The sequence below is a fragment of the Dryobates pubescens genome, chromosome 20, assembly GCF_014839835.1.
Source record: "Dryobates pubescens isolate bDryPub1 chromosome 20, bDryPub1.pri, whole genome shotgun sequence".
In the NCBI taxonomy this organism is placed as follows: Eukaryota; Metazoa; Chordata; class Aves; order Piciformes; family Picidae; genus Dryobates; species Dryobates pubescens.
The window spans coordinates 21536922-21600503 of NC_071631.1; the positions used below are offsets into that span (position 1 = coordinate 21536922).

The 63582-nt window shown below is 53.2% G+C and overlaps 1 protein-coding gene across 1 annotated transcript; it reads right to left on the minus strand.

Moving 5' to 3' along the window:
• Nucleotides 1–17184: 17184 nt before the first annotated feature.
• On the minus strand, nt 17185–59519 carry LOC104301217 (myosin-3-like). Its single transcript, XM_054170563.1, has 39 exons — nt 59316–59519; nt 55312–55455; nt 55072–55228; nt 53219–53246; nt 53029–53137; nt 52092–52184; nt 51423–51486; nt 51241–51339; nt 49020–49123; nt 48801–48939; nt 48161–48279; nt 47832–47981; nt 46635–46805; nt 45614–45927; nt 45369–45435; nt 36854–36941; nt 35861–35978; nt 33202–33325; nt 32971–33107; nt 32638–32893; nt 31045–31287; nt 30508–30684; nt 30285–30430; nt 30107–30197; nt 28434–28823; nt 28203–28329; nt 27904–28022; nt 27111–27307; nt 26048–26231; nt 25439–25604; nt 24250–24374; nt 23746–24051; nt 23457–23660; nt 23057–23182; nt 20752–20922; nt 20555–20659; nt 20384–20479; nt 20127–20264; nt 17185–17205 (listed from the first exon to the last, which is right to left on the minus strand). The coding sequence occupies exons 1-39, from the start codon at nt 59517–59519 to the stop codon at nt 17185–17187; spliced, it is 5817 nt and encodes a 1938-aa protein (XP_054026538.1).
• Nucleotides 59520–63582: the final 4063 nt, after the last annotated feature.

The window sequence follows — 63582 nt, forward strand, 5'->3', positions numbered from 1 at the left end:
AAGCAAGAGATGCTCCCTTCTTTTGCTGGTGTTGCAGTTTGAGCTGGGTGCCCCCCTGGTGTGTTCACTTCCTGTGTCCAGAAGTCCAGCCCAGAGGGATGGACACAGGAAATCGTGTGTATTTCCCACCATAATTCTTTGCACTTGAGCATCACCCCTATGAAGAGAGACTGAGAGCCCTGGGACTGCTTAGTCTGGAGAAGAGAAGGCTGAGACAAGATCTGATCAATGTCTATCAATATCTGAGGGGTGGGGGTCAAGGGGAGGGGGCCTCAGTGGTGCACAGCAATAAACCAAGGAGCAATGGATACAAACTTGAACAGAGAAGGCTTCACTTCAACATGAGGAGAAACTTCTTTCCAGTGAGGGTGGCAGAGCCCTGGAGCAGGCTGCCCAGAGAGTCTTCTCTGGAGACTTTCCAACCCCACCTGGATGCATTCCTGTGCAGACTGCCCTGGGTGATGCTGCTCTGGCAGGGGGGTTGGACTGGATGAGCTCTGGAGCTCCCTTCCAAGCTCTAGTGTTCCATGATTCAGCACACAGTCCACATGCACTGCACCCAATGCATCCTCAGTCCAGCACTTCCATCACAAATATCTTGCACACAGACCCACTGACATGGTTTCAAGATGCCCAGAGACATCACTGGGGGGGCAGGTATCCCGCTACAATGCTGATGGAGATGAAATTCCCAATTTACAGGGTTCAGACAGAGAGAATACATGAGCTGCTCCAAATCCTGTCAGAGTTAAACACATTCTTCCTCTTCTCATAGGCATTTTGGTTGTTAAGAGCTCAGTGGGTAATGTGTGGGTGGATGGTTCATAGATTTAATGCCAATAGCCACCATTAGGCAATGTCCTGGGCTTGTAAAGCCCATTCCAAGCAGGGCTGAAACATAGCAGCACCCACTTTGTTGGAGCCCAAACCCAGAGCTCACTGCTGGTCTCCTTGCACAGGGCATGGGGAGGCTGCTGGAAACACCTGAACCCTGCCCAGGAGAAGCCCAGAGCCAGCCAGTGGGAAATGGTGTCTGTAGAGGCACACTTGAAGTCCTTACCCTCTGGGGAGAGGACACCAAGGCAGGGTCCCTCCAGTGAGACCCAGAGCACAACTGTGTTTCCCAGCACAGGGACCAGAACACATTGCTTGGGGGGGCTCTAGCAGCTCAGTCCCCAGGGTGCCTTGTGGTGTCCAGCAGCTCAGTGGCTGTCAGTCCAGGCTGAAGAAGGGACAGAAAGGTCTTGGAAGCTGAGAGCCTAGGGTCTAGAAGACTGCAGGAAGAACAAGGGATGAGTGAGGTCTCTCCCAGGACATAAGAGCTGGGAGTTTTCTCCCCTGAGGTTTGGAACTGAAACCTCTTTGACTTGCCAGTGGTCAAAGACAAAATCATCCTTCTCAGCAGAGCTCTTCTGGGCTTTTCTGTTGTGCAGGATGTGGACCCAGGAGCAAGGCATGTGGCCAGGCAGCTCTGGGTGTGCAGTCAGCCAAAGGAAGGTCTAGTTTGAAAGGGAGGTGGTCAGTAAGTTGAGGTGTCTCCAGGTGTGAACAGGCACTCAGTAGTGCATCAGCAGATCCCCATAAGCCAGCACCAGAAACCTCAAGTCTGTTTTTGAGTGTGGTCTGAACCTCAGACAAGGGTTGTGAAGCACTTCACAGCAGTAAAGGAGGGGCTTGGGGGGTGGGGGGGGGTCAGTTTCTCCAAGGGGGAGACTTCACAACAGCTCCAGGAAATGTGCCAGTGCTTGGTTACCCTCACAGTGAAAAAGTCTGCTGATTTTCAGAGGGAGGCTCCTGTGTATCAGTTTGTCTCTTGTGCTGTCCCTGGGCAGCACTGAAAGGAGCCTGGCTGCATCCTGCCTCAGGTCTTTACACACCTTGAGGAAGTGTTTATAAACAACAGGGCACTGTGCAACTCAGGTCCCAGGCCACAGCCATTTAAAGCTATTTCCATTACCATTTCCACATCCAGGGATGTGGTGGAGGTTCCATCCCTGGAGACATTCAAGGTCAAACTTGATGGGGCCCTGAGCAACCTGATCCAGTTAAAGCTGTCACTGGAGGGGGCTTGAACATGATGACTTTCGAGGGTCCCTTTCAACCTGATGCCTTCTGTAATTCAATGAATCTCCACCCTGGATTCCTTTGGACCACACCATCTGGTTTGACATTGCAATGAGCTCCTCCCCAGGCTGCTGCTCAGCCTGGACTTACCCACAGACTGCAGGCCCTCAGGCATGTACCTGCTCCAAATGGAGCCTTAAAGGAGGCTGTGGAGAGGCTGCTGATGGTCTCTTCTCACAAGTAATTAGTGACAGAACAAGAGGAAATGGCCTCAAGCTGTCAAGGACAGGTTTATGCTGGACAGTAGAAAACATTTTTCACTACAGGAGTGGTCAGGGATTGGAATGTGCTGCCCAGGGAGGTGGTGGAGTCCCCAAGCCTGGAGGTGTTTCAGGGTGGTTTGAATGTGGTGCTCTGGTTTAGAGGTGACCCTTGCAGAGTAGGGTTCTGGGTTGGACCTGGTGATCCTGAGGGGCTTTGCCAACCTGAATGTTTCTGTGATTCTTATCCACAAGCCACAGTCTCTCCAGGGGTGTCCCTGCTGTAGCCTTACTCACAGCCACAGGCACTTTCAGGTGCACCTGTTCCAGTGTGGCCTTATCCATGGACCACAGAGATCCACCTGCTTGAACGTGGCCACAGCCACAGACCCTTCAGAAGGAAACCTGCTACAACATGGCCTGCAGTCCCTTCAGGGGCATGCCTGCTCTGTCCTGGGCTTTTGGTGCTTTGAGGTGCTCCAGCATAACCTCATGCACAGCCACTCACCCTTTGAGGTGCTCCAGCATAACCTCATGCACAGCCACTCACCCTTTGAGGTGCTCCAGCATAACCTCATGCACAGCCACTGATGCTTTGAGGTGTACCTGCTGCAGAATGGACAAATCCACAGCCACTGGTGCTTTGAGCTGTACCTTCTCCAGTGTGGGTTTATCCTTGGGTCCCTTCAGAGGTGCACCTGCTGCAGCACAGCCATCACCATGGTCAGAGACACTTCAGCCTCATGTTTAACTTGGTGTCTACCAGGGCCCCCAGGACTGTTTTTGGAAAAGGACTTTCCATCCAGTTAGCACCCAGCACATAGTGGTGCAGGGACTGCTCCTGCCCAGGTACAGGGCCCTGCACTTCCTGTGCACCAGCCACTCCCGTAGTGAATGAGGGAAGGGCTGGGGAGTGTTTGTTACCTGGACTTCAGAAAGCCTCATAGCACCCTCCTGGAGAAACTGGCTGCTCATGGCTCAGATGGGTGGACACTTGGCTGGGTGAAAAACTGGCTCATGGCCAGGCCCAAAGAGTGGTGGGGATGGAGTGAAATCCAGCTGGCAGCTGGTCAGCAGTGGTGTTCCCCAGGGCTCAGCACTGGGCCCAGTTCTGTTTCATATCTTTACCACTGATCTGGACAGGGAGATCAAAGCACCCTCAGGAAGTTTGCAGATAACACTAAATTGAGTGACAGAGTTGATCTGCTGCAGGGCAGGAAGGCTCTGCAGAAGGATCTGGCCAGGCTGGAGCCATGGCTGAGGTCAGTAGGATGAGGTTTAACAAAGCCAAGGGCTGGGTCCTGCCCTTGGGGCACAGCAGCCCCATGGATGCTCCAGGCTTGGGGCAGAGGGGCTGGAAAGTTCCTGGTGGAAAAGGACCTTGTGGTGATGGTTAACAGCAGCTGGAGAGGAGCCAGCAGTGCCCAGGTGGGCAAGAAGGGCAGCAGCAGCCTGGCCTGGAGCAGCAATGCTGTGGGCAGCAGGAGCAGGGCAGGGATGGTGCCCCTGGCTCTGGTGAGGCCAGAGCTTGAGTGCTGGGTTCAGTTTTGGGCCTCTCACTCCGAGAAGGACATTGAGGAGCTGGAGCAGGTCCAGAGAAAGGCAACAAAGCTGGGGAGGGGTCTGGAGAACAGGGCTGGGGAGGAGCAGCTGAGGGAGCTGGGGGTGTTCGGTGTGGAGAAGAGGAGGCTGAGGGAGACCTCATTGCTCTCTGCAGCTCCTGAGAGGAGGCTGAAGCCAGGTGGGTTTGGTCTCTTCTCCCTAGACTCAGGTAATAGAAGGAAAGGAAATGGCCTGAAATTGTGCCAGGGTGTGGAGGGCTGCAGGACCTGCATCAAGTGCTGGGGGAGGTCCCACTTTGGCTGAAGGGTTCTGTGGGCTTATCCCACTGCAGTGTGAATGTACAGGCTGGCTTGAGTCCAGAGAAGAAGCTGCTCTCTCTGTGCAGCCCTAATGTGAATGTCTGTATCCAGTACTGACCTCTGGCTACATGAGCAGTTCTGTATTAGCACCTCAGGACCTCTGTAAACCCCATAATGGGGCTCTGGGTTTGTGGGATTTGCCTGGTATCTTGGAGTGGAATCCCTGGAAGATGCTTGCCATCAACCATTCAGGACCCAGAGGATTACTGAAATCTAGCAAAATGCTCCAGAATATTGCCTGTGGAGATGTGGTCCTCACACCAAGAACAATCTACACACTGAGCTCAGCTAAAACTGCTGCACTTCACATTAACTGACAGTGCCCCCAGCATGGAGCAGCGTGTGGAGAAGACACAGCTGCCTGCTCTCTCTTCTGTCTGCTGCACTCTAATACAAAAATAATCCTGGTGGCTCAGAACAGCCTGACCAAATGCAGCATGAAACAGCCCAGGGCCATGCAAACTGAGCCAAGGCTAGCCACTCCTCTGGAGGAACCAGCAGCAGGAGAAGCCTATCACAGAGCATCAGAGGTTGGAAGGGACCTCCAGAGCTCATCCCATCCAACCCCCTGCCAGAGCAGCATCACCCAGGGCAGTCTGCACAGGAATGCATCCAGGGGGGGTTGGAAAGGCTCACTAAAAAGAGCTTGGACCCTCCCCTTGACACCCACCCCTCAGATATTGATAGACATTGATCAGATCCCTCTCAGTCTTTCAGACCATCAGAAAAGATAGTGTTAAAGCACTGACTGCTTTCTCCTGAAAGCCCTGGATCCAGATCCATTTCCTTTTGCATGAGCTAATTAAAACATGAGGACCAAGACCTTCTCACTCAGTGTCTTCAGGAGATGTTTTTAGAATACCTTTTGGAGGCAGTGAGGAGCTCAAGCACTGGCAGCTGTGTGGTGAGCACAGGTGGTGCCCAGTGAATGTCTGTGGGGTGACACCTGGCAACTGGACTGAGGCAGTGGAGGCTGGAAGAGGAGGCAGGAGAAATGCAAAACAGGTTGAGGGAATAACCCAGAGCACACTGAGTTAGTGTAAGACATAAAGCTCATGACAGGAAAACTGAAGTGTTTGGTCAGCTGGCCTAAGCATTGCTGAAAGGGGCTCTAAGGCACTGGGCTTCTGCTTTGGGTTTGTTCTGGTTTCCAGAGCTCCTGGGTCAGCCCTGGTATCCACCACTGCCATGGCACTGGCACAGTGGCTTCCCACAAAACTTCTTTAATCTGAAGCTTCACTGCAGTTTGCCTGTGCAGAGCCCAGTAAATCACACCAGGGCAGGCTGTGCCCTGTTTGCTGTGCCCAGGCACAGCCCAGAAGAAAGCTGTCCAGGAAGGGACCTGTTGGAAGTGCAAACGGCACAAAGCAGAAAGAGCAATCGGACATTCCCTGCCAGCTGGTAATTTTCTGTCAACCCTGTTTCCATCTCTACAGGGCTGGACTCCACTGGGACCAGAAGCAGTCCACAGCAGAATTAAGAAGAGGACTGAAAGCCATCTCTGGATGTGGCCTGCTCTGCACAGCACTGCGGTGTGGGCAGGGCACACTGTCCCCGTGGAGGAGAAGGATTCATCTGCGGTCAAAATAGCTCCTTCAGGAGACAGAGATCTGGCAGCTGCCTCCCTTTCTGGCTGCCCATGAGATGTGTGTTTCCTCCTCCTAATACCTGTGGTTAGCTGAGAAGGCAGGGGTGAGGAGGTGCTTTGTAGCTAGGCAGCAGAGCCAGGCTGGAGAGGAGAACCGGCAGTGCCCAGAGGCTGTGGGATCCTCCCTCTCGTCTGTGCTGAGGGCCAGCAGGCTCAGCAGCTGCAAACGTGAGGCAGCCTCTCCATGGCAGGAGGCTCTGCAGTAGGGAAGCTGCAATCCAGTGACCCCAATGCTCTCAGCCTGGGCACTGCGCTCAGGCTCTCTGCTCCTCTAGCCAGAACCGCCCTGGCAGCGAGGGGCCTCTGTGCTCCTGTGGGTGTGAGGATGAGCATGCTCACTGCAAGCAGGGTGGAAGAAGTGCTTGTGGAGTTAGCAGTGTGCTCAGCTGGCTGCTGGAAGCTGTTAGCCCTTTTGCTTGGCGCTGCAGGGTACTCATTTGAAACAGCTCATTCAGGTTTAAGCTCCCCAGCTCAAAAGGGATGCCAGCTGACAGAAGAGGGTCCAGCAGGAGGCCAGCACGATGGGAAAGGATCTAGAACACTTGTGCTGTGAAGGGAGCTTGGGGGCATGTGAACAGGGAAAGGGGCTCCAGTACATGAGGGGCAGCTACAATGTGCTGAGCTGAGTGGCAGACTGTAACAAGGAACAGTGACCACAGACTGTTCCTTGGAAGTCTCCAGTTAGACATCAGCAGAATTCCTATTGAGTAATGCAGAAGTGGCACAGGCTCCCCCAGAGAGGTTGTGGAGCCTCTGTCCAAAATCCTGACTGATCCAAGCCATCCCTGATCTGCCCAACATCCACAACAGATCTGCCCAGAGTGTCAGGCTGAACTGGAGAGCCTCAGGGGTTCCTTCACAACAGCATTTGTGTGGCTTTCATGCAGAGGTTCCCTTCATCTACCCAAAGCAGACAATTGCTCTAAGCTAAGCACAGAAGGGATCTGCAGCTTCATGTCTGGTGCTAAGCAGCAGCCTGTAATGGTTTAATGCAAGAGCTAACCTGGCTGCTTCCCCAACACACAAGTGAGGGAAAAGTGGCACAAACAACTTGGGGTTGAGATAAAGAGACAAGAAAAGAGTTTAATGTGACATAAGATATCATAATCACATTGCATAATTACCTTAGCTAATAATCTAATTAGTCTAATAATGCAGTGCATGATTACCTTAGCTGAGCCTGTTTGCAGGAAAAGCACAGTGAAATACAGGGGGGGAATAAAACCAGCATAAAGAGAACCAGCAGCTACCCAGCTGCCACTCCTCTTGCTGCCATCCCTGTGGAAAAGAGCCAAAACCCAACAACCCAGAAGCAGCAACTGGAACAGGAGCCTCCCATGCAGCAATCTGAACATCAAGTCCCACCATTCTCTGCTCCAGGCAGCACTTTCATTCCTGAAGCTGGCCTGCCTGCAGCATGCTGTGGGTGACAGCAGCAGAGCCAGCTCACCCACGGCACAGACACCTTCCTGGAGTCCTGAAAGGCAGCTCCTCTGGAGGGGAATCTCGGGCTTGAATCTGCTGTCCCACTGCATCCTTGGAGACAGCTCATCCCTTACAAACTCTCATCTCCCAGAATCAGAGAATCTCCTTCATCTCCTTCAGAATGCCACTTTCTCAAGAATGTCATCTGGAAATGTCCTCAGCAGAAGTAGGCTTCAGCATCTTTCAGTCCTCAAAGAACAGCAGTGAGATGCAGGCAGAGGCACAATGACAAGCAGGGAGGTCAGGCAGGCGTGGAGCTCACCGGGGCAGCAGTGCATCACATCATGCCTGGGGTTTATAGGGAGCAAGGCAGATGCTCTTCACCCCCTCCCAAAGGAGTACAGAAAATGCTCCCAGCAGGATTGCAGGGCATTGGAAATGTCAGTGGAATTACTCTTCACACCAAATGCAGCAGCACCAAAACATGCACAGGTACCCAAGGGCTCATATTCAGCCCAGCTCTCCAGTCTGGCCTTCACAAGCCTCACCAGGCCACCACCTTCCCAAAACCTTCCCCCAGACCAGGCCAAAACCCAGGCCTCAAGTGCTTCCCTCCCCTCCCCACCCCATGCCTCCCTGCCCCCCAAACCAGGCCTGAATGATGCAATAGGGGAAAGCATCCACTTGGGATCCCCAGGCCCTACTGCCCTGCAAAGCCCAGAGGAGGCAGCGGGCGATGGGAAGGGAGCAGGGAGGGCAGAGAAAGGGCTGAACAGCTTGTGCTGTGCCCTTATGAAGGGGAGATGCAGGCATGCTGAGAATGAAACAACACAGAGTACACTTTCCAGTCCACCCCTGGGACCTCTCTGGTACTTGGGGAACTTTCAGCTCCATGGTTTAAGACATCCCAGTTTCTTAAACCCTCAAAACATTAGAATGAAGTTCCATGAGGTGAGGAGCAGCAGGGCAGGCAGAGGGAGGCAGGAAGCTCCTCCTGTCATGGCAGGCTGGGCACACTCACAGTGGTACTGCTATGCCTGTGAACATTTCCCCAGGTACAGGGATTTAGGGATGTGGTAAGAGCTTTTTTCATTCTGAGTCACTGGGTACCATTTGTTAGTGCCAAGGGCCAGGGCTGGGCTGGCCACCAGCCAAGTGCCAGAGGCTCTCCATGAAGCCCTCTGCTGCCCAAAGGGAAGAGAAAGGGAAGCAAGAAGAGAGACTGATGGGGTGGGAAAGAAACTAATCCAGCTGGGATGGGAAGAGCAATGCCATGGGATAGAGACACAGAGACACAAAGCAGTGTGGAACCCAAGCCCTGGTGGCACCACTGGCACCACTGCTGCTGGGGGCAGGCACTGGGCAAGTCCCAGCCTGGACTCAGCAGCAGATGGGAACCAGATCCAGGAGCTGGGTTCTGGCAGTGGATTGAGGATCCCAGGGATGGGGATGGAAGGCAGAAGGGACAGAGTCCTGCTGGGCCAGCAGCCAGGGAAGAAGAGGCTTGGCCCTGGGGATCCCTCAGCTTGCTCCTGAGGATGCCATCCATGGGCTGCACTCCCCTGGGGGGCAGCTGAGGGTGCCCTGTGCTGTCTGCTCCTCCCCACAGGAGCCACCTCTGCCTTCCTGCCCCCAAGGTGTGGCACAAGCTGTGGCAGTGCCCTTGGTGTGGCCAGGAGCAAGTCCAAGGCAGAGGCTCTCTGCAGCCCAGCCCTTGGCAGGAGCTGTCCCCAATCAGCTGCTCCCTGCTAGCAGCAGCCCCTGGCTGTGCCAAGCTGCCCTGAAGTGCAGACAGTGCCTCAGAGAGCAGAGCCTGAGCTGGGCAGGGGCAGCTCTGGGCAGGAGGGGCTCTGCTCCAGCTCACACCAGGACAGTCAAAAAGTCCCTGTGTGATGCAGTGCACAGAAGCTAACAGCACCTCTGTGAGCTGTTTCTGACCATAACACAGCACAGTAGAAGTCTGCAGGATGTCCCTGCAGGGGGTTGGAGCTTTGAAGGTTTGTTCCATCCTAAACCCTTCTGTGGTTCTGCATTGTTCTGTGGCTGGCTGTGCTGGGTGAGACCAGGGGAGCAGATGGGCTCTTACACTTGAGACATTTCTCACCATCCCAAACCCCCCAGATTCCCACTCCCTGCACAATGTCCCTGCCATGTGCTGAAGCCTTCTAGAGCACAAACCACTTCAAGTTGGTGAAGAATGTCTGCCTGGCTGTGCTGCAGCTCTGAGCACACAGCAGAGCCCAGGGGAGAGGAAGTAAATCCTGCATATGGCAGTTAATTACTGGTGATTACTCCACCCTGCTGCAACCTTCAAGCTTGCTGAGTGGGCTAGTGTCCAGACCCTCACAAAACACTGCACCTATCCCATCACACAGGGATTAGAGACATCTCTTCAGTGTCTGTGTAGTCACCAATGCTTGGTGTGTTCCCAGCTGTCTCTGAACACTGTCCCCCACAGTGACAGACCTGGGGACAAGCAGCTTCCTTGGACATGCCTCTGAAGTTAGGTTCCTCACATTTATAATGCTCAAATATGACCTGGTGTTGAGAAATGCAATGTTTCTCCATCTGCTGCAGGAATTAGCCTTAAAGTCTCCAGAGGAAGAGCATCCTGCAGGCCAGCAGCATGGAAGAAGCTGACAGCACAGCAGACCCACTCAGAACAAACACCCACTGCACACACCTTCCTTCTCCATGACAAGCCTCCCTCAGACAGGTGACACAGCAGCAGCATGCTCCCTGGTGAGAGACAGGCTGATGCTGTCTCCCTGTCTCATCCCTGCTCCCTGTTAGCTGACAAACAGCACCTGAGCAAAGGGAGCTGCAGCCACCTCGATGCCAGGCACTGGGAACAGCCTGTTCCTGCAGAGGGAGGTGGGAGAGGCTAAGCTTGAGCAGGCAGGGTAGGGTGATCACTGACTGCTCAGGCTTGCAGCTGGAGGGATGGACAGGGAAAAGTCATGGCTGTGGCTCCTGGGAGCCTTTAGCATTGCTCCACTGTGCCTTCCAGAGTGGCAACCTGGTCTTGCAGAGCAATTGCACAGGTAAAGCCATTCTGCTGTGATATTATGTGATCATTATTCCTTGCTCCTGAACACTGCTGATGGGAGAGTTGGGGCTGGAGAAGAGAAGGCTCCAGGGAGACCTCAGAGCAGCCTTCCAGGACCTGAAGGGCTCCAGGAGAGATGGGGAGGGACTTTGGACAAGGGCTGGGAGCCACAAGGAACAATGGCTTTGAGCTGGGAGAGGGGAGACTGAGACTGGAAGTGAGGAAGAAATTCTTTAGAGTGAGGGTGGGGAGAGCCTGGCACAGGCTGCCCAGGGAGGCTGTGGCTGTGCCCTGCCTGGAGGTGTTCCAGGCCAGGCTGGATGAGGCCCTGAGCAAGCTGTGCTGGTGGGAGGGGTCCCTGCCCAGGGCAGGGGGTTGGAGCTGGATGGTCTTGAAGGTCCCTTCCACCCCAAACCAGTCTATGATTCTAGGACTGCAGCAGGCTTTTCTTAAGCGGTAGGGGTTTATTTTATTCCCTTCCTTCCCTTTCCCCAGGCCTTCAGAGAATTTTGCTCCCAAATAATCTGTTTTTGCAGCCCATTTGAAAGGCTGGGAAATGGCAGCTGTGCCTGCATGTGCTGGCTGAAGACAAGGAGGATCTGCAAGGCCTGCTGAGCTGGGAGAAAGTCTGGGCAGGCAAAAGCATCCTGCAGAGATCCCTCATAACAAGCAGAGGGCTGCACCAGCCTAGAGCAAGGCCCAGCTTGGGATGCTGTGCATGAGAATGCTGGATGCTTGGTGACAACCCAGTGGCACTTGGTCCATACTGTTCAGGGTATTTTGTCAGTATAGCATCTCCCAACTCCTTTGTTCCTTTCCCACAGTGAGAGGTCACAGTCTGGATACTTTCTCTCTCTGGTGCTCCCAGCAGCTTTGTCCCCTGTCTCAGCACCCTTCACAGAATCAACCAGGTTGGAAGAGACCTCCAAGATCATCAAGTCCAACTGACAGCCAACCCTATCTAATCAACCAGGCCATGGCACCAAGTGCCTCATCCAGGCTCTTTTTAAACACCTCCAGGGATGGGGACTCCACCACCTCCCTGGGCAGCACATCCCAATGGCCAATTACTCTTTCTGGGAAGAACTTTCTTCTCACCTCCAGCCTAAACTTCCCCTGGCACAGCTTGAGACTGTGACCAAGCCCCACCTGGCTACAACCTCCCTTCAGGGAGTTGGAGAGAGCAAGAAGGTCTCCCCTGAGCCTCCTCTTCTCCAGGCTAAGCAACCCCAGCTCCCTCAGCCTCTGCTCCCAGGGCTGTGCTCCAGACCTCTCCCCAGCTTTGTTGCCCTTCTCTGGACAGGTTTGAGCATGTTCCTAACTGCCTGATCCAGGCCAGCAGGTGGTTTGTGGGCCTGGTGCAATGATTTCTGGTTTGTTCTCAGTTGATCCAGATAATTTCTGACACTCTTTGCATTTTGTGGCCACCACTGTGCACTGATTTGATGTTTAGAGGCAGCACTTCACCATTTTGGTAGCCTCCCTAGCTCCTAATCCTGGTCCCCCTTTCAGAGACTGAGTTTCTGTAGGGTTCAGTCTGTGTATGGCTCAGAGTCATTGTATGGTCAGAGAAGTTGGTGCTCTGTCTCATCTGCCTGAGGGCTTTTGCAACGATTGCCTTACAGGACAACATCCTTCCTAGTGGTTCCCAGCAGAAGAGGAGTGAGAGGCTCTGGAGCAGCCCAGCCCAGCCAGCAGAGCAGTGGGGACAGCTCCAGCAGCAAACTCTAATCTGGGGGTGAACAGCCCTTTGATGAGTACCAGAGCTGTGCTGCTACTCACACTCCTCACGTTCCCAGCACATAGCAGCAGAAGGGCTGGCTGAGGATGTGACATTCAGGATGTCCTTCTTGTCACCCAGCAGCAGCTGAGGAGCTCCTGTTACAGAGCAGGGCAGTGGGGTGGGCAGGCTAAGACACCTCCGGGTAAGACAAAGCAAAAAGAGAGCACATGGAAAAGGGGGAGGGAAGGGGAGGGAAGTCAGGATTAGGTGCATAATATTAGCACTGACAGCAACTGCACCCTAAAGAGAGCAATGAGGTGATACCTTCCCAGGCTGCCACTCCTCTGAGACCCAGGCACCAATGCCACTTCGGGGAGATCCCAGAGCTGTAAATGGAAATATGCTGCTGGGGATTCTGTGTCAGCCTCGTTCACTTTAAGCATCAGACTCCTCAAGGTTAAGACAGCCCTCTGGACTACCACAGAGCTTTCTGGGTGCCAGTGTCACTGCAGGGAAGGTACCAGCAGGGCACAGCAGGGCTTGCCAGGGACGTTTTCTGAACTAACTTTTGCAGAGAAGTTCCTTTTCCTCAGTAGTTTCTGTTGGCAGACAGATTTCCTTGGTGCTCAGACTAGGTTGTAGCCAGCTGGGGGTTGGTCTCTTCTCCCAGGCAACCAGCACCTGAACAAGAGGACACCAACTCCAGCTGTGCCAGGGGAGGTTTAGGCTGGAACTTAGGAAGTTCTTCCCAGCAAGAGAGATTGGCCCTTGGAATGTGCTGCCCAGGGAGGTGGTGGAGTCACCATCACTGGAGGGGTTTAAGAGGAGACTGGATGAGGCATTTGGTGCCATGGTTTAGTTGATTAGATGGTGTGGGGTGATAGGTTGGACTTGATGAGCTCAGAGATCTTTTCCAACCTGTTCTGTTCTGTTCTGTTCTATTCTATTCTATTCTATTCTAACTGCTCTCTGCATCCACCTGAGATGCCAAGAGAAAGGTGCAAGTGCCTGCTCCTCCTGAAGGACAAATCAGTTGTATAAGGCAGAACAGCTCCAGCAGAAGACAGTGACAGCAAGGTGCTGCCAGCCTTCCTGTTGTGTGCCTCAAACACAGCCATGGCCTGACAAAATGTGTCCTAAATCTGCTGCAGCTCAAGAGGCAGTGCCAGCCCCACCTCTCTGGGCTTCACCTCTCTGGGCTTCACCTCTCTGGGCTGTGATCCCAAAGCCTTCCTGTGTGCTCAGCTGCAGCTCCCAGCAGCACCACGCTGACACAGGGACTGTGCTGCTCTCCCAGGGGTGGGAGGAGGCAGGGTCTGTAAGACCCCAACAGCAAGGCTCAAAGGATTCTTCCTCCTCTGGGGCTCCTGACAGGAGCTGACAGTGTGAGCTGTTGAATTTGGTTTTGCTGATGAAGGAGAATGTTCTCAGCCACCTGCTCTATTAGTACTGGAACACAGCATCTGAGAGCAGGAGACCTCTGGCCATGCATGTGGGGCAGCAGCTCTATATGAACCCATCAGCTGAAGCTATTTAAAACTCTCCCTCTGAGATGTTCATTTATGGCCACTGTGGTCTGATGTTTTCCTTAAGACCTTTGCACAAGTCCTTGTCAGGTGGCAGGCAGCCTCACTGCACAGATAGAGTGTCAGTGCAAGACGATCCTCATTCTCCAGGGAGCAGTGACCAATTCATCTTCCTCACAGTGTCCCACTTTAATCCTGATAATCCAGCAGGCTCTGCAGCAGTGCCTGGCACTGAGGACTTTTCACAGTTTCTGTCCCCTCTGGGTACACCCTCCCCTGGCTCAGAACCACTGATTTACTCTTTTCCCCACTACATATCTGCTCCCTCCTCCCAGCACAAGCAGGAGCAGCCAGCACCACCCAGGGACAATTAGCTTCTGCTCCCATCTCCTCCTCCACTTCCCAACTGGTTATGGCTTTTATTGGAAGATTCTTCAGCAAACCTGAGCATGGCTGGTAGCCAGAGGCAGGGCTCACACCAAGGAACAAGCTCTGTCACTGTGGGGTGGGACAGCAGCAGCAGATCAAAACCTGGGCCACGCTGCACTGATCGCACCCCTGCCAGGGACACCAAGAGCTCCCGGGACTGGTGGAGCTCAACCCAGGCTGCCCTCCCTGCCTGGGGAACAGGATGGGGTCGCTGAGGTCTGGCCGTGTTTGGGGGCTTCCAGACTCCCATCTGGGGCCTGTCAGTAGCCCCTGAAGTCTGCAGCCCTCTGGAAAGTTTGGCTGCCCACTCCCAACACACTGTGTGCTGCTGGCCTGGGCACACTGCTGGCCTGAGGATGCTTCCCTTGCAGTGCAGCCAGACCCTCCCAGCACAGCAGTGTGCATAGGTGATGAGCCATGGGCCATGTGCAGCAGCAATGGAACAAGAGCTCACTCTCCAGGTTAAATGCATTGAATTGTTTCTTCAAAACTAAAATCAAGCTTTATAAAGCCCTCTGGAGCAGGCCAAGAGGCACAATGTCATTGGCACACTGTCATTGTAGTGCATTTCTCCCAACCCCCAAAACTGGCACTGAGTTGGCATCTCTTCCACCTCCACATGCTCTACCTTATCCCTCATCCCTTTTCCTCACAGACATCCCAATCACTTTCCTCCTCCCAGACTCCTCCCTGCACTCCCCAGCACGATTTCATCCCCTCCTCAGCACTGTGGTCACTCTCCCTTCCACCCTCACCCACCAGCAGCAGTTACATGAAGGTGAATTCAGCTGCTCATGCCACAGAGCAGACTTGTGCCCCAGCTCTGAGTCTGCTCTGACCATGGTCACAGGCTGCCTCTGCTCCAGCTGACTGAGAGAGGGGACATGGCTGGCTGCAGCACTGCTGCTCCTGGAACAAGATTAGAGCAAGTCCCTCCCCTGATTTCCTCACCAAGGAAGGGATTCATGGACTGGGCTCTCTGCTGGTCGGCACAAAAGGGTTTTCAGGCCCTCAGGCATTGTTTTAGTTTCTTGGTTTGCAAGAGAAGTGGTGCCCCCCACCCACCCCAGGCTGAGCCCCAGACGATCACTGGAGGCACCAAGGCAGCCGCTGTGCTCCCATGGGACAGCACATCCCAGCAGGGCATGGTGAGCACCCAGCAGCTGGGCTGGCACACCTCATGCCATGGACTTCAGAGAGACCCCTCCTGATGGAGACCCTTCCCAGGGAGAGCAGCCTCAGGCCTGCTTCTGCCAGTGACCATTTCAGCTGAGCAAGGAGCTGTGTGGGGTAAGAATAGCATCTGCTGCCTTGGGACACAGGCCAGCTGCCAGCTGCTCCGTGGCAGCAGCTTGTGCTGAGCTATAGAAGGCAACCTGCCCCCCCAGGAATGTCTTCAAGTGCTATTAGTGGAAGGCTGTCAGCTCCACAAGCAGGCACGACCCCACGCAGGGCTCTTGCAGGAGCAGAGCTATTTGGAGCTTAGAGCCTGAGGAGGGAGGCAGACACATGCCAGGCTGAGCCCCCTGCTGGGGGCCACCTCCACAGCTCTCTGTGCCCTGGTCCCCTCCTCTGGGAAAGAGTCTTGTGAGGGCTGATGGCTGCCTGGGTTGGACCTCAGAGCCCTAGAGGCAGGGGCCAGGAGGGAGCTGTGCATTTGCCCAGGACACAAGGCCAGGCCCCAGTGCCACCAGCAGTGCCCAGTGGTGCCTCTGGCCAGTCCTGCCCTGAGGGTGTGCAGCAGCCCTGAGCCTTGGGCCCTTGGCTCCAGCAGCAATTTCAGCCCCAGCCCTGAGAGAGAGAAGAGACCACAGGGTCTGTGACTGCCGGCAAGAGAAACACAAACCCTGTGCACCTCTCACCATCTGAAGCTCTTTACCTCTGCATGGTTCTTTGGCTCCTTTTCCTCATCCTGGCCACCCCAAATCCTCCATTTATTCCCATGCCCTTGACATCCTCTTTCTCACTGTGGTATGGATCTCTTTCCTTCCATCTTATTTTCCTGCCTCATTTACTTTTCATTTGTTTCATTTTCATTCACTCACGGAAATCTGACCTGGGCACTGTGACAGTTTTAGGCTGTGCCTTGAAGAAAAGGACAGCTACAGAATGCTCTGGCTGCATGTTTAGCTGTAAAAAGGAAAACCAAGCTAATTCTAAACGAATTTCATTGGTAGAGCAGTAGAAAGCAGCTTTAAGAACCTGCAGTCTGTCTTCAGCTCTGCCTTTCTGTTCATGGCTGGAGTGCATGCAACTGACCTTGGACTGAAACTGATGAGATAAGAAAACTGACTTTCTTAACAGCTGCTTTGAACTGTTTTCCCTTAATATCCTAGGCTTTCTCTTTCTCCCTTTTCACTTTTCAGTCAACTACTAGGGGAAAGGGGAGGAAGGGAGAGAAGGAGTTTTGGGGGGAACCTAGAGGGGATTCTCCTCAGGAGGGTGTTTCTGTGTCACATTCTTCCCTGTATATTTTTGTATCTACTGTAAATCCTCTATCTTTTGTTTAGAGTAGAATAGAATAGAATAGAATAGAATAGAATAGAATAGAATAGAATAGAATAGAATAGAATAGAATAGACCAGGTTGGAAGAGACCTTCAAGATCATCGTGTCCAACCCATCAACCAATCCAACACCACCCAAACAACTAACCCATGGCACCAAGCACCCCAGCAAGTCTCCTCCTGAACACCTCCAGGGATGGTGACTCCACCACCTCCTCAGGCAGCCCATTCCAATGGGCAATCACTCTCTCTGTGTAAAACTTCCTCCTAACCTCCAGCCTAAACCTCCCCTGGTGCAGCCTGAGACTGTGTCCACTTGTTCTGGTGCTGGCTGCCTGGGAGAAGAGACCAACATCTGTCTGTCTACAACCTCCCTTCAGGTAGTTGTAGAGAGCAATAAGGTCACCCCTGAGCCTCCTCCTCTCCAGGCTAAGCAACCCCAGCTCCCTCAGCCTCTCCTCACAGGGCTGTGTTCCAAACCCCTCACCAACTTCATTGCCCTTCTCTGGACTTGCTCCATCAACTCAACCTCCTTCCTAACCTGAGGGGCCCAGAACTGGACACAGGACTCGAGGTGCAGCCTAACCAGTGCAGTGTGCATTTCATTCTGCTTGTAAAATACAGCTTTCCATTCACTTCTCCGACTGAGTTAGCTGTGCTTTGTGTGGTGGGAGGATTAAACCTTCACACTACCACAGACATCAAGATCTTGAGGGCAAAAAACTCTCACTCCTCTAGGAAAGCTTTCCAGCTGGACCAGCTGCTCACCAGACTCCCTTGGGACTGCACGTTCAGCTGGAGCCATGCACAGCAGCAGTGTTAGCAGGCAGGAGCAAGTGGCCAGGGATTGACTGTCCATTAGGGAGCTTATGAAGTGTTGCCACCAAATGTAATCCCTCACCCTTGGGGGATGGATCTGATGCTCTTGGAAGAAGGCCCTTGGCATCATCCCAACCTCCTGAGCTGTTCCCTGGCATGGTCAGAGAAGTCTGAAAGGGGATCTAATAAATATCTATAAATATCTCAGGGCTGTGGGTCAGGAAGGAAGGGACAGGGACAGCCTCTGCTCAGCTGTACCCTGGGATAGGCCAAGGGGCAACGGATACAAACTCCAGCACAGGAGGTTCCACCTCAACATGAGGAGGAACTTCTGCACTGGGAGGGTCCCAGAGCCCTGGAGCAGGCTGCCAGAGAGGCTGTGGAGTCTCCTTCTCTAGAGGCTTTCCAGCCCTGTGTGGATGTGTTCCTGTGTGACCTGTGCTGGATTCTATGGTCCTGCTCTGGCAGGAGGCTTGGACTCCATGACCTTCTGAGGTCCCTTCCAACCCCTAACATCCTCTGATCCCATGATCCTACGACTCTCTTGGTTCAGCAGGCAGACCAGGGGCGCAGCTCCTCCTTCATGGGGAAGTTCTTGTTCCAACAGTTACTGTTTCAAGCAGACCACTTGATAGCTATTCCCTATGTAACAAGAGTGTGAGACATCCCCGTTCAAGTCCTCATGGACTGGATGGAGAGCTCAGAATGGAGCCAGCCTCCTGAGGTGTGGTTTGACTACAAGGAGGTTAGAAATAGTTGATTCCTAACACAGGTGGCTGTGGGCTCCCCAGCTGGGCCACTCTTGTTCAGTGAAAGCAGGCAGGAATGCTGCAGTTTTGTTCACACTGCATGTTTGATGTACCACACCTGCTCATGTTTATTCTCAGCCACATTTAAGAAGGTCAGGATAAGTGTTTTTAAGCAGAAGGGCTGAAGGAAGCATGTCAGACACCCAGACTTCAGTGTAGAACAGAATGGCTCAAACACAACCACAGGAGCAGCAGGACAACCCCAGGCAGAGCTACAGGCTGGGGTCAGAGTGGCTGAGAGCTGCCAAACAGAGAGGGACCTGGGGGTGATGATTGACAGCTGCCTAAACATGAGCCAGCAGTGTGCTCAGGTGGCCAAGAAGGCCAAGGGCATCCTGGCCTGCATTAGGAATAGTGTGGCCAGCAGGAGCAGGGAGGTCATTGTGCCCCTGGACTCTGCATTGGTTAGGCTGCACCTTGAGTCCTGTGTCCAGTTCTGGGCCCCTCAGTTTAAGAAGGACATTGAGAGACTTGAAGGTGTCCAGAGAAGGGCAACAAGGCTGGGGAGAGGCCTTGAGCACAGCCCTGTGAGGAGAGGCTGAGGGAGCTGAGGTTGTTTAGCCTGGAGAAGAGGAGGCTCAGGGGTGGCCTCATTGCTCTCTACAACTACCTGAAGGGAGGTTGTAGCCAGGAAGAGCTTGGTCTCTTCTCCCAGGCAAGCAGCACCAGAACAAGAGGACACAGTCTCAAGCTGTGCCAGGGGAGGTTTAGGCTGGAGGTGAGAAGAAAGTTCTTCACCGAGAGTCGTTCATCATTGGAATGTGCTGCCCAGGAAGGTGGTGGAGTCCCCATCCCTGGAGGTGTTCAAGAGGGGATTGGATGTGGCACTTGGTGCCATGGTCTAGTCATGAGGTCTGTGGTGACAGGTTGGACTCGATGATCTTCTCTTCCAACCTTGGTGATACTGTGACACTGTGAGACTGTGATACTGTGACTCCAAGCCACAGTTCTGACTATGATTAACCTAGAAAGAAAAGGACTCTCTTGTGAACATCAACATCTGGAGCATCTGAAGTTGTGGATATCTACTTTATTGATACTGGTACAGCAGCAGCGTGGCAGAAACTGTTTGTGCCCAGAAGCAAATGGAAGATCACTTCCCACCAGTGTAGCTCTGACTACTGCAAACCCACAGCTGGAAGGACACTTCGTGTGCATCCTGATCATCCCCGGGGAAGCTCATTTTTCACTTCCTAACACCACCTGGAAAGAGGCTCTGTTCAGTCCACACGTGCCAAGATGAGTCTTTTGGTCCCTAAAAACCTCTGTCTCAATGCTCCATCCAGTGAGGATGTGCAGGTGGAGCCCAGGTCAGTGTGGTGATGTCTGTGACCCTTAATCCCATACATCATTAAAGGTCCTGGACTGCTGGGGTGAAATGGACAAACCTCTCTGCTCCCTTTTCTGCCACAGTGCTTAAGCCACCCACACCCTCATCCTTCAGGCCAAGGAGCATCCCAGCACCTCCAAAAGTGAATGTAAAGCATGGAAGAGAGGAAAATAATGCATTGATCCACTGGATCTGTTATAAAGATTCAGGCATTACAATGCTCAATTTTAGCCCTCCCAGAGCAGCATCCAGAACTTGTGCCATGCCCTACTTATACTGCACACTATCAGGCTCCTCAAAGCAGGATCAGAATCCCTTCCTTCCAAAACTCTCCTTTCTGAGTGATGGCTGCACCCATCAGCAAGGCACAGATCTGCTGCCTGAGAGGAAGAAATTCTTCACAGAAAGAAGGATAGGACCTTGGAATGGGCTGCCCAGGAAGGTGATGGAGTCACCATCCCTGGATGAGGCACTCAGTGCCATGGTTTAGCTGATTAGATGGTGTTGGGTAATAGATTGGATTTGATGATCTCTGAGGACTTTTACAACCTGGTTGATTCTGTGACTCTGAGCCAAGAGCCCAGCCTGCAGCCTGCCCCCTGCAGGGGACACCTACCTTGGTGGAGGGGACTTGTTGGGTCTTAGCTCGGAGCTTGTTCGCTTGACTCTCAGCAATGTCTGCCCTCTCCACAGCCTCTTCTAGCTTATGCTGTACTTTCCTGAACTTGGAGAGATTAGTGTTGGCTTGTTCATCCTGAAATGGCACAACAAAAGCAGCTGGAATCACCTGTCAAGGTGCTGGGGCACAGAGCCAACCTCTAAACTGACAGCCCTAGAGAATGGCAAACCAGCATCTGCCACGGGGGGACTCACAGCTTCCTCAGCCTGCCGCTTGTAAGCCTTGATTTTCATCTGCAGTTTATCTACCAGGTCTTGTAACCTCATCGTATTCTTCCTGTATTCTTCACTCTGTGGAAAGGGTATGTGCAGTTATCCACCCTGGGGAGACAAACCCTCGGGAGAGTTCTCTCTCCTCACCCCCACCTGCAGCGTCAGCTCCCTGAGGCGCCGCTCCTGCTTGCGGATGCTCTTCATGGCCTCTGCGGATTGCTTCTGTTCCTCCTCCAGCTCAGCTTCCAGCTCCCGGACCTGGTGGAACAAGCAGCAGCTGCCTTGAGGCCTCACACAGGACTCAGGGAAGAAAGGTAACTTTCACACCCATGATCAGTGCTGCTACCCACCCTAGCCTCCATCTTCAGGAGCTGTTTTTTGCCTCCTTTCAGGGCCAGCTGTTCAGCCTCATCCAGACGGTGCTGCAGGTTTTTCGCTGTCTGGTCCAGGTTCTTCTTCATCCTCTCCAGGTGGGTGCTGGTGTCATGCTCCTTCTTCAGGTCTTCTGCCATCATGGCTGTCTTGAAAGGGAAATGACACAAGAAACTGGAAGAGTGTGAAAGAAGAGTGCATGCTTTGTACCATCTGAGGACCTAGTCACGGTCCCTCCTGGCCATTCCTGCCCCCACATTTCCTGCAGCACAACAGTGGCAGAGACACAACAGGAAATGGTAGAGAAAGGGATGGGGGAAATTCTGCCTTGCTGCACACATGGAGCTTGGAACACCAGGGTAAAAGATCTGACCCACTCATTACTGTGACCTTCACTGACCCCAGGTGCCACAGGGTAGAGCAGAAGCTACATCAAAGCTTGGGAGCAAGGCATGGCACAGTTGTAAATCTTCTCTGCACAACAGATGTGGAGTCTGCACCCTGGGCTTTCATCTGTGTCCTGGGATGGCCACAGCAGCCTGCAGGGCTACTGCTACAAGGAGGGGAACTGATACAAGGTGTAAACCAATCTATGTCATCTAAGACAAAACTGGGATATGTTTAACTCTTGAACATTTGATTCCTACACAATCAAATGAAGCATTCTGGTGAAACATCAACACAACCAGTGAGATTGAATGCACCATCAGCATGTTTGCAGATGTCACCAACCTGTGTGGTGTTGTCAAGACACCAGAGGGACAGGATGGCATCCAAAGGCACCTGGACAGGCTGGAGGGGTGGCCTAGGTGAACCTCTTGAGGTTCAACAAGAGCAAGTGCAGGGTTCTGCACCTGGGCTGGAACAATCCTCACTACCAATACAGAGCGGGGGAGGAGGTGATAGAAAGCAGCCCTGAGGGAAAGGACTTGGGGGTGCTGATGGATGAGAAGCTGGACAGGAGCAGGCAATGTGAGATTGCAGCACAGAAGGCCAATGGCAGCCTGGGCTGCATCCAAAGCAGTGTTGTCAGCAGAGCCAGAGAGGAGATTCTGCCACTTCACTCTGGTGAGACCTCACCTGGAGTACTGTGTGCAGGTCTGGAGCCTTCAATATAGGAGGGACATGGACCTGATGGAGAGGGTCCAGAGGAGGGACACAAAACTGCTCAGGGGGTTGAAGCAGCTCTGCTATGAGGACAGGCTGAGGGAGCTGGGGGTGTTCAGCCTGGAGTGACAGTACCAGGGGCAATGACTTCAAACTAGAGCAGAGCAGATTTAGATTGGATGTTAAGAACAAGTTCTGCACCATGAGGGTAGTGAAACGCTGCAACAGGCTGCCCAGGGAGGTGGCTGAGGCCCCTTCCCTGGAGATATTGAAGGTGAGGCTCAACAAGGCCCTGGACAACCTGATCTAGTTGGGGATGTCCCTGCTGACTGCAGGGGGTTGGACTGGATGAGCTTTGGAGGTCCTTTCCAGCCTGGACCATTCTATAATTCTATCAAGAGCCACTACTTACAAATCAGGTAAAACTCAACACATGGCTTTGGCAGCTAAACAACTGAGCAAGTCTGCATTGAAAAATGGGAGAATAAAACAATGCCATTGGAAATGTTGCATCTCTATAAATGTGAGCAACCCCTTGTGATGCTCTGGTTTGGTTTCATTCAAACACAACACAAATGGGTGGTCGTAAGTAGTAGTAGTACCAGTAGTAGTTGTTGTTGTTTCATGAGCAACTGGAGCAGTTTTCCTTCTATTTTAACTCCAAATAATGTTTGTAAATGTTAAGATTTTGTTTGGATCCCATACTTTAGATATCATTGGCAGGCTGGGCCCCACGACACCCCAGCCCTGCCACCTGGCTGAGCACCACTGGCCTTGCCCGGGAGGATGAGGTAGAAGCCTGCAATGGAAACCTACAGCTCTCATTTGAAAAGGTCTGAAACAGGAGTTTGAAAAGATAAATATTTCAACAGACACTTCACTGGTGTCAGTACCACAGCAGGGGGTGTGGTTTACATCTCCAGGCAGCACTGGAGGAGCTTGCTTGGCTTATCCTGGCTATCTGTGGGGCTAGTTTGTTCTGATGCTGACAGCCTCAGCAACACATCTGTCAGCAGGACAAGCTCCCTGCTGCTCCTCTGTGTGTAGTCTCTTCAGCCAGGCCCACAGAACACTTCTGTGGCCAGCTTGTGGCAGGATTATTTGCATTAGCTCCCAGCAGCAATGCTGTTGGGAAGCCCTGAGAGGTCAGAGATAACCACAGAGTAACATCCTCACATCTGTCACCGCCTTCTTCGCCCGTTCCTCAGCACCCCTTGCTGCAGCACTAATATCTTCCATCTCAGTCTGGATTTGGGCCATCTCAGCTTCAAGCTTCTTCTTTGCATTAAAGAGGCTGGTGTTCTGTGAAGGAGGAAAACAGAGGCTTTGAGTGTCTGGAAGTGTTTAGGAGGAAACTGGATGAGGCACTTGGTGCCATGGTTTAGTTGGTTAGATGGTATTGGATGATAGCTTGGGCTCCATGATCTCAAAGGTCTTTTCCATCTTGGTTAATTCTATTCTATTCTATTCTGTTCTATTCTGTCTCTGATCTCTTACAAAGACCATCAGTTACTGTTCCTTCTTATTCTGTGAATCTCTGGACCAAAACCACATCTCACTTAGCACAGCAAACTACCTGGGCATGGAGCTGTTGCAGATGTTCAGTGGCATCCAGGAGCTCCTGCTCAGCCACTTTCCTCGACCGCTCTGTTTCCTCCAGGGCTGCCTTTAGCTCCTCAACTTCAGCCTGCAGCAGGTTTGCTTTGTGCTCCACCATGGCCACCTGCTCCTTCAGGTCCTCCTGAGTCCTGAGAGCATCATCCAGGTGCAGCTGAGTGTCCTAAGCATGAAAAGCCAGTTATGTCCTAATTAATTTCTTGGATACTGTGTTCAAAAAGAAATCAATCAGAAAGGTAAAACAAGACCTTGAGTATTCCCTGGATGCTGTGCAGGTGTTTCTGTGCCTCTGCAGCCTGGTGGTTGGCATGGCTCAGCTGGATCTCCATTTCATTCAGGTCTCCTTCCATCTTCTTCTTCAGCCTCAGGGCTTCACTTCTGCTCCTGATCTCAGCATCTAAAACGCTCTGCATTGTCTCCACAGTCCTCTGATGGTTCTTTTTTAACTGGCTGATCTCCTCATCTTTCTCAGCAATCCTGCTGACTTCTGATTTAATCTGAGTCAGCTCTTGGTTGACACCAAGGGTCTTGACCTCTTCACGCTCAAGAGCTGCCTTTAAAGGAAGAGAGATAAAACACACACAAAAGCAACACTTCAGAGAGCACCAGAGTCCTGGTGTCACCCAGGGACTCCACACAGCCCCCGAAAGTTTGTGGCAATCAACCCTGCACCCAGGCACTGCCCAGGAGAGAGAACAGAAAGCTGTTCTGATTGCTCTCTCTTTTTTCTAGTAACAGCTACACTAACTCACCTCTGCCTCTTCCAGAGCTAACTGCAGCTGGGATTTTTCTCCTTCAGCTTGCTTCTTGGCTTTCTCGAGGTCTCTGATCATTTTGCCTTTCTCAGTAACTTGTTCAGTCAGATCAGTGATTTCCTCTATGAGATAAGAATGGCATCAGCCTGTGGAAGCCACATGTGCTGAGCTCTCTGCTTTGGGACTTTCAACTCCTCTCTTGTACACCTGCATACATCTGTATGCACACACATCCACAAGGCTGTGTGTGTATGTCCAGACACACCAGATACAGCCAGCTGATGCAGGATGCCACAAGCACAGGGGCATCAATGTGGTTTCATAGCCCTCCTTACAGACAGCCTGGAAGACATCTGAATCATAGAATCTCAGAATGGTTTGGAAGGGACCTTCAAGATCATCCAGTTCCAACCCCCTGCCATGGGCAGGGACACCTCCCACCAGCACAGCTTGCTCAAGGCCTCATCCAGCCTGGCCCTGAACACCTCCAGGGAGGGGACATCCACAGCCTCCCTGAGCAACCTGTTCCAGTGTCTCACCACCCTCACTCTCAACAATGTCTTCCTCAGCTCCAGTGTGAGTCTCCCCTCTCCTGGCTCAGAGCCATTGTCCCTCTTCCTGGCACCACAAGCCCTTGTCAAAACTCCTTCCTTGGAGGTCACCATTGTTCCCAAGCCAAGATGCCCAGAGACCATGGCCCCATCCTGGGCCAGCCTGGCCACACAATGCAGTGAATGCAGCACTGGACACATGGGTGCCTCTGCCCTGCCCTTTCTTCCTGCCTGTGTCCCTCCCCCTGCTCAGCCCCACAGAGGTCTGTGAGGGTCTTAGATGTCAGGGTCTGCATGGGTCTATATTTCTGGGTCCACCACACTTACACTACAAATCTCACAGTGCACCTGTAACATTCACTGCTGGAAGCTGTGCAGGTTCCTGAGGGCATCACCTCTGCACCCAAATGCCCTTCATCCCTGCAGCACATAATGGAGAGCAGAACATTTGCTGTCTTAGCTTAGTCACTTCACAAACTTGCCCAACAGCTTCTGGTGAGACCTTTGTCTGTTCTCCACTCACATGGAGTCAGTGGTGCAGGCAGAGTCCTGTCACAGTGCCTCTAGCAGCCAGTAGCAGGCCTGGCTGTGGCAGGGCTGGAAGCAGCTGACGGGCAGCCAGGGCCAACACTTACGCTTCAGAGTCTTGTTTTCCCTCCTGGCTGTTTCCAGCTGCTCCAAGCTGTCCTCCCAGGCACTTTTCACCTTGAAAAGCTCTGAGTGCAGTGAGTGTGACTCCTTGGAGAGAGCCTCCCGCTCCAGCTGGCTCTCCTCATACTTGCCCTTCCACTCTGCCACCACCTGGAAGAGATGCTCCATGTGCCATGGCCTGCCACTCCTGAAGACAGATTGTTTGTGGCTCTTTGTACTAGACAAACACTGCAATTCCTGAAGACAGGACAGAGTCCTGTTGCTTTAGAGGGCTGATAAAGCACAGAGTCACAGAATGTTAGGGGCTGGAAGAGACTTCAAAAGCTCATCCAGTCCATCCCCTCTGACAGAGCAGCATCACCTAGAGCAGGTCACACAGGAACACATCCAGGAGGGTTTTTAATCTCTCCAGAGAGGGAGGCTCCACAACCCCCCTGGGCAGCCTGCCCCAGGGCTCTGTCACCCTCACAGGGTAAAATTTTCCCTGATGTTCCCTGGTAGACTCAGCTTGATTTCAGCATTGGCTTAAGTAGGGAGCATTAGTTTGGCCTTCTAGAAGACTGAGTCTAAGAGATGCTGTGCTGACTTCTCACCTTATCATAGTTCTGCTGTTTCCTGTTAAGGGCAGCAGCCAATGTGTTTGCTCTCTCTATGTCCACTGTCAGATCCTCCACCTCCCCCTGCAACTTCAACTTCACCTTCTCCAAGGAGGCACACTTGGAATTCACAGCCTCTGCCTGCCGCTCTGCTTCCTGCAGGTGCTGAGAGAGCTTTTTCCTTAAGGAATACAAATAAAACAAGCATGGGGTTAAAACAGCCCAGTGTATTACAGACATCATGCAAAGAGTAGGGTATCACAGGGGCACAGAATGGTAGGGGCTGGAAGGGACCTCAAAAGCTCATCCAGTCCAACCCCCTGCCAGAGCAGGGTCACCTAGAGCAGGTCACACAGGAACACATCGAGGAGGGGTTTGAATCTCTCCAGAGAGGGAGACTCCACAACCCCCCTGGGCAGCCTGCTCCAGGGCTCTGTCACCCTCACAGGGTAAAATTTTCCCTCTTGTTTCCATGGAACTTCCTCTGCCTCAGCTTCCACCACTGCCCCTTGTGCTGGCATTGGGCAGCACCCAGCAGAGCCTGGCTCCAGCCTCTGGGCATCACCCTGCACAGCTTTAGCAACAGCAATGAGGTCACCCTCAGGCTCCTCCTCCCCAAGCTACAGAGCCCTCAGCTCCCTCAGGCTCTCCTGGCGAGGAAGATGTTCCACTGCCTGCAGCAGCTCTGTGGCTCTGTGCTGGACTCTCTCAAGCAGTTCCCTGAGGTCCTTCTTGAACTGAGGAGCCCAAAACTGGACACAAGATTCCAGATGTGGCCTCAGCAGGGCAGAGTAGAGGGGGAGGAGAACCTCTCTTGACCTACTGACCACAGCCCTTCTGATCCAGCCCAGGATGCCCCTGGCCTTCCTGGCCAGCAGAGCACATTGCTGGCTCAAGGTCAACCTCTCACCCACTAGGACCCCCAGAAGTAATTTTTTTAATCAAGTTAATTAACCCCAGTAAAATCATTTTGGTCAGGCTACTAAAAGCAGGTCTGTGTTCCTGGCAATGTACACAACTCCTGCACTGTTCCTCTCTGCTCCTCTCATCCTCCACCTACTTGGCCTCCTCCAGCTCCTCCGTGCGCTGAATGGCGTCCGTCTCGTATTTGGTTCTCCACTGAGCCACTTCACTGTTGGCCTTGGACAGGGCTCGCTGCAGCTCCCCCTTGGCCTCCTGCTCCTCCTCATATTGCTCCCGGAGCAAGTCGCAGTCGTGGCGAGCAGACTGCAGGGCGTGGGCCAGGGCGTTCTTGGCCTAAACAGGACCCATGGACCAGACCATGGCACTGAGCACCACATCCAGTCTTGCCTTAAACACCTCCAGGGACAGCAACTTCACCACCTCCCTGGCAGTCCATCCCAGTGTCTAATTCCCCTTTCCATCAGGAAGTGCCTCCTAACATTCAACCTAAACCTCCCCTGGCACAGCTTCAGGCCATGCCCTCTCCTCTTGTCACAAGGTGCCTGGGAGAAGAGCCTGAACCCCACCTGACTACAACTTCCCTTCATATTAGTTGTAGAGTACGGTAAGGTCGCCCCTGAGCCTCCTCTTCTCCAGACTGAACACCTCCAGCTCCCTCAGCCTCTCTCATCAGACTTTCCCTCCAGTCCCTTCCCCAGTCTGGTTGCTCTCCTGTGGACCCTCTCCAGGTCAGGCTTTCCAGTTAAAACCATGGAAAATATTCACCAAAAGTGAGCCCCACATTAACCTGGCAGAGCCCAGTGCTCTGCAGAGCCCCTGCCCAGCACTGAGTTACACTGCAGCAGCAATGCTCAGAAGCTTCCCAAAGGGTATTTTAAAGGAATCTGGCAGGTTTTGAAGCCTTGGCACACACTCAGAGTCCACACTACCTTGCTCTCTTCCTCTAGCTGCCTTTTAAGTTCTTCTATTTGCTGTGTAATTGCCTGCTTGCTTCGGGACAGCTGCAGTGCTACAGCTTCTCTCTCCTCCAGCTGACGGCTTAGCTCACCTGTGACAAGAGGAGACAAGTTGCCAGCACTGTCTGGGTTAGACATTCAGATACAAACAGCAGTCAGTAACAAGTGAAGTAGCTTACCCACCCAAGGACCACTCATGGGAGACGTTGGAGGTTGTCTGTGCTACTGGAGGAAGGAAAGATTCCCTCAGCAGATCTTGGTGCCTTCCTTACCTGACTCTGTCTGGAGCTGGGCTTTTTGCATCACCATCTCGTTGGTATTTCTCTGGTTTTCCTCAACCATGGCCTGCATCTCTCTCAGCTGATCTTCCAGGCTGCGGTGCCTTTTTTCCAGCGTAGCCTGAAAGAGAGCAGGGAAGTGTGGCCTGTGCCTGCTGCTGCGCTGCTCCGCTCCAGGCAGCCAGCACCGGGGACGCTGCAAGGACTGCGCCAAAAAAGGAGCACCTTGGACTTAGCAATGGCCTCTGTACTACTGGCCAAGTGGTCAGCCTCCATCTTCAGCTCGCTCTTCTCCTTCTCCAGCTTCTGCTTCACCCTCTGCAGGTTGTCGATCTGCTCCCCGAGCTCAGCGGTGCTGTCCGCGTGCTTCTTCCGCAGGGCGGCAGCCGTGGCCTCGTGCTGCAGCGTGGCCTCCTCCAGGTCACGACGCATCTTCTGGAACTCTGCCTCACGCTTCTTGTCCAGCTCTGCCTGAGCAGTGCTGGCTCCTCCTGCCTCTTCCAGCCTGGCACTGATGCCCTCAAGGTCACGAGCCAGCTCGGCACAGTGCTTCTCCGCCTTCACCCTCATCGCTTTCTCGCTCAGTGTCTCCTCTTCCAGCTCTGTGACGTGGGCCTGAGTGATAAGGAACCAGCACAACAGCACTTACCCAGGGGACAGCAAATTCAGTGCTTAGGTTAATGTGTCACAGCCCCAAGCCAGGTTCTGGGGACTAGAGGCAAAGCAAAGTCCTTTGAGTATTACTGCTTGGGCATTGCAGTGCAGGCTGGTCAACAGGAAAAGACCTACAGGCCCACCCAGACTAACTTTAGATCCCAGCTTTCCTTGGTGTGTTGGGTTTGTGTGGCCAGGCTTTGGTAGCAGGGGGCTGCAGGGGTGGCTTCTGTGAGAAGCTGCTAGAAGCTTCCCCTATACTCAAGACAAGCAATGCCTGCTGGCTCCAAGCTAGACCTGGCAGTGGCTGAGACCATCAGTGAAGGTGGTAGCACCTCTGGGCTCACATCTTTAAGACAAGAGGAAAAAGCCCTGCACAACACCAGCAGCAGGCAGAAGGCAGGAGTGAGAATATGTCAGGAAAATAATTCTGCAGGTCAGTGGAGAAGGAGGCGGCAGAAGTGCTCTGGAGGTCATAGCAGAGATTCCCCTGCAGCCCATGGTGAAGACCCTGGTGACACAGGTTGTCCTTCTGAAGTTCTCAGAGATTACAGCAGGGCAGATGTCCACCCTGCAGCCCATGAAGGACCCCAGGCCAGAGCAAGTGGATGCCCAAAGGAGGCTATGACCCAGCTGCTGGCACAGACCTGTGACCCTGTGGAGAGCAGCCCACACTGGAGCAGGTTTGCTGGCAGGACTTGTGACCCTGTGGGGAATCCTCCCACTGAGGAGTAGCAGAGCACCAGAGACAATGTCTGATGAACTGACCAAAACCCCCTTTCCTGTCCTCCAGTGACACTCAAGAGAAGGAGGTAGGTACAATCAGGAGTAAAGTTAAGCCTGGGAAGAAGGGAGGGGTGTGGGGAGGGATTCTCAAGACTTGGGTTCACTTCTCCTTATCATACTCTCATTTCATTGGTAATAGATGAAGCTGATTTCTGCTTTGCCCATGAAGGTAAGTGGTGAAGGAGCTCTCCCTGCCCTTCTCTTTCCATAACCAAACACACACGAGCTTCCTGTTGCATTTTCTCTCCCCTGTCCACCTGAAGAAGGCAGCACTAGAGTGGCTTTGGTGGGTGCCTGCCAGCCAGCTAGGCTCAGCCCATCACACCTGGGTGGAGGACATTGCACAAGGTGTGGAGGCAGTGGCTGTGGCTGGTTGCCAGCTGTGGACAAGCATTAGTTGTGCTACCAGGGGTTAAGCAGGCAAGCAGCAGAGGTGAAGCAGACACAAAGGCTCTTGCCTGCAGTTCTCTGATCTTCTTCTGCAGCCGAGCCCCTGAATGCTGCTGCTCCTCGACTTTGTTTTGCATCTGGTTGAAATCAAAGTCCTTCCTGTGGAGGAGATCTTCTTTTAATAAACACAAAATGCATCCAGGTACAAACAAGCAGTGAGTTTGGCTCTAATGCTTCTTCTCATACTTCCTTAATTTTTCATCTAAGTGCTGCTTATCGTTCTCCAGATCCTCGATGGCTTCCTGGGCAAGTTTCAAGTCTCCCTCAAGCTTTCTCTTTGCACGTTCAAGATCCATACAACCTTTTCTTTCCTGCTCTAAAGATCCTTCAACCTGTAGCACAGACAGATATAAAGGTGAGTGGTGGAACCACTGAAGCATCTCCCCCTTTTTCTGTGCAGCATGCTCACTTGGTTCACTTGCTGCTCCAGCTTGATTCTGGCTTTGGTGAGGGTGTTCACTTTGTCCTCCTCCATTTGCAGGTCATCCAGTGCCTGCTGGTGGACTTCTTGCAGGACCTTCTTCTCCTTGATTAACTTTGCAATGGTCTGATCCAAATCTGTCATTTCTTCTGTTAGATTTTTAACCTAATGTAAAGGAAAATACCTGAAGGTCATTGATAATCTGGGGGGTTATACAGCCCTGTGATCACCCAAAGGCAATGAACTTCTTGCTGGACTACCAGAGAGACTTCATGAGTTGCACTACATGGCCAGACCATACACCTTCTCTGTTCATGCATCAACCCTTCTGAAGTCACACAGCAATTCTGGGCTTTCATTTTAGTGCATTTCTGTGTGCACAATACAGGTGACCAAATCCAGCACCAAGCCCACAGATTTCCTTACACAAAATCATGTTCTTGTCCAAGCTGAGTGCACCTTCCTAGCCTACACAGAGACAGAACAACCACTACTGAATGTGCAAAGAGCAGAAATACAAAGCACCTTGTTCTCAGAGGCATGCTTTTCCTTTTCACCCTTGCCCAGTGTTAACTCCAGGTCATCAATATCTTTCTTCAGCTCAGAGCACTCATCCTCCAGTTTCCTCTTTCTGGCTGCCAGATCAGCGTTTATCTCCTCTTCATCCTCCAGTTTTTCCATGACCTCCTTTATCCTTGCCTCCAGCTGGAACTTTGCTTTGATCAGCTGGTCACATCTTTCCTCTGCATCAGCCAAATTTTCAGTTTCCTTCACAGAGAAAACAGAGATGTGCTCCATTGTCACATGGGGACTGACACTTGCAGAAGCCACCTGCTCATTATGCAGTTGGAGCATCAAATAACAGAATTCCCAGTCAAAGAATTGTTTTGGTTGGAAAAGATCCCCAAGATCATCCAGGCCAACCATCATCCCAGCACCACCATGGCCACTAAACCACATTCAGAAGTGCCATGGCCACAGGTGTTTTGAACACCTTCACAGGTGGGGACTCCACCACCTCCCTGGGCAGCCTCTGCCAATCCCTGACCACTCTTGCAGCAAAGACATTTTTCCTCCATTCCAACCTAACCCTCCTCTGGCACAATTCCAGGCCATTTCCTCTCCTTCTATCACCTGAGACTAGGGAGCAGAGCCCAACCCCCACCTGGCTCCAGCTTCCTCTCAGGGAGCTGTAGAGAGCAATGAGGTCTCCCTCAGCCTCCTCTTCTTCAGGCTGAGCACCCCCAGGTTCCTCAGCCGCTCCTCCCCAGCCCTGTTCTCCTGACCCTTCCCCAGCTTTTTTGCCCTTCTCTGGGCATGCTCCTGCCCCTCTATGATCATCTGGGAGTGAAGGGCCCAAAAATTAACACAGAATTGGAGGTGTGGCCTCAGCTCTTCCCTGAACACTCAGACAAAAGTGATGTGACCTGAAGAGCAATATCTGCCCCTGTACTGAGTACTGGTTAGGCCACACCTTGAGTCCTGTGTCCAGTTCTGGGCTCCTCAGGTTGGGAAAGATGCTGAGATGCTGGAAGGTGTCCAGAGAAGGGCAACAAAGCTGGGGAGGGGTCTGGAGCACAGCCCTGTGAGGAGAGGCTGAGGGAGCTGGGGTGGCTTAGCCTGGAGAAGAGGAGGCTCAGGGGAGACCTTCTTGCTGTCTACAACTACCTGCAGGGAGGTTGTAGCCAGGTGGGGGTTGGTCTCTTCTCCCAGGCAAGCAGCACCAGAACAAGAGGACACAGTCTCAAGCTGTGCCAGGGGAGATTTGGGCTGCAAGTTAGGAAGAAATTCTTCCCAGCAAGAGAGATTGGCCATTGGGATGTGCTGCCCAGGGAGGTGGTGGAGTCACCATCCCTGGAGGTGTTTAGGAAGAGACTGGAATGCAGTGCTTGGTGCCATGGTTTAGCTGATTAGATGGTGCTGGGTGAGAGGTTGGACTTGATGGTCTTGAAGGTCTTTTCCAACCTGGTTAATTCTATGCCATGCTATGCTATGCTATGCTATGCTATGCTATGCTATGCCATGCTATGCTATGCTATGCTATGCCATGCTATGCTATGCCATGCTATGCTATGCTATGCTATGCTATCCTGTTCTGTCTGGGGTCGAGCTACTCACGGTCTGGACTTGCAGCTGCAGCTCCTTTTTCTCTCGCACCAGAGCAACCATTTTTTCTTCCAGTTCTTTCCTCTTGGTTTCTGATTTAGCCAACTCTTCTTTCATCCTCTCAAACTTTTCCTTCATTGTGGCCAATTCCTTCTCAGTTCCCACACTTTTTAGGAGGGGTTTCAACTTGAAGAAGAGCTTCATCCAGGGCCAGTGCTTGACGTTCATGAAGGCACGGATGTTGTACTGGATGCGGAGGACAGACTCCCTGGAATGAAACTGCTCCATCAGCACTGCAAAGAAAAGCACTTCCCTGGGAATCCAGGGCTGGCAGGAGACACTCACCTGCTGTCTGACATTCTCCTCAGCTCCAGCCTCCTGAGGTAGCCCCTGCATAAGGCCTGTGTCCGCGTGATCAGCTGTCCTAAGCGATCATCTCGCATCTCCTCCAGCACACCCAGCAACCCTGCCTTGAAGAACACCTGCAGCCAAGGGACAGCAACCAGTCACTGCTGGGCTCATACCTCAGAGCAGTGAATGACTTCTTCTCACTGTGTGGAAAAAGGAAGTGTTTACCTTAGTGTGCCCAAATCTGTACTGAGAATGGTCTATCTCAATGGAGGAGAGCAGCTTTTCACAGGCCTTCCTGCTGTCCACAAACTGCCCCTTTGGGATGGCAGCAGCGTTCAGAAGGTAGTACCTGACCAAAGAAAGAACCAAAGCTTAGCTGTTGGCATCACTGGATCCATGGCTAGCATTAACAGGAGGAGCTTCAACAAGGCCAAGTGCCAGGGCCTGCACTTGGGGCACAACAGCCCTGAGCAATGCTCCAGGCTTGGGGCAGTGTGGCTGAAAGCTGTCTGGCAGAAAGGGAGCTGGGGGTGCTGATGGACAAGCAGCTGAACAGGAGCCAGCAGTGCCCAGGTGGCCAAGAGAGCCAAAGGCCTCCTGGCTGGGATCAGCAATGCTGTGTCCAGCAGGAGCAGGGAGGGAACTGTCCCCTGAGACTCAGCTCTGGGGAGGCCACACCTCAAGTGCTGGGTTCAGTTTTGGACACCTCAATGCAAGAGAGATGTGGAGGTGCTGGAGCCAGGGCAGAGCAAGGCAAGGAAGCTGCACTGGAGTTCACATCTATCCTGCATCTCTTTTCTGAACCATATTCAGCTTCTCACAGTCCTCCCAAAGGGTCTAAAGCAGAACCAGACACAGCATCTAGCAATGGACTTCCCAGTCCTATGCTGAGAGACAATTCCACCCCCTCTTCGTTCATCATGCTTTTGTTTACCCACACACCAATCTGCCCACCCACATCCCTGCCTTGGGAAGTCTTCAGTAAGTGCCCCAAATGCCACTTGTCCCTTTCCACTGTCCCTGCCTGTCCAGTGCTGTACATGTGCTGTGCTCTTTGTTCCTAGAGATCTGACCCTACAGTTGCCTTTGTTCAGACACAAGCAGAGGACCCCAGCTGGCTTTCCATGAATTTAGCAGCCCTTTGGAAATGTCTTACCTGCATAGAAGGTCCTGAGCTAGAATTGTTTGCTCATGGAGTTCTTTTATCTATGAATTGAGGTAGAAATGTTGGCCTGTAGAAATGTTAGCCCCATGCAAAAGGAGAGGGCCACCTGGCACTAAGTTAGATGTAAAATGGAGCTACATTTGTGACTCAGGCTTGGTAATGTCATCAGAAAAGGGCTGTCATAGAACTATAGAGGTTGGAAGAGACCTCTGAGACCATCAAATCCAACAACTCCCCCAGAGCTCCCACAGCCACCACTGCTGCTCAGCCACTGCCACTGCACCACAGCCCTCAGCACCACATCCACACAGCTTTGAAACCCCTCCAGGGATGGGGACTTCACCACCTCCCTGGGCAGCCTGTGCCAGGGCCTGAGAACCCTTCCTGGGAACATATTTTTCCTCATATCCACGCTGAACCTCCCCTGGCACAACTTGAGGCTGTTTGCTCTTGTCCTGTTGTATATGAGAAGAGACCAACCCCCACCTGGCTCCAACCTCCTTTCAGAGCATTGTAGAGGGCAATGAAGTCTCCCCCAGCCTCCTCTTCTGAAGATAAACCAACCCCATGTCCCTCAGCTGTTCTTCACAAGACTTGTGTCCAAGGCCCCTCACCAGCTTCATTGCTCTTCTAAGCAGCTCAGCCAGTGCTGTGAAACCACTCAGCTCTGATCTCTGATCAAATTCCCTTCAGTAAAACCATTCTACTTGGAATTATTTAATGTTATTCAAACTCCCAGTAGGTAGTGATTAAACACAGGATGTGGTACACACCACCCTCCTCTGCATGCTTGTTTGACACTTGCGTCAGCTTTGAGGACCTAAGCAGAGTCCCCAACACATTCAGATGGACCTGAAGTGACAATAGGTTTTGGCACAAAGCACTCAGGAAGGCATGGGTGGGCACTGCCCACACAGCTCCTGCTATGAGATATGACTTCATACTTCCCATAGTTGTTAAATATTAAAATAGCCTTTCCCTGAGAACTGTCTGACTGACTTGTTGGGTTTTATGAGAATCACACAATCACAGAATGGTAGAGGTTGGAAGGGACCTCCAGAGATCATCCCCTCCAACCCTGCTGCCAGAGCAGGGTCACCTAGGGCAGGCCACACAGGAACACATCCAGGTGGGTTTTGAAAACCTCCACAACCTCTCTGGGCAGCCTGCTCCAGTGCTCTGCCACCCTCACAGTAAAGAAGTTTCTCCTCCTGTTGAGGTGGAACTCCCTGTATTCCAGCTTATATTCATTATTCCTTGTCCTATTACAAGGTGGCACTGAAAAGAGCCTGGCCCCTTCCTCTTGACCCCCAGTCCTCAGATATTTACAGACATTGATCAGATCCTTCTCAGCCTTCTCTTTTCCAGACTAAAGAGTGCCAGGTCTCTCAGTCTTTATTCAGAGAAGAAATGTTCAAGTCCTTTAATCATCCTCTTAGCTCTTTGTTGGACTCTCTCCAGCAGATCCCTGTCTCTCTTGAACTGGGAAGCCCAACACTGGACACAGTGCTGCAGGTGTGGTCTCAGCAGGGCAGAGCAGGGGGGCAGGAGAACCTCCCCAGCCCTGCTGGCCACACTTTTGCTAATGCACCCCAGGATACCATTTGACTTCCTGGCCACAAGGGCACATTGCTGTCCCATGAGAAGGCTCTCTTGGGAAGAGAAACCTTCTCTCAGATGAAGTGGGCTGGATGCAAGCCCCAGAGGGTTGTCACAGACCTTTGTTTAAAATCCCCATAAGGAATCTTGTTGGGAAATCCCTTCCTGCAGATGCGGATGCCCTCCAGAACGCCGTTGCAGCGCAGCTGGTGCAGGACAAGCTTGTGATCCATCAGGCCTGTGACAGAGCAACATGGGGACACAGGGATGTTTCTCTGGCACTGGTCAGTTGCTCTGCCTGCCAGCTTCTAACTGAGGTGCATTGTGCTGGTTTTGCACCAGGCAGAGCGGGAGAATTACCCCAAAGGAGTAAAAACCAACACTTGCACACAGTTTGGAAGCTAAATGACAATAATAGTTACAAAAAGTAGACTAAGTGCAAAAGGTAATAAATATATACACATACCTATTTATATATAAGCCAGCAATAGCCCAGGGCCCCACCTCACCCCCTGGAACAAGCCCCAAGGCTGCATCGTGCAGCTAAGATAGCTCTGTCTCTGTCCCCACTGCACCAGGCCTTGCCTCCCACACAGCAAACCCAAACAGGAGAGGGAAAGAAGAGAAGGTGCAAGAGAGCAAAGAGCAAACTGTTCTTGCCTGACTATTGTATAGAGATTTGCAGAAGGATGGGATGAAAATATTCATAAAATCCTATCTCATAGACTCACAGAGTTGTCAGGGCTGGAAGGGACCTCAAGGATCAGCCAGCTCCAACCCCCTGCCATGGGCAGGGACACCTCACACTGCAGCAGGTTGCTCACAGCCACCTCCAGCCTGGCTGCAAACACCTCCAGGCAGGAGGCTTCCACCACCTCCCTGGGCAACCTGTGCCAGGCTCTCACCACCCTCATGGGGAACAACTTCTTCCTAGCAGCTAATCTGAATCTCCCCATTTCTAGTTTTGCTCCATCCCCCCAAGTCCTATCACTCCCTGACACCCCATGTCCAACCCCCTGAGTACTGTCCAGCCCACTGGTACTCTCTAGTACTCTGGAAGGCTTTTATTTCTGCTAGGACCCAAGCCCTCATGCTATAACCTGGATGACTTGCCTGGGGTCTTGGTTTCATTGGGGATGATGCAGCGCACAAAGTGGGGATGAGTGGTTCGCAGGTTGGACATCAGCTTGTTCAGGTTCTCCTGTGAGAAGAAGGTGATCTGCAATCCCAATATGCCTCATGGCACCACACAAACATTCTCAGTACCATTTGACTCTGGGGGGGGGGGCTTGAAATTCCCCCCAGAATAAAACTGCCAGACCAGCTCAGTTGGAAAGCAAAAGAAGGACTAAAATCTAGACATGTGGGACGCAATGAACATGGACAAGATATTCATTTGCAATTGAGAAACCACACAAGAGCCCCCCTGGACAAAACCAGGGGTTACCATCAGCTTCCCCCTCCCTGCTCCCTTCCCCCCCACCCTGTACAAGGGAAAAGAGAGAGAGAAGAGCAGAGAGTAGCTTGCTAGCACTTAGCCACAATACAGAAATGCAGCCCAGGTCAGCAAGCCAGCGAAGCACCAGCTGGGATCTGCTAGAGTGAAGAAGCCTAAAAGAGCAAGAGTTAGTTTATACAACTAACTTGATGTTAGTGATCAGACCAATGGGATTAGTTAGACCTCATCATTATTTTCCCTTTACATCCAATGGTAATTCATTTGTTTTGGTGAGAGACTGGCACAGGTTGCCCAGGGAGGTGGTGGAAGCCTCATCCCTGGAGGTGTTTGCAGCCAGGCTGGATGTGGCTGTGAGCAACCTGCTGTAGTGTGAGGTGTCCCTGCCCATGGCAGGGGGGTTGGGACTGGTTGATCCTTGAGGTCCCTTCCAACCCTGACAATTCTGTGGTTCTATGATTTACATTCTAGCACCTTCTACTCAATCTGTGGAACATTTTCCTAGGCATCAGCCTAAACCCACCACAAACTCTGATGAAAAAGTAAAGTTCAGAAGTTTTCCCTTAGTCTTGTAGTGACTGCTCTGCAGCTCCTGTGCAGGCACCAGTAAAGGGAACAGTGACTAAGAGTGGATACAGCTGAGCAGCTTCCCTCCTGTCTGAGAATGAAAAGCTGTCCTTGGTGGTTAGAAACCTATCATAGGTGCTGCTAGGTGAGGATGAGGATGGAGAGGAATGAGCAACACTCAGAGATACCAATATGCTCTTTCTTGATCAAATGGATGATGGGTTGGTTGGGTTGGTTTGTTACCCAGATGTACCAGTTGTGAGAATTGAGCCACAAAATCCATGTTTGCCTGTGGCATCAGAAGCCATCAGCACTGCAGGATAGATTCTATCAGGACTGCCTTTGTTTAGCCATCTCATGCAATAATGACATGCTCTGAGCAGGGCCCATGTCAGCCAGGTGGATGCTGCACTCCTCATCCTGCCAGGAAAGGCTGACCCTGTTCCAAGATACAGATGAGTCACAGCAGCATCAAGGGGCAGCAACATGAAATTTGTGTGGCCCACACTGACTGCAAAGCACTGACAGCCAAACAACATACTGAGCCCAGAAAGCCACATCCTGGAAGATACCAGTTACATCCAAAGAAGGGAAGGATGCTGTCAGCATCAAAGGTCAAAGCCCAGACAGCCTCTGGGCTGTCTTGAAACTGTAAAACCTGATCAAAGCCTGTGACTTCCCTTCTCCTCCACTGGATCTCTTCAGCAAAGCTGAATTCAAATTAAGCTTTCCCAGATCCCAAAGGTAACCTTACATAGAGCAGGTGGAATGGTGAGCTAGCACAGAGCAGGGGGAATGGTGAGACAGCACAGAGCAAAGGGAATGGTGAGCTAGCACAGAGCAGGTAGGAATGGTGAGCTAGCACAGAGCAGGTAGGAATGGTGAGCTAGCACAGAGCATGGGGAATGGTGAGCTAGCACAGAGCAGGGGGAATGGTGAGCTAGCACAGAGCAGGTAGGAATGGTGAGCTGGCACAGAGTAGGGGGAATGGTGAGCTGGCACAGAGCAGAAGGAATGGTGAGCTAGCACAGAGCAGGGGGAATGGTGAGCTAGCACAGAGCAGGTAGGAATGGTGAGCTGGCACAGAGTAGGGGGAATGGTGAGCTAGCACACAGCAGGTAGGAATGGAGAGCTAGCACAGAGCAGGGGGAATGGTGAGCTGGCACAGAGTAGGGGGAATGGTGAGCTAGAACAGAGCAGGGGGAATGGTGAGCTGGCACAGAGTAGGGGGAATGGTAAGCTGGCACAGAGCAGGTAGGAATGGTGAGCTAGCACAGAGCAGGGGGAATTGTGAGCTGGCACAGAGCAGGTAGGAATGGTGAGCTGGCACAGAGCAGGGGGAATGGTGAGCTAGCACAGAGCAGGTAGGAATGGTGAGCTGGCACAGAGTAGGGGGAATGGTGAGCTGGCACAGAGCAGGTAGGAATGGTGAGCTGGAACAGAGCAGGTAGGAATGGTGAGCTAGCACAGAGCAGGGGCAATGGTGAGCTAGCACAGAGCAGGTAGGAATGGTGAGCTGGCACAGAGCAGGGGGAATGGTGAGCTAGCACAGAGCAGGTAGGAATGGTGAGCTGGCACAGAGCAGGTAGGAATGGCAAGCTAGCACAGAGCAGGTAGGAATGGTGAGCTGGCACAGAGTAGGGGGAATGGTGAGCTGGCACAGAGCAGGTAGGAATGGTGAGCTGGCACAGAGCAGGTAGGAATGGTGAGCTGGCACAGAGCAGGTAGGAATGGTGAGCTAGCACAGAGCAGGGGCAATGGTGAGCTAGCACAGAGCAGGTAGGAATGGTGAGCTGGCACAGAGCAGGTAGGAATGGAGAGCTAGCACAGAGCAGGTAGGAATGGTGAGCTGGCACAGAGTAGGGGGAATGGTGAGCTGGCACAGAGCAGGTAGGAATGGTGAGCTGGCACAGAGCAGGTAGGAATGGTGAGCTAGCACAGAGCAGGGGGAATGGTGAGCTGGCACAGAGCAGGGGGAATGGTGAGCTGGCACAGAGCAGGTAGGAATGGAGAGCTAGCACAGAGCAGGGGGAATGGTGAGCTGGCACAGAGCAGGTAGGAATGGTGAGCTGGCATAGAGCAGGTAGGAATGGTGAGCTAGCACAGATCAGGTAGGAATGGTGAGCTGGCACAGAGCAGGTAGGACTGGAGAGCTAGCACAGAGCAGGTAGGAATGGTGAGCTAGCACAGAGCAGGGGGAATGGTGAGCTGGCACAGAGCAGGTAGGAATGGTGAGCTGGCACAGAGCAGGTAGGAATGGTGAGCTGGCACAGAGCAGGTAGGAATGGTGAGCTAGCACAGAGCAGGGGGAATGGTGAGCTGGCACAGAGCAGGTAGGAATGGAGAGCTAGCACAGAGCAGGGGGAATGGTGAGCTAGCACAGAGCAGGTAGGAATGGTGAGCTGGCACAGAGCAGGTAGGAATGGTGAGCTGGCACAGAGCAGGAGGAATGGTGAGCTAGCACAGAGCAGGTAGGAATGGTGAGCTGGCACAGAGCAGGGGGAATGGTGAGCTGGCACAGAGCACGTTGGAATGGTGAGCTGGCACAGAGTAGGGGGAATGGTGAGCTGGCACAGAGCAGATAGGAATGGTGAGCTGGCACAGAGCAGGGGGAATGGTGAGCTGGCAGAGAGTAGGGGGAATGGTGAGCTGGCACAGAGCAGGTAGGAATGGTGAGCTGGCACAGAGCAGGTAGGAATGGTGAGCTAGCACAGAGCAGGGGGAATGGTGAGCTAGCACAGAGCAGGGGGAATGCTGAGCTAGCACAGAGCAGGTAGGAATGGTGAGCTGGCACAGAGCAGGGGGAATGGTGAGCTGGCACAGAGCAGGTAGGAATGGTGAGCTGGCACAGAGTAGGGGGAATGGTGAGCTGGCACAGAGCAGGGGGAATGGTGAGCTAGCACAGAGCAGGGGGAATGGTGAGCTGGCACAGAGCAGGTAGGAATGGAGAGCTGGCACAGAGTAGGGGGAATGGTGAGCTAGCACAGAGCAGGTAGGAATGGTGAGCTGGCACAGAGCAGGTAGGAATGGTGAGCTGGCACAGAGTAGGGGGAATGGTGAGCTGGCACAGAGCAGGGGGAATGATGAGCTGGCACAGAGCAGGTAGGAATGGTGAGCTAGCACAGAGCAGGTAGGAATGGTGAGCTGGCACAGAGCAGGTAGGAATGGTGAGCTAGCACAGAGCAGGTAGGAATGGTGAGCTAGCACAGAGCAGGTAGGAATGGTGAGCTAGCACAGAGCAGGGGGAATGGTGAGCTGGCACAGAGTAGGGGGAATGGTGAGCTAGCACAGAGCAGGTAGGAATGGTGAGCTAGCACAGAGCAGGGGGAATGGTGAGCTAGCACAGAGCAGGTAGGAATGGTGAGCTGGCACAGAGCAGGTAGGAATGGTGAGCTAGCACAGAGCAGGTAGGAATGGTGAGCTGGCACAGAGCAGGTAGGAATGGAGAGCTAGCACAGAGCAGGTAGGAATGGTAAGCTGGCACAGAGCAGGTAGGAATGGTGAGCTGGCACAGAGGAGGTAGGAATGGTGAGCTAGCACAGAGCAGGGGGAATGGTGAGCTGGCACAGAGCAGGGGGAATGGTGTGCTGGCACAGAGCAGGTAGGAGTGGAGAGCTAGCACAGAGCAGGGGGAATGGTGAGCTAGCACAGAGCAGGTAGGAATGGTGAGCTGGCACAGAGCAGGTAGGAATGGTGAGCTAGCACAGAGCAGGTAGGAATGGTGAGCTGTCACAGAGTAGGGGGAATGGTGAGCTGGCACAGAGCAGGGGGAATGGTGAGCTGGCACAGAGCAGGTAGGAATGGAGAGCTAGCACAGAGCAGGTAGGAATGGTGAGCTGGCACAGAGCAGGAGGAATGGTGAGCTGGCACAGAGCAGGTAGGAATGGTGAGCTGGCACAGAGCAGGTAGGAATGGTGAGCTGGCACAGAGCAGGGGGAATGGTGAGCTGGCACAGAGCAGGAGGAATGGTGAGCTAGCACAGAGCAGGTAGGAATGGTGAGCTGGCACAGAGCAGGGGGAATGGTGAGCTGGCACAGAGCAGGTGGAATGGTGAGCTGGCACAGAGCACGTTGAAATGGTGAGCTGGCACAGAGTAGGGGGAATGGTGAGCTGGCACAGAGCAGATAGGAATGGTGAGCTGGCACAGAGCAGGGGGAATGGTGAGCTAGCACAGAGCAGGTAGGAATGGTGAGCTAGCACAGAGCAGGGGGAATGGTGAGCTGGCACAGAGCAGGAGGAATGGTGAGCTGGCACAGAGCAGGTAGGAATGGTGAGCTGGCACAGAGCAGGGGGAATGGTGAGCTAGCACAGAGCAGGGGGAATGGTGAGCTGGCACAGAGCAGGAGGAATGGTGAGCTGGCACAGAGCAGGGGGAATGGTGAGCTAGCACAGAGCAGGGGGAATGGTGAGCTGGCACAGAGCAGGAGGAATGGTGAGCTGGCACAGAGCAGGTAGGAATGGTGAGCTGGCACAGAGCAGGGGGAATGGTGAGCTAGCACAGAGCAGGGGGAATGGTGAGCTGGCACAGAGCAGGTAGGAATGGTGAGCTAGCACAGAGCAGGGGGAATGGTGAGCTAGCACAGAGCAGGGGGGAATGGTGAGCTGGCACAGAGCAGGGGGAATGGTGAGCTGGCACAGAGCAGGAGGAATGGTGAGCTGGCACAGAGCAGGTAGGAATGGTGAGCTGGCACAGAGCAGGTAGGAATGGTGAGCTGGCACAGAGCAGATAGGAATGGTGAGCTAGCACAGAGCAGGGGGAATGGTGAGCTAGCACAGAGCAGGTAGGAATGGTGAGCTGGCACAGAGCAGGGGGAATGGTGAGCTGGCACAGAGCAGGTAGGAATGGTGAGCTGGCACAGAGTAGGGGGAATTGTGAGCTGGCACAGAGCAGGGGGAATGGTGAGCTAGCACAGAGCAGGTAGGAATGGTGAGCTGGCACAGAGCAGGTAGGAATGGTGAGCTAGCACAGAGCAGGGGGAATGGTGAGCTGGCACAGAGCAGGGGGAATGGTGAGCTGGCACAGAGCAGGTAGGAATGGTGAGCTGGCACAGAGCAGGGGGAATGGTGAGCTAGCACAGAGCAGGGGGAATGGTGAGCTGGCACAGAGCAGGTAGGAATGGTGAGCTAGCACAGAGCAGGGGGAATGGTGAGCTGGCACAGAGCAGGTAGGAATGCTGAGCTAGCACAGAGCAGGGGGAATGGTGAGCTGGCACAGAGCAGGGGGAATGGTGAGCTAGCACAGAGCAGGGGGAATGGTGAGCTGGCACAGAGCAGGGGGAATGATGAGCTGGCACAGAGCAGGTAGGAATGGTGAGCTGGCACAGAGCAGGTAGGAATGCTGAGCTAGCACAGAGCAGGGGGAATGGTGAGCTGGCACAGAGCAGGGGGAATGATGAGCTGGCACAGAGCAGGTAGGAATGGTGAGCTGGCACAGAGCAGGTAGGAATGGTGAGCTGGCACAGAGGAGGTAGGAATGGTGAGCTGGCACAGAGGAGGTAGGAATGGTGAGCTGGCACAGAGCAGGTAGGAATGGTGAGCTGGCACAGAGCAGGTAGGAATGGTGAGCTGGCACAGAGCAGGTAGGAATGGTGAGCTAGCACAGAGCAGGTAGGAATGGTGAGCTGGCACAGAGCAGGGGGAATGGTGAGCTGGCACAGAGCAGGTAGGAATGGAGAGCTAGCACAGAGCAGGGGGAATGGTGAGCTAGCACAGAGCAGGTAGGAATGGTGAGCTGGCACAGAGCAGGGGGAATGGTGTGCTGGCACAGAGCAGGTAGGAATGGAGAGCTAGCACAGAGCAGGGGGAATGGTGAGCTAGCACAGAGCAGGTAGGAATGGTGAGCTGGCACAGAGCAGGTAGGAATGGTGAGCTGGCACAGAGCAGGTAGGAATGCTGAGCTAGCACAGAGCAGGGGGAATGGTGAGCTGGCACAGAGCAGGGGGAATGGTGAGCTGGCACAGAGCAGGGGGAATGGTGAGCTGGCACAGAGCAGGGGGAATGGTGAGCTAGCACAGAGCAGGGGGAATGATGAGCTGGCACAGAGCAGGGGGAATGGTGAGCTAGCACAGAGCAGGGGGAATGATGAGCTGGCACAGAGCAGGTAGGAATGGTGAGCTAGCACAGAGCAGGTAGGAATGGTGAGCTAGCACAGAGCAGGTAGGAATGGTGAGCTGGCACAGAGGAGGTAGGAATGGTGAGCTGGCACAGAGCAGGTAGGAATGGTGAGCTGGCACAGAGGAGGTAGGAATGGTGAGCTGGCACAGAGGAGGTAGGAATGGTGAGCTAGCACAGAGCAGGTAGGAATGGTGAGCTAGCACAGAGAAGGTAGGAATGGTGAGCTGGCACAGAGCAGGTAGGAATGGTGAGCTAGCACAGAGCAGGTAGGAATGGTGAGCTGGCACAGAGGAGGTAGGAATGGTGAGCTGGCACAGAGGAGGTAGGAATGGTGAGCTAGCACAGAGGAGGTAGGAATGGTGAGCTGGCACAGAGCAGGGGGAATGGTGAGCTGGCACAGAGGAGGTAGGAATGGTGAGCTAGCACAGAGCAGGGGGAATGGTGAGCTGGCACAGAGGAGGTAGGAATGGTGAGCTAGCACAGAGCAGGTAGGAATGGTGAGCTGGCACAGAGCAGGTAGGAATGGTGAGCTGGCACAGAGCAGGTAGGAATGGTGAGCTAGCACAGAGCAGGTAGGAATGGTGAGCTAGCACAGAGCAGGTAGGAATGGTGAGCTAGCACAGAGCAGGGGGAATGGTGAGCTGGCACAGAGCAGGTAGGAATGGTGAGCTGGCACAGAGCAGGGGGAATGGTGAGCTAGCATAGAGCAGGGGGAATGGTGAGCTGGCACAGAGCAGGTAGGAATGGTGAGCTGGCACAGAGCAGGGGGAATGGTGAGCTAGCACAGAGCAGGTAGGAATGGTGAGCTGGCACAGAGCAGGTAGGAATGGTGAGCTGGCACAGAGCAGGTAGGAATGGTGAGCTAGCACAGAGCAGGTAGGAATGGTGAGCTGGCACAGAGCAGGTAGGAATGGTGAGCTGGCACAGAGCAGGTAGGAATGGTGAGCTAGCACAGAGCAGGGGGAATGGTGAGCTAGCACAGAGCAGGGGGAATGGTGAGCTGGCACAGAGCAGGGGGAATGGTGAGCTAGCACAGAGCAGGGGGAATGGTGAGCTAGCACAGAGCAGGGGGAATGGTGAGCTAGCACAGAGCAGGGGGAATGGTGAGCTGGCACAGAGCAGGTAGGAATGGTGAGCTAGCACAGAGCAGGGGGAATTGTGAGCTGGCACAGAGCAGGTAGGAATGGTGAGCTGGCACAGAGCAGGTAGGAATGGTGAGCTAGCACAGAGCAGGGGGAATGGTGAGCTGGCACAGAGCAGGTAGGAATGGTGAGCTAGCACAGAGCAGGGGGAATGGTGAGCTGGCACAGAGCAGGTAGGAATGGTGAGCTGGCACAGAGCAGGGGGAATGGTGAGCTGGCACAGAGCAGGTAGGAATGGTGAGCTGGCACAGAGCAGGGGGAATTGTGAGCTAGCACAGACAGGCTGGGCACAGCTCCCTTCTCTGTACTTCCTGCAGCTGGCCTACGCTGGGCCAGGGAACACACCTACCCGAAAGAGCACAGAGACTGTCTGGAAGGAAGAGCTCTTCTTCTTGGTTCCTTTCTTCTTAACAGCACTACTGTCAGCTGGAAAATGAGATGAAGGGACCAGCTGAGGTGCTGCTGGAGACCCCTGTGGCAGCATTGTAATTGGGAATATAACACAGAATACAGAGACCAACACAACACTGACTGAAGTCAAGTGACAGCTACATCTGGAACCTCCAAACAGGAGGCATAATCCTCAGATCTTACTTACCTTCATCTATGGACTCAAAGGTGGCATAAAGACTGCATAGAATTTTCATAGATGATTTCTGGTACAACCCAATGACAGTTTCATTCAGAGGGTCCTTGTTCTTCTCCAGCCAGCCAGTGATGTTGTAGTCCACAGTGCCAGCATAGTGCACCAGGGAGAAGTGAGCCTCAGCCTTGCCTTTGCCAGGTTTGGGCTTCTGGAAGTTGTTGGACTTGCCCAGATGCTGGTCATAGAGCTTGTCCCTGAAGGAGGTGTCAGTTGCCTTGGGGAACATGCACTCCTCTTCCAGGATGGAGAAGATGCCCATGGGCTGAATGGGGGAAAAAAAGTTGTTTTCAAATGAGATGAATGCAAGTTACAATGCCATGGAGTGAGTGAAAGAGAGAAATAGCTTGGGGGGGGGTCAAGCAAGCAAGATTTGCTGTAAACAGCTGGCAAGATATGCAAAAGCACCAGATGTCACAAACAGGGCTCTGAAGGACACAAACACTGGCTGAAAAAAGAAAGCAAGCCAAGCAAAAACTGTGCAGTAACTGCTGGGCATGCAGCAGTGGCTTCTCCTGGTCCAGAAGGAGCAAGCAGACACAAGGCTGGCTAACATTTGGATTTAACTGAGGGGAAAACCTGAAACCAATATGCAAAGCCAGAAGACAACTGAGCTAAATATGACGAGGAAGTGACCATGTGTACTGATGTGAAAGAGAGACAAGAGTGTCTCTTTAGAGAGCAGAACACACTTGCACTCAGTGGGTAAGTCATCATGATTGGATGTGGCACTTGAAGCCATGGTTTAGTGGTCATGAGGTGTTGGGTGACAGGTTGGAGTTGATGATCTCTGAGGTCTTTTCCAACCTTACTGATTCTGTGATTCTATGAGGGCTATGTTTAAAGGAAGGGAGGATGTAAGGAGACCTGGAGGCTTCCCAGAGAGCCTGTATTGAAGGCACTTGGTACCAACACTCTTCCAGATCTGATGATCTGATATGTGTGGCTGCACAAGCTGTGTAAGAAACTCACCTTCTCAATGAGCTCGATGCAGCCAGCCAGGTCCATGCCAAAGTCAATGAACTCCCACTCGATGCCTTCCTTCCTGTACTCCTCCTGCTCCAGCACGAACATGTGGTGGTTGAAGAACTGCTGCAGTTTCTCGTTGGTGAAGTTGATGCACAGCTGCTCCAGGCTGTTGAACTAATATTTAAGTAAATCTCTTAACATTGTGAAACTGACTCCCTTCATTAGGAATATTGTGGCCAGCAGGAGCAGGGAAGTCATTGTGCCCCTGGACTCTGCAGTGGTTAGGCCACACCTTGAGTCCTGTGTCCAGTTCTGGGCCCCTCAGTTTAGGAAGGACATTGAGAGACTTGAAGGTGTCCAGAGAAGGGCAACAAGGCTGGGGAGAGGCCTTGACCACAGCCCTGTGAGGAGAGGCTGAGGGAGCTGGGATTGTTTGGCCTGGAGAGGAGAAGGATCAGGGGAGACCTCATTGCTCTCTACAACTACCTGAAAGGTGGTTGTAGCCAGGAAGGGGTTGGTCTCTTCTCTCTAGCAACCAGCACCAGAACAAGGGGACACAGTCTGAAGCTGTGCCAGGGGAGGTTTAGACTCGAGGTGAGGAGAAAGTTCTTCACCAAGCGAGTCGTTCACCATTGGAATGTGCTGCCCAGGGAGGTGGTGGAGTCCCCATCCCTGGAGGTGTTCAAGAGGGGATTGGATGTGGCACTTGGTGCCATGGTCTAGTCATGAGGTCTGTGGTGACAGGTTGGACTCGATGATCCTTGAGGTCTCTTCCAACCTTAGTGATACTGTGATCTACAATTTTGTAGAGTTGGCGAGGCAAGGTCAGGCAGACTATCCCTGAAGGGTTCTGATAATAGCATAAAGGATCTGTCATGGGTGGTCCAGGCCTGCAGGATGGTTGTGCTGTGCAGCACATGGCTGATGCAGCCTGCACAGGTGATCCTAATGTGACCCTGATGTCACTAAACACTGATTCTGTGGGAAAGAAGGCAGCAGCTTCATGGCCACACTTCTGCTGTTCCTTTTCTCTTACAAAGTGGGTGATGGATCTACAAAGGCAGAAATGGCTTCAGGGAGATTTGCCCCATTCTTGAGGGCTGTGTGGGAGTGAGGAGGAGGAGAGGGTGAGAAAAGTCAAACGACACAAACAGCATTCAAAGGCAGCCAGAAGCCTGCGAGTGCTGGGTGAAGCCAGACCTCAAAGATCTCAAAGCCAGCGATGTCCAGGACGCCGATGAAGTGCTGCCTGGGCAGCCTGGTGTCCAGCTGCTGGTTGATTCTCATCACCATCCACAGGAACAGCTTCTCATAGACTGACTTGGAAATGGCATTCACTGCCTGCAGCACCTGCAGGGAGACGTCAGGGCACCACCACAGCACCGCCACAGCGAAGCAGCCCTCCACCACACACAGCTCCTGGCTGCCCAGAGTGCACTCATAGGCCTTAGTGGCCCTGTCTGTCCTCAGACCTGCACCACCCCTGTCCCTTAGGCAGAGGACATTCCCTGCTGCCCCCTGACACTCACCTGATCCACTGTTTGGCCTTTCATCACATATTCATTCCCCACTTTCACCCGGGGGTAGCACAGAGCTTTCAGCAAGTCTGCCGAGTTCAGGCCCATCAGGTACGCAGCTTTGTCAGCCTCTGCAGAACAGAGAGAAGGCTGAAAGCCTTTCTTCTCAGCTGGGACAGACCAAGTGCACCAGAGCCAGCCAAAGCTCCCTCTGCAACCTGCCAAACTGCCTGGCTTTACCCTACCCACAAAACTTGACCATCTTTCTCATGTACATTTCCAAACAGCCTTGTAGGGCTGGTCCTCGTGACTGAGCGGCTACAGCAGTCCCAGCAGGTGTGGTGAAACCATTGAGTGCCTTGTGATGGCACAACAGAGTGGGTTTCCCTTCCAGCCACTCCTCCACAGTGTCACCCAAGCAGAACAGACCTGGATGTGTTACCAGAAACTGGCAAACACCACAGTAAGGTGTCCCAGGCACAAGGTCCCTCAGCAGAGACATCAGTGGATGCAGGTGGTGAGTTGAAGGTGGAACTTCCTTTCTCTGTGTTCATCAAGGATCAGCTTCTTTCCTGGAAGGCTCTGTGCATTTCTAGAGAGGAATTCTGTGAAACCAGAAGGAAATTCACCTCCCCAAGCCAGGAGGCCTTACCTTCCGTGCCAGCCGGCTCCGCCTGCTCCTCACGCGGTTTCTGCTTGAACCTCATGTTCCCATGGTGCAGGATTGCCCCTGTCAGCTTGTAAATCCCCACTCTCTCACTGGGGCTGAAGCACAAAATGTCCATGGCTGCCTGCACACCAGACAGATCAGCTGGTCATGAGGGTGGAGACGGCAAGAGCGATGTGGTGTGTCCTTGCTAAAGGTACTCACATCCGTAGCAACAAGCTCCTCCTGGTCGTCGATGCTGGCCACTGAAATCTCCCCTTGGCTGATGAAGGGGTAGTCATGAGGGTTGGCTGTGATGAGAAGCATCTCTGAAAGCAAAGGAGAGAGTGAGAGCCAGATCCTGGCTGTGCACATGGAACAGCAGCTCAGCAAGGGTTCCCAGGCTCTTTATCCTTTTGCCTCCCCACACTCCTGGCTTTCTACTAAAAGACAAGACAGAGTAAAGCCATTCAGCTGCCTTCCACTGGATGAGCAGAAGGTCTCAGACAGGTTCTCAGTCCTACCAGATGTCATCCAGAGGGACCTGGATGAGCTGGAGAGGTGGCCCAAGTGAACTTCATGAGGTTCAGCAAGCGCAGGGCTCTGCACCTGAGCTGGAACAATCCTCACTGTCAGTACAGGCTGGGGGAGGAGGAGATAGAAAGCAGCCCTAAGGGAAAGGACTTGGGGGTGCTGATGGAGGAGAAGCTGGACAGGAGCAGGCAGTGTGAGCTTGCAGCACAGAAGGCAAATCACAGCCTGGGCTGCATCCAGTGCAGCATTGCCAGCAGAGCCAGAGAGGAGATTCTGCTCTGCTCTGGGGAGACCACACCTGCAGTGCTGTGTGCAGGGCTGGAGCCCTCAGCACAGGAAGGACCTGGACCTGATGGAGAGGGTCCAGAGGAGGGACATGAAAATGATCAGGGGGTTGGAGCAGCTCTGCTGTGAGGACAGGTTGAGGGAGCTGGGGGTGCTCAGCATGGAGAACAGAAGGCTCCAGGAGGCCTAATAGCAGCCTGCCAGTACCTGAAGGGGGTTACAAGAAGGATGCAGAGAGACTGTTTGCAAAGGCCTGCAGGGACAGAACCAGGGACAATGGCTTCAAACTAGAGCAGAGCAGATTTAGATTGGATGTTGGGAACAAATTCTGCACCATGAGGTTGATGGAACACTGGAGCAGGCTTCCCAGGGAGGTGGTTGAGGCTCCATCCCTGGAGCTATTCAAGGTAAGGCTGGACAGGGCTCTGGGCAACCTGATCTAGTTGGGGATGTCCCTGCTGAGTGCAGGGTGTTGGACTGGGTGAGCTTTGGAGGCCACTTCCAACCCAGAGCATTCTGTGATTCTATGAACATGCTGTGAACTGGCAGCTGAGCACTCAGCACTGGCAGAGCAGGAACAAAGGCCATCCAAAGACACAGCTTTGGAGCAAGATCCTTGCAGGTGAGACTCATGCACACTCGCCCTCACACATGGCACCAATCCATCCCCTGCACCCACTGGGGCTGGGTGCTGGTGCATATGGCTAACACAAACCTCTGCTGAGCTCCATCTAAGGCAAAAATTCTCAGCTCATTTTCAGTCCTGAATCCACAGTAAGAGGAGAAGTGAAGGTGTGCAGTGGGGTTGTGCGGCGTGCAGAGAGAAGCCCTCCATGCACTGGACACAGCCCCCTGCACTGAGCACAGCCCCCTGCACATGGCATTCTCTCCAAGAGGGAAGAGGGAGGTGATAAACATGTGATGGGAGGATGGAAATAGAAGCTCCACCCTGGGAAATGTTCTGTGGATGGTTGGGAGTGGTGGACACTAAAGTGAGGATGAACACAGAAATTACTTGTGCAGACCAAGGGTTTGGGACAGATGTCGGACATGGGTAGGGCATGGGTAGGGCACAGGTAGGGCATGTCATGGCAGTGGGAAGGGGGAAAAGGCTGGAGGGGCTATGCTAAAAATGGGGATGAAGAGTTCAGACAGATGGTTTGTACACCAGGATATCTGCCCATCCTGCACCAGGCAATTTCTGACCTTTCCATTGGATCTAGCCCATAGAAGTTGGAGCTTCCACAGCAGCAAGGACAGAAAGGGGTAAGACAGAGTAAATCAGCCACCCCTGCAGCTCACCTGCACACAGTTTGCATCAGGCCTTACCAGGGAATATGAACAGGGGGTGGAGTAAGCTCTAGTGGGACACCATTATAAAGAGACAGAAGTGCTGTGTCCAGCTTTGCAACTCGGTCACCCTGGGTGCTGGGCTTGGCTGGCAAAAGTAAGCATATGCTGGAATCCTCGGTGCCCTGCACGGCCTGGGAGGGAGCTGGGTGATGTGCCACACGGCTCTAGGCCAGCAGGTGCCACTGTGCCCTCCCCCGCGGAGCTGGCATGCCTAGGGAAAAGTTTCCCGTGCTGAATTTACTGCCGAGTGTCACCAGGTGGTGGCTGTCCTCACCAAGCAGCTCAGGCTTCTTATTGGAGAGGATCTGGTAGAAGATGTGGTAGCTTCTCTCAGCTTTCAGCTGGAAAGTGACTCTTGACTTTTCCAAGAGGTCTGTAAGGTGGATGCACTTAGGAATTTGTTCAAGCTCTTCTTTCCTTCACAGTGGAGCAGTAACCCACCCCCCATTTACTCACAGGTCTCAATGTCCCCAGAAGCCAGTTTGCCAGAGGTACCAAAATGAATACGGATGAATTTCCCCTGGCAAGCAGACAGAAGGCAGAGGTCAGGGCAGCATTCTCAGGGCAGCACCCTGGAGTGCTTTTCTCTCCTGAATCTCAAGGACAGCTTCTCCAGAATCAGTCTGAATTATCTTAGATAGTCAAAGATAAATCAAGGTGGACAGTTTGGTGCAGCACACACAGCTATGAGGAGGCCTACAGGAAGGCTGCAGAGGGACTGCTCCCAAAGGCCGGCAGGGACAGGACCAGGGACAATGGTTTGAAATGAGGGCACAGCAGATTGAGATTGGATGTGAGGAACAAGCTCTGCACCAGGAGGGTAGTGGAACATTGGAACAGGTTGCACAGGGAGGTGGTTGAGGCCCCATCCATGGAGATATTCAAGGTGAGGCAGGAGAGGGCTGTGGGCAGCCTGATCTAGTGGAGGATGTCCCTGCTGAGCAACGCAGAGCATTCTGTGATTCTATGATTCTATGAACCAGTTATAAACACATTGGCATCTGACAACCAACCAAGAAATCTGTCAGGAAGAACATTTCCCCCAGCCCAGTGGCTCCCAGTTGTAGGTAACAAGCAGGCAAAGAGGATGAGAAATGCAGGAAGGCAGAGAGGAACAGGACTCACAAAGCGAGAGGAGTTGTCGTTCCTCACAGTCTTGGCATTCCCAAAGGCCTCCAGCAGAGGGTTGGTGCTGATGATTTGATCCTCAAGCATTCCCTGCAGGAATATTGGGATAGTTATGGAAAAACACCAGGGGCTCTTTGTAGGGCAAAGTGCCTACACTGCAGCTCAGCTGATTGCACCTGCAGCCACCTGCCCTTCACTGCAGCTGGGCAGTGTCACTGCAGTGCCAAGCAGCAGCGCTCTGCACAGCTCCTGAATCATTTATCTTGGCTCATTCAGAATCTCTCCCATGGTCAGGGCTCTCATCTCCCAGCCACAGGGACAGCCTGGACCATGTTAAGAAACTGCAGACCTTTTTGTGGCCTTCCAGTATCTGAAGGGGGCTCCAAGAAAGCTGGGGAGGGAATTCTGAGGGTGTCAGGCAGTGATAGGTCTGGGGGGGATGGAGCAAAACTAGAAGTGGGGAGATTGAGATTGGATGTGAGGAAGAAGTTGTTCCCCATGAGGGTGGTGAGAGACTGGCACAGGCTGCCCAGGGAGGTGGTGGAAGCCTCCTGCCTGGAGGTGGCTGTGAGCAACCTGCTGTAGTATGAGGTGTCCCTGCTCATGGCAGGGGGGTTGGGACTGGATGATCCTTGAGGTCCCTTCCAGCCCTGACAATTCTGTGAGTCTATGATTGTGATTCTTCCTGGACAAGTCACCAAGACCTGGTCTCAGTTCAGGTGAGGCTATAGCTGACAGTGACAGAGGCAGTTCTGGTGGCTCCTATTTGTTGTAGTCCTAACTCCTCATCAGCCTTACTGCTTTTTATGAGGTTGGCTGAAGCTGATAAAAGCTATTTCACACTTAGAGGTAAATGTTTGTCACCAGCACTGTCTGCAGCCCCAGGGGGGCAACACCCTGACCTGCCCCTCTGCCAAGCCTTTCTCCATCACACCTTCATCCAGGACTCCTTCTTCTTGGCCAGGTCCCCGTTGGCTGCAATGGTTGCAAAGTACTGGATGACTCTCTTGGTGTTGACAGTCTTGCCTGCACCGGATTCTCCACTGCCAAAGCAAAGCAGAGAGTGAAGGCTGATCTGCCCCCATGCTGCTGGAGACCAAGGTCACAGTGGCAGAGGTACTCACGTGATGAGGATGGACTGATTTTCACGATCTGCCAAAGGGAAAGAGACCTGCAGTCAGTCAGGGAGGCTGCAGGGCAGCTGCTGCTTCTCAGCCTCTCACCTAGTGCCCATCAAAGGCCATGGAACAAAATCTCCACAAGCAAAACTCCCTCTCCTCCTCCCTTTCCCTCCCTGTACTCTTGTGGTGGGTTTGCACCAGGCAGAATGTGGAGTTTGCCCTTAGAGTGTGAATAACCACGCAGCCCCAGAACTGGGAAGTAAAATGAAATTGTTCTTTACAAAGCCTAACTGGATATAAAAGTAGGGAAGATAATAGAGATATTTTCAAAATTACATATAAAACTAGACAATAGCTCAGCTGTCCCCCTCTACAGACCCCCCCCTGCACACAAAGGGAGCCCACACCCCCTGGACAGAGGGCTCTGTACCAGCTAAGTTTTCTCCCTGTGGTCCCAGCCAGTAGCCCAAACAATGATCAGCAGAGGGAGGTGAAAACAAAGGTCAGAAAGGAGGCAAAGAGGGGAAAGCAGGAGAAGAGAGAGAGAAATCAAGCTGTGCTCCCAAACTATATAGAAATTTGCAGAACCGAAGAAAGGGAATAAATTTATCCTTTATATTGTGTTCAGCCCCTTTGAGATCCATCCCACTGCACTCCAGTTCTCTGGCAAAACTTCTTTCCAGTTGTGACCTTAGGCCCTTACCCTGCAACACCTCCACTGTCTGGCTTCTCTCCTCCACCTTTGCTCCACCCTGCACTCTCCTTTTTGCTTCTGTTTTGACCATTCTTGACCTTTGTTACTATGGGGCAGGACTTGATTCAAACTAACCTCATGTGTTCTGGTGAAAATATTCCTTCCTCTCTGCCAGCTACCTGCTGGTGTGCTGACCAGGGACACCCCAGAGAGTGTGTCCCCTCCAGCTGCAACTGCCCTGGGCAGTGGCACCTCTCAAGGTGCTCAGCTCAGTACTTAGAGCAGAGATACAGCTACACTGCAGAGCTGCTTCAGAACTAAAATGTCTATCTCAAGGCACAGGGAAAACCATCTGGAGCTGGTTTACATGCCCTAGGGATAAAACAAGCACATCTGATTCCACAGAACAGTAGCTGGGAGCCCAAGCAGGTAATTCACAACGTGACACAGAACAAGGAACTGGGTCAGCAGGCTGTCAGAGATGGCAAAGGCAAGAGACCCCATGGCAGATAAGGAATGGCCTTTGGCATAGAATCATTCAGATTGGAAAAGACCCTTGAGATCATCAGGTCCAACCATTAACCCTACTCTACCAAGTTCACCACTAAACCGTATCACTAAGTGCCACATCTAAATGACCTTTAAACACCTCCAGGCTTGGTGACTCCACCACCTCCCTGGGCAATGTTCCAATGCTTGACTACTCTTTCAGTGAAGAACTTTTTCCTAATGTCCAGAATAAACCACTTCTGGTGCAGCTTGAGGCTGATCCCTCTTGTTCTATTGCTAACTACCTGTGAGAAGAGACCTGCACCAACCTCTCTCTATTGTCCTTTCAGGTAGTCATAGAGAGCCATGAGGTCTCCCCTCAGCCTCCTCTTCCTCAAACTAAACAGTCACAGCTCCCTCTGCTGCTCCTCATCAGACTCCTTCTCTAGGCCCTTCAGCACCTTACTTGCTCTTCTTTGCCCCCACTCCAGCCCCTCAATGTCTTTCTTGTACTGAGGTGCCTGAAACTGAACCCAGCACTCGAGGAGTGGCCTCATCAGTGCGGAGCACAGGGGGACGCGCACCGCCCTGCTCCTGCTGGCCACACTTGCACCCATACAAGCCATGCAAGGCAGTGTTTCTGGCACAGTCTGGTCACAAAGGAAAAGCTCACCAGTCAGCATGGACTGATAGGCATTGTCAGAGATGGAGAAGATGTGTGGAGGAGCCTCCTGGCGCTTCTTGCCTCGGTAGGCCAACACCACCTCCGGGTTGTACACCGGCAGCCACTTGTAGGGGTTGACAGTGACACAGAAGAGACCCGAGTAGGTCTGTGGGGAAGAAAAACAGAAGAGCCACTGACCTCCATCTCCAGGCAGCTGGATTCTCTGCTTTGCCATGGGAAGGAACTTACATAGATCATCCAGGAGCTATAGCGGTCCTTGAGGTGGTAGAGGACAGCAGGCTCGTGCAGGTGGGTCAGCATGGCCACATCCTCAGCTCTGTCAAACTTAGGGGGGTTCATGGCATACACATCATCAGGTTTGACAACAACTGTCTGGGATCCAGAAAGGAAGAGTTAACCTTGACTCAGCAGCTCAGTCTGCTCCTTCCTTGTGCACCCACAGAGCCATGGCCACGGGGCAGCAAGGACCTCTGGAAGGTTGCTCTGAGTCCTGGTTTCGTTCAGTTTAGCTCTGCACGTAGCTCTGTGTAGCCACAGAGCACTGCTGCCAGCCAGGAATTACACAGCACAGCCAAATTAGCAGGATGTAAATGTATTGTCCTGAGATACCTACAGCCTCACAGGTGCTGGACCAGACCTCTCTACACATTATTGCTGCTTATGAGCTTCAGGTGGCTGCTGCTCATAGCTGCAGTAGTCAGAGGCACAGCTGCTGGCCCTGGCTACCTTTAAGCCTCCAAGACTCACACTGGCCAGTACTGGAGAGACAGGACACCAACAGCATTAGGTTCATCAACCCTTCCTTGAAACATAGAACCACAGAACTGTCAGGGTTGGAAGGGACCTCAAGGATCAGCCAGTTCCAACCCCCCTGCCATGGGCAGGGACACCTCACACTACAGCAGGTTGCTCACAGCCACCTCCAGCCTGGCTGCAAAAACCTCCAGGGATGAGGCTTCCACCACCTCCCTGGGCAACATATGCCAGTGTCTCACCAAGCTCCTGGGGAAGAACTTCTTCCTCACACCCAATCTGAATCTCCCCACTCCATTCCCCCTGAGTCCTATCCCTCCCTGACACCCTCAAAAGTCCCTCCCCAGCTTTTCTGGAGCCTCCTTCAGATACTGGAAGACTACAATAAGGTCTCCATGGAGCCTTCTCTTCTCCAGACTGAACAGCCCCAACTCTCTCAATCTTTCTTCATCCTCATGGCCCTTCTCTGGACACCTTCCAGCACCTTCAGATACTTCTTGTAATAGGAGCTCCAGAGCTGGACACAGTGCTCCAGGTGGGGTCTCACCACAGTGGAGTAGAGGGGGAGAATCCCCTCCCTCGACCCCTGCCTGCTGCCACTGTTGTTTAAAGAATGGCTCTGGCGCTACCAAACAGCACTCGTGGTCTGCAGGGCTCCTGCTGTGGGTGCCCATCCTGGCACACAGCCACCACCTGTGGATGTGAGGGGCAGATGTGCAGGAGAGCAGACAGACACAGTGGGCTGCAGCTCATCCTGGCCACACTCAGCCATGAAGGTGCTGCTGTCATTTCTCCAGATTGGTCTTCCCATTGGTCTTTCCTATTGCTTTTATGCTGTACTTGCTGTCCCATGGACAGATCCAAGGTGACTATTCCAGTCCAAGCTGGAAATCACAGATTCACAGAATGGGTTGGGTTGGAAAGGACCTTCAAGATCATCCAGTTCCACCCCCCTGCAGGGACACCTCCCACCAGCACAGGTTGCTCAAGGCCTCATCCAGCCTGGCCTGGAACACCTCTAGTGAGAAGGCATCCACAGCCTCCCTGGGCAACCTGTGCCAGGCTCTCCCCACCCTCACTCCAAAGAATTTCTTCCTAATCTCCAGCTTAAATCTAGAATTAGTGAAATAGTCTTACTCCAATCATCATCACCACCATTTCCAAGCTCAAATCCTGACTTGCAGAATGAACTTGGGCCTCTTTAGAGAAAGCAATTACAGGCAGTTTTCCAAAGCAGCTTTGTGATGTCTCCCTTAGTACCTTTATGAAGCCTCCAACCACCTGAGGAGAAAGTCTCCATGGGCAAGAGGTCACTCACTTACTGCTCCTCACAGCACATGAGGGATGGTTGGGGTGGTTCAGCCTGAAGAAGAGAAGGCTCCAGGGAGACCTTAGAACAGCTTTCCAGTATTTGAAGGAGGCTGCAGGAGAGCTGGAGAGGGACATTTTACAGAGGCATGGAGTGACAGGGTGTGGGGTGGTGCCTTCAAACTGGAAGACACTCGATTTAGATTATGCATTAGGAAGAAATTCTTTCCCATGAGGGTGGTGAGGCACTGGAACAGGCTGCCCACAGAGGCTGTGAAGGCTCCAACCTGGCCAGTGTTCAAAGCCAGGCTGGATGGGGCAACCTGGGCCAGTGAGAGGTGTCTCTGCCCATGCAGGGGGGTAGGAACTGGATGATCTTTGAGGTCCCTTCCAACCCAAACCATTCTATCATTCCATGATATCTGCATGTCACTTCAGAGGTTTCTAACATAATGTCAGCTCAGTGCTCAGAAAAGGGCAGGAAGCTCTAAAGCATCAGGAATTATTAGAGAAAAGAGCAGGAAGGTCTAAAATATTAGGAGTTGTTAGAAAAGCAAGGGAGAAAATGAGAGACTGCTACACAGTCAGTGTCTGTCTGTCCACCACACCTTCATGGCTGACCACAGCTCTCAGAAAGGGTCTAGGTGTACTGGAGCTGCTCCAGAGAAGAGAAACAAAACTGGTCACAGGTATGAAGCAGCTCCTCTGTGAGGAAAGCAGAGCTTGACTGGGACTTGAGGGTGAAAAGGAGACACTAATTTAGAGTCTGCAAAGTCATGAATGAACCATAGCCACAGCAAGGAAGAGTTCTTGTCTCACAGGCTCCCAGGACGTTAGGGGTTGGGAGGGACCTCTGGAGACCTTCCAGTCCAACCCCCTGCCAGAGCAGGAGCATAGAATCCAGCACAGGTCACACAGGAACACATCCAGACAGGGCTGGGAAGGCTCCAGAGAAGGAGATTCCACAACCTCTCTGGGCAGCCTGCTCCAGTGCTCTGGGACCCTCACAGGGAAGAAGTTCCTCCTCCTGTTGAGGTAGAACCTCCTGTGCTGGAGTTTCCATCCATTGCCCCTTGTCCTATCCCAGGGCACAGTGAGCAGAGGCTGTCCCTGTCCCTTTCTTCCTGACCCCCAGCCCTCAGATATTGATAGACATTGATCAGATCCCTCTCAGGCTTTTCCTCTCCAGACTAAACAGCCCCAGGGCTCTCAGCCTCTCCTCCCCAGGCAGTGCTGCAGTCCCTTCAGCATCCTTGGAGCCTCCCTTGGACTCTCTCCAGCAGATCCCTGTCCCTCCTGAACCGGGGAGCCCAAAACTGGACTCAGTATTCCAGGTGAGGTCTCACCAGGGCAGGGTGAAAACAGTGTGCTGAAATTACCAGGCTGCATATTGCAGGGGAAAGGAAGCACTCTACACACACTCCAGTTGTAAATGTGGAAACCTTTCCCACAGAGGCCAAAAGCAAACATGAATATAAGGAAGCCAGCCCCAGGGAAGCAGGACCCTGTACAGAGCAGCCTGCTGCAGCCTCTGCACAGTCACAGCCCTTTGACTGCTGGAGGCTGGGGGTGGACCCACAGATGACTGCTTCAGCTTTTATTGGCTTCCTTAGACTCCTTGTGGTGCCCACTGCCAGGCTGCTGGCTGAGCTGGCTCCCTGGACTGCTGCAGCTCTTACACCAGTTATCTGCACAGAGCTGCTAAGACACTGCAGCCTTTTTGCAAGATTAACACCTTGGAGGCTCCTCTAGAAGCTGCTTGCAGTCAGTGACACTGATGTGATAACTTCCCAGACAAATGGGACTTAAGAGGCTGCCTGATCTGCCACCAGTGAAGGAAGGAATTTGTGAGTGGGCATGACAGTGTTAGAGGAGAAAGAGTTAAAAGCAGTAGCTGAGGAACACTCGGACTGGCAAGGTGATAACCCAGCCTGCTTCAGAGCACTGATCTTTAAAGGCTAAACCAAGAACAACTTTCCAAGGGATACCTTCATGCCAGCACCTAGAGCAGCTTTCCTCTGGAGGCTGTGCTGGTTCCAAGCAGGGCAAGGCTGGGCAGGGCAAATGTGTTGCCTGAGCCAGACCGGTGCTTTCTGTGTGACTTGCCCCGCCAGCAGACACCCAAGGGCCCTCAGCAAGGCAGGGAGGAGACCCAGGAGGCATGCACTTACCCTGCCATTCTCTGTCTCAACAGTTATCTTCCCATCCTGTGAAGCCTTGATCTTCCCTTTGGTGTACTCCACCTCGGGGTCAGCCACAAAGCAGCAGGTTTTGGCATCAAATGGTTGGTTCTGGGCCTCTATTCTCTCCTTCTCCGGTCTGCGCAGGTACGGCGCAGCCTCCCCAAACACCTCCATGCCAGCGTCTCTGCTCATGGCTGCAGCTGAAAGACAGACCCTGCTGTGGTGGTCCCTCAGGCAGCTCCCTTAGAGCCAGGCAGAGTGGAGCTGAACAGCCCCCAGCCCTCCCCAGCTGGCTGCCCTGAGAGTGCCCTTCCCAGCTCTGGGATGTGTGCTGCAGTCCCGAGGGAGACATTTGCCTTCCCAGTCTGGAATAGTAGAAGAGCAGTGCAGAAGAGCTGCCATCCTTCACTGCCCCAGGGAAAGAGGATCACTGCCTGAAGGAGCAGGAGGGTTTCCTGGGGAAGTGTGGCCAAGTGGTCTCTGAAGGATTCCCATAGTCCTCAGTAAGACTGAAGCCCTGAAACCTGTTTTTCTTCCACTCCCCCACTCCCTTGTTACAGGGACCCCATCCAAGTGCTCTGGTGGGCAGCAGGTAAGAATGGACATGTGCCATGGACCCTTAGAGCAGCTCATGCAGGGGGAAGAACTGCTCCCAGAGAGGACAAGGGAACATCCAGCTCATGCCAGTTTGGGCAAGCTGTTGGCTTTCACGCCTTCAATTCTCACCTTACCAATCAGTTGGCAGAAAGAAGGCAGGCATGGCCTGGCATCCCTGATCTCTGAAGGAGAATGAGTGGGAGGTCAGACTCTGTAAGCTACAGCCTCTCCAGGCCTGACACCTCTTACTTACCTTGAGCAACCACTCCAGCTGAGCACCAGTGAAGCTCCACAGATAGCAGGTACCAAGGAATGTCCCAACAGGGAACCTACAGCAGGTTTCCCACCGCAGTGCTACAGCCTTGTGAAGCTCCAAGCATGAGGAATAGCACTTGTGGCAGGAGCCCTCCAACCCCTCAGTCACAGCATGGCCATGAGCACAGCAAGGGCATCAGGAGCCACCACCAAGGGCTTTCTCCCTGACAGCCTTTATAGGCTCAGCTCCATCCCTCGGCTCGGCCCCTTCCCTATATTTGGAGGGAAGGGCTCAGTGCTGCTGCCTGCTCACCACCTCATGACCATTTTCTGCCATATACAGTAGGCACAGAAAGGGGCTGCTCTTTTTTCCCATTTTAGTAACTCTGGGACCTTTACTGTCCTTTGTAGAGTCTTTGTTGTGAGCATTTCTTCCGCTGGGAACTTGCTCTCCTGCCAGCTGAGGCCATGACTGGCACTTCACTCATGCCTGCTCTCACCTCTGTGTCAAAGAAGGGCCCTGCCCAGTACTGCTCACAGGATGCCTGGGCAGAGATGCACAGGGGCAAGGGAATGCAAAGCAGCTCCCCGTGGGTGGAGGGCAAGGCCACGAGAAGGGGAAAAGGTGCTGAGGATTCATATAGGATCAGTTATGGCGATTCTTGTGGCTTCCCATCACTGCATGGGTCAGGGAGGATGGGCAGAGAGGTTTTGACTGAAGTATGATGTGACAAACCGTGGCAAAATAGGAGCTAATCAGAAAGAAGAACACCCAAATCTAGGCAGGGATGGGCATTTCATGAATGTCAAAGCCTGACTATGCCACAGAAAATCAGCTTCAAGTACTGTTTTGGCTGCCTCAGACATTCACTACCTTGCTGCCAAAAGGGTAACACCATGCTGACAGGCTCTCAGACACTGCCTGCAGTTCCCAGATCAGAAGGATATTGGTAAGGGGACATAGCAGCAAACAAAATGCTGGGCACCAGCCACCTTTGGATGGCAGCTGAGACAGTGCAGCTCTGCTCAGTCCTGAGCACTTGTGGCCCAGTGCACCGCTGCCATGTGAATGCTTGGGGCTGCAGGTTTCACCAGGCCCAGGGAAAGGCTTCTCTGAGGAGAAGCAGGCTGTGCAAGGACACACTGCACCTCTGCAGCTCTTGCTTGGCCAGCACAGACTGAGGATGGGCAGAAAAGCTTGGCCAGCACAGACTGAGGATGGGCAGAAAAGCTTGGCCAGCACAGACTGAGGATGGGCAGAAAAGCTTGGCCAGTGCAGGCTCAGACACCCCTCTCCCTTCCCCAGAGCATGAATGTGCCACAGACTTCCAGCACCATGCTGCCAAACCATCACCGAGGCCACCTCAGCTGCCCTGTGTGCCCTGAAGAGCACAGGGAGCCAGTGGGCATTAGCATGGAGAGAAATGAAAACATAGGGACATCATCCAGCTCTGCTGTGAGAGAGGCTGGGGACAGGCAGGGCCCAGAGCTGAGCTCTCTGTGACCAGCAGCAGCACACCAAGCTCTGCTGGGTCACTCTGCCTGGCCAGCAGCCTCCCTCTGGGCTGCACATTTCCAGTGAGACAAACCCTCACTGGCTCTTGCAAAACTCTTGCAAAGCTAACTCATCAATTCTTTTAAAGGGGCTCTGAAACTCCTGCAGGCCAGGGAGGGGCTTTGAATGGAGGTGTTCCGGTCCCCAGAGCTCTGTGAGTGGCACATAGCAGGCAGAGAGTGGCTGCAAGTGGAGCTCACCTGGCAGGGCAGGGGAGGACAGCACATGGCAGGAGCGTTTGTGCCTTCATGGAGAGAGGTAGATCCTGGTGCATGAGCAGAAGGATCTTCCCCAGCCTGAGCCATCCTGCCTGTTTTGATTGTCTTCTGTCACTGTCACCTGTTTGCCCCCTGTGTGGGATGGACACCCAGCCACGGCTGTGCCAGGTTCCCTCACCAGAACAAAGCCTTGTGTGAGGAACAAAGCCTTGTGTGAAGCCAGCAGCCTACTCCAAAGAGCTCCTGCCGCCATCCAAAGCACCACATCCAGCTGGAGGAGCACCTTGGGGCCCCTGCAGCTGCTGCTGTGGCGTGGGGGATGTCACCTTTCGGACACCACCCCTGCACTGCTGGTGCCTGCCAGCAGTTCGTTTGGGGCAAGCTGGCCCCGTTGTCTGGCAGGGGCATCATTGTCACTGGTGTTGTGACAAACATGTTCCATGTCGCCCTTAATTTCATTTAAGGTCACTAAGAACGGACAGCACAGCCACATACCTCATGCACCATGGCTTCCTAGAATCCCCCTAAGCCAGGAGGATGAGGGAAGGCTTTTTTTAGCCAGCAGCCCCTGCGATCGGCCCTTTGAACTGGGCACCGTGGGTGGACTGAGAGGCTGCACAAAGCCCAGACACAGCAGAGCAATTAGCAGCCAGGGGCTTTGTCCTGAGCTCCCCTGTGAGTCAGGCAGGGCCTTTCCTGCTCCCAGCCATGCCCACGAGCGAGCAGGCCAGGCCCTGCTGCCCCAGGAGCAGAGGACAGGGCGGCAGCCAGAGCCGCTCGCCGTGTCTGCTCTCGCTGGTCCTGGCGCCCAGCCGGGAGCAGAGGACAGGAAAGCAACTGGCAAGGAGCAAGGACCTTCAGGTAGCCCCTGCTGTGGCCCAGCTAGCCACAGGCACCTGCTGAGCACCACCAGCAGATCCTGGAGCCAGGGACACCCTTTGCACACAGTGATGGTCTGGAATGCTCTAAGCCAGGGTCCTCCAGTAGAGCCAGAAGCTGGGACATCACTTCAGGTCCTCTCCAGCCTGTGTCCAGCCCAGGGACTCTCAGGAGCCATGGTTGTTACTAACCCAGCCCAGCATGGGGAGGTAGCTAAAGAAGTACACATTGGTTACTTCAGATCTCTAAATAACTCTGATCCATGATCTACACTGCCAGCTACAACAGCCACTGGGTGAAAGGGTCCTGCTTCTCATGACAGCCACACTCTCATCTCCAACAGCTCCGGCACCACAGCAAAGCAGAAAGGGTTGCCAAGGCCTGGACAGGCTGCCCAGGACAGTGGTGGAGTCCCCATCCCTGGGGAGGGTTTCAAGCCCTGTAGATGTGGTGCTGAGGGCCCGGGTTTAGTGGTGCCCTGGCAATGTTGGGTTAATGGTTGGACTGGATGGTCTTAAAGATCTCTTCCAACCAAAACAATTCTGTGCCTCTGTGATTTCTCAAGATAAGAGTTGTTGTAAAACCTTATCAGAAGGGAGCCTGGAGCGAGGGCTGGGATATAAAACTGTGCCTGTCACTGCAAGGCAAGAATGCTGAGCAGCTCAGGGAGGGTAGACCAATCTACACACCTAGAATTAGTGGATTTAGTGAGCCAAGGTTACCAGGAGGAGCTTCAACAAGGCCAAGTGCC

Coding starts and splice junctions, on each gene's coding strand:
- LOC104301217 (XM_054170563.1), bottom strand. CDS start 59,519: ATGAGCAGAGACGCTGGCATGGAGGTGTTTGGGGAGGCTGCGCCGTAC. Junction 36,942..45,368: donor CAGTCTCTGTGCTCTTTCGG/GTAGGTGTGTTC, acceptor TTCTTCTCACAG/GAGAACCTGAACAAGCTGAT. Junction 27,308..27,903: donor AGCTAGAGGAAGAGAGCAAG/GTAGTGTGGACT, acceptor GGTCCTGTTTAG/GCCAAGAACGCCCTGGCCCA.